The sequence below is a fragment of the Rhodamnia argentea genome, chromosome 8 (genome assembly GCF_020921035.1).
Source record: "Rhodamnia argentea isolate NSW1041297 chromosome 8, ASM2092103v1, whole genome shotgun sequence".
Taxonomy (NCBI): Eukaryota; Viridiplantae; Streptophyta; class Magnoliopsida; order Myrtales; family Myrtaceae; genus Rhodamnia; species Rhodamnia argentea.
The window spans coordinates 7436587-7502469 of NC_063157.1; the positions used below are offsets into that span (position 1 = coordinate 7436587).

At 40.5% G+C, this 65883-nt stretch overlaps 2 protein-coding genes, 1 long non-coding RNA gene and 1 pseudogene across 3 annotated transcripts; 2 read left to right on the forward strand and 2 right to left on the reverse strand.

Moving 5' to 3' along the window:
• Positions 1–5862: 5862 nt before the first annotated feature.
• Positions 5863–8050, reverse strand: LOC125316261 (annotated as a pseudogene).
• Positions 8051–24666: 16616 nt separating this feature from the next.
• Positions 24667–39985, forward strand: LOC115752659. The gene is made up of 3 exons (XR_004016775.2): positions 24667–24677; positions 25888–25891; positions 39826–39985. It is a non-coding gene; the product is annotated as an uncharacterized LOC115752659 (long non-coding RNA).
• A 12783-nt stretch (positions 39986–52768) lies between these two features.
• On the forward strand, positions 52769–56070 carry LOC115752641 (GDP-mannose 4,6 dehydratase 2-like). Its single transcript, XM_030690920.2, has 2 exons — positions 52769–53954; positions 55790–56070. Exons 1-2 carry the CDS (start codon positions 52784–52786, stop codon positions 55846–55848), a joined length of 1230 nt encoding a protein of 409 aa, XP_030546780.1. The 5' UTR covers positions 52769–52783; the 3' UTR covers positions 55849–56070.
• Positions 56071–57004: 934 nt separating this feature from the next.
• LOC115752653 (protein NRT1/ PTR FAMILY 5.7-like) lies at positions 57005–58559 on the reverse strand. The gene is made up of 3 exons (XM_048284270.1): positions 58452–58559; positions 57089–57797; positions 57005–57057 (listed from the first exon to the last, which is right to left on the reverse strand). The coding sequence occupies exons 1-2, from the start codon at positions 58557–58559 to the stop codon at positions 57138–57140; spliced, it is 768 nt and encodes a 255-aa protein (XP_048140227.1). The 3' UTR covers positions 57005–57057; positions 57089–57137.
• Between the last annotated feature and the right edge of the window lie 7324 nt (positions 58560–65883).

Below are 65883 nucleotides of genomic sequence, written 5' to 3' on the forward strand. Positions count from 1 at the left end.
AAGAAGACTCCCTAAGAAGTCAGTTCACAGAGTATAATTCTCAGCAGAAGTTCATACCATCTCTCAAGCAATGATAGTGTTTTTTTTTAATGATATTTCCTGAAGGTCAAGATCGGTGACAAGTTAGCAATGATCACCAACATCAAGCCTTTCTCATATATCTTCCGAGCCAAAACGAGCCTTTTTGTTCCTCGGTCCCCAATCCTAGCTTACGTTACAACCCTTCAAAGTCTCTTCTGATTAGGGCACTTGAGTTAACGTAGAGTTAAATGATTTTAAGCATCACTCGAAGAAATTCGAGCAAGATTATTTCTCTCTCATTTTTGCGGGGTTCTTGACTTGTAAACCCGGAGCGGATGATGAAGAAATTCATTTCAGCAGCCTTGACTCAACTAGAGTCCCCTTTGTAAACCTTTGACCTAACCCTCATTACGGTCCTAATCAAGACTTCCGGATCGGCTCGGTCGTATCAATTGCGAGATTACTCGGATCCTTGTCGAGTTCGATGATCGTAAGATTGAGTGATTTTTCTTGAATCCTTGAGATAGGATAAATAGCTTTTCTTGAGAGTGAGAGAAAGCCCTTTCAGACTGAAGTCCCCCCATTCAACTCTCATTTGAGGTATTCATAATGTGATAACCTCCCTGGACAGAATTGGTAATGCAAACTCGATAGAATGGTTATGCATGAACCATAGTATGAGTCATTGCATTATACGCATGTTATTTCTAATCATTGCAAGCTCGGAATAGTTTTGCATGAACTCATTATTGAATATGTTTGCACATGTTACCTATGACATTCTATGATAAGTAATGCATTCCCGATGTTCAAGTTCCCTCCCAAGGTCTCGAAATTCATCCAAGGATTGAATGAGCAAGTTCTGCGGGCAAATGCCCACCAGGTGATCTTTCAAACCCTCGGGGATTAAACAGGTACGATGCAAGCAATCTACCTCGTTCCTTGATTATTCGTTCGGAGAATCCAGGTAAGTTTTATGAACCCCTTTTCAAATTAACAACTCTTCTGATGATAGTTGTTATGATTCAATTCGGGCAATATGCCCCTTTCGTACTTATCGATTCCATTCGGTGGTACTTCTCTCAAATATTGTTCAAATCGGGCAATATGCCTCTCCTGTCGAGTCGTGTAGACATATGCACCGGCGATCTTGACATCTTATCAAATCATAATGACGTAGCTCTTATGATTTCGGTCTCAAATCACGTAGACATATGCACCGGTGATCTTGACCTTTAGTCGGCTCATAATGACATAGCTCTTATGATTCTCAGCCCTTTATCAAATCATGACGATATAAGCACCCATGATTTTGATCCAAACCAAATCATAATGACGTAGCTCTTATGATTTTGGTCTCAGATCACGTAGACATATGCACCGGTGATCGTGACCTTTAGTCGGCTCATAATGACATAGCTCTTATGATTCTCGGCTCTTTTATCAAATCATGACGACATATGCTATCGTGTTCTTGATCTCTTTTGTTAAAGTCATAATCTCGATTTGCTCTTGTGGCTTTAATATTTTTCAGATCATAATCTCGATTTGCTCTTGTGATCCGAATATTTTTTCGGTCCATAATCTCGATTTGCTCTTGTGGTCTGGATTCAACTCATGATTAACTTCATGAGATAATTTTGTTAAAGTCATAATCTCGATTTGCTCTTGTGGCTTTAATATTTTTTAGATCATAATCTCGATTTGCTCTTGTGATCTGAATATTTTTTCCAGTTCATAATCTCGATTTGCTCTTGTGATCTGAATATTTTTTCCAGTTCATAATCTCGATTTGCTCTTGTGATCTAGATTCAACTCATGATTAACTTCATGAGATAATTTTATTGAACCAGGATGGATTTTCTCTCGTGGTCTCGATAAATTTTTGTTAAAGTCATAATCTCGATTTGCTCTTGTGGCTTTAATATTTATTCAGTTCATAATCTCGATTTGCTCTTGTGATCTGAATATTTTTCCGAGTTCATAATCTCGATTTGCTCTTGTGATCTCGGAAAGCATATTTTCAACACCACACATATCTTGCGTTGTCTCGCGTCAGAAGGAAACTTATGGTAACAGATAAGGCCTCGTAGCTTGAAATCCTCGCTTCTGCAAGAAGCTTGGAGATTGAGGGAATCGTCAGCATTATGAGGTATTTGGTATAACAGGTATTCTTATATGCGATCCATGTGCAGATTTCACATGTTATTTACAGTCTCGCATTTCATGCATCATTTATTTCACGTAAAAAAAAAAGATTCAAACCCACCAAAAATTACTATCACACGCATTAGCAAAATTTAGGTTGCAATCTTTGGTCTTTGAGCAAAACCTCTACGAGCTTCCACTCAAAGAGGGGTAGTCGTTGACACCTAAATTTTGACTAAACTTTTCAATCATTTTTGCATAGAAAATTAGAGCTAATCTTTTAGTTCTAGACAAAAATAATTAAGTCATTTTTCATTCATGCATTGCATCAGCATTTATCCGGATCGGCGGTGCGAGATCGAGCTTAATTTGTCGGGCGATTTGGACTTAAAGCGATGGGAAATTTTTTTAGCAATTCATGGACATATGTGCCGAAAATTTAAAACTATTTGGGAGCTTATATTTTAGGAAAAAGGCTTTATTTAAAATGCCAATTATTTGGAAAAAGCCTAATTAAGCTCACAATTGACATGAAAAATGGACTAGCCCATCTATATGGCTAGGCCAAAATTTTCAGCTCATTCAAGGATCAATTTGTGCAATTACACCCTTGGGGACTTAATTTAAGTTATATCTTGAGCCCGGGTTTATTTTACAAAAATTAAGAAACTTTAGGCACTTGATTTGGAACACTTTTATCTATAAATACAAGTGTTATGCCTAGGGTTGGGGGGGTGATTCAATGAAAACACACGGCCACACAAGGATTTGTGTTCTCCACGGTGAAGGCTAGAGAAGGTGAGGGAGCAGAAATTTCTCTTCTTTTACGGAGTTCTCGCCGAGTCTACACAAGGCAAAAACAAGAAGAAGAGTGAGGAAAAGCACGCGCAAGTAGAGAGAGGAGGAGCTCTCGGCCCCAACTTGACCGAGCCTCACAACCAAAGCGGAAGCCTCCGCACCGGAGGATTGCAGATGTGAGAAATCAACCGCAAGACGACGACTTGTCACCTCTTGGTTTGGAGCTTTGTCACCGTAACATCATCTGGTGAACTTAATACAGTCCCGATACTAGACGGGTTGCACGGAGACGAGTTACTCGAGTTTCGTCCGACGATCCTCGAGCGAGGCAACAAGACCACCCTTTGTCCGTTAATTCCATCGTAACACGTCGGGTTGTCTCTTTCCAATTGAGCTTTAAATTTGGGTTTTTACTCCTTCTTGATTACTGTTTGGCGTGTTCTTTATTTTTGTGGTTACTAATATGCAGCTCCAGTGATCTTTCTTAACGTCACCAATCTAGGCGTGTCTCATGGACCATTGCACTGGCTCTTCGACACCAAAATAGCTCCCCCCAACGTGCTAGATTTTCTTCTGCTCAATCTGCCTTGGTTCCCAACGAAGCTGCGTTCTCTGTTTCGTCACTCTTCACTGCGGCGTCCAAGGAGATTGAACATCAAAGAGCCACCCTTGACCCAAGCGGACGCTAATAGTAATAAAGGGACGAAGAAGGCTCAAAGCAAAAGGAACAGGATAAAAATTTGTTCTTTCCTTTAGTTATTTACCAATGTGTTTTGAGTGCTAATGTTTGAGTTTTCTTCGTTGCCGTAGGTCTGTTCACTATGTCTCTCTCGATGCCAACCTCCTTGATGCGGACATCGATCCCTCGAGCGTAGTCGGACGAGACTCTGCCAAAGCCGACGCGAGCCGCTGCTCCCTCGAGGTCCTCCTCCGGTGTTATCGATTTGATCTAAGGGCGCAGCGATTTCCCCTTGTGTTCTGTTTTGCAGGTGTGCCAAAGAGTTCTAGTCATGACACATCCGTAATCGACACAGTATCCCTCTCCACCTACATCAAGCGGCGTCTCCAATAATGCTACAATGACAATTGAGAGCATTCAAAGAAAGATGGAGGTTCCATCGTGGCAAAACTTACGTTGAATTTCTGTGGTTCTCAATCTGAATACTCTCTCTCACCGCAAGCTTGGCCAAGGATGACTATAAGCCAAGTGGTCACTCCCACCGAGACAATCAATAACATAGGGAGTTCTTAATTCTCTATAAAATTCTGACTCTTTTTTTTTTACTTCTTTCTCCGATCGTTATGCATGAAAGATTTGTGTCATCCTCGCATGAAGCACTGACTTGTTTTCCTCTGATTGTCCAGGTGTGATAAAGCAATTCGGCAATTCCAACGAAGGATTGTTTGCCGAAGTCCTTAACGCGTGCGGAATTCTCTAGATCAAGCCAAATCATCCGAGCTTGGTGCGCAATTTTCGAGCAAGGTTTGAATTCGGAAATTCCAATTCAAAAGATAAAGAAAAATTCTACTCTTAGATATCAAAGTTATCTTGTTTGAATTTGTCCGGATTACTTGACATTATCCGTAAGGATTTTTGCTTAAATTGGAAAATTGGAATCTTGAGCAAATCTTGTGGATATTATGCCTATCTCTAGAATATTTGACATCTTTTGTTGCTCTATTTAAAATTTCCGAATCCTAAGCATATCGGATAAGATCTGTATCTCGCTTGGGAATTCTGAATATATCTTTAAAATTCGAGGAATTATTTAAAAAATTTCAGATCTCGAGAGATAACTTTTCTTGAATTAAAAGATATCAATCTTTTGTGGATAGGAGCTTATCTCCTTGAAAATTCCGTAATCCCCTAAGGATTTTCGAAAATTCAATAAATATTTGAACATTTTTAAACAAAATTGCCTATAATATATGCTCCCTTGTGCCCGACCCTTCGGAATATTAAATTGCAAGCCTTAACCATGATCTTATGGGGTGGGACGGCAATTTAGTTTAAGATTTCGTATTCTGCCCTTTGGCGAGAAGGGACGTTGATATCTTATACCACTATCCGCATACCAGCTCGAATCCCCGAGAATGTAGCGAATAAAATCTTGCTCTAGCCCCAATCTTCGGGAATGGGAAGATTTATCGGAAAATCGGATTTAAAGGTATATTATGGGCATTTTTGTTTAATTTTGTTCAAATTCATCTATTTCAATTCAAAAATTCAAAAAAATAAAAAAATGGAAAATCCAAAAAATAAAAAAAATAAAAAAAATCCGAAAATAAAAAAAAGGAAATCAAAATCACAAATCATCAATCGGGAAAAGGCATTTTCATGAAATTTGGTACCGAAAGGGTGTTAATTAAAAATTAACATAATCAAGTCCCCGAACTCTAAATCTACGGCTAGCAGAAAATAAAGTATTCTCCCGTACTTTATTTAGGTATCTAATCTACCTACCAAAAAAGATTAGTGGCGGCTCCTAAATTAAAAATCAAACCTAAGTTGCGAATTGGTAGGGCTTGGGAGAGTCCGTATTAGGTTAGTTAATTCATCTAATTAACCTAATAATCTATTAACCTAAATTAATTTTTAGGTCGCGACATTTCTAATCAAGTTGCCCCTCAACTCATCGTAAATGACTTTTGCCCTGTCTATGTATGGTCCATCCTCAGTTGAGTAGTGGTGAAGTGCAGAAAGAATCAAGTAATTCATGTTCATCCATATTGAACCCCTCCTATATGGAGGGTCATGCTCTCTATTGCGTTTCATGTGTAAGGTACTTGCTCTGGTGAGAGATCGAAGTCCATAGCCCGTCCACAAGACACTCTTATTTGAGATAAGACCAAGCTGCTTTTTCAAAATCCATGAGTCAATTGGAATCATCCTCCTCATGAATGGGAAAAGCTGACATAATAATATGAGGAACCAGTCTCAGCTTTGGTCTTTCCAATACACCTCGAACAAGCTCTCGAGTTGCCTGATTGCTTCCAGCCGATATTTCTTTCCACCTCAAACGTACCTTCTCTGGGCTTCCAGTCCAGCGTAGAGTCAGTTGATTTCAGCAGTACCGTTGGAGATGGTTTGAACAAGAACATCCAGCTACTAATCCTTTCATCTCCAGCCAATCCGATGTCTACCATCTTGACATTTTCTAGGAAGTGCCCCAACATTTGTTCTTGAACGAGAAAAATCTGCAGAAACTCAGATGATTATCTCGTTCCATCAGCAAACCATGTGCTAGCTTTGGTAATGTGCTACCAGGAGATGATACCACAATGACAGTCTTGGGATGCCAAGTCCATAAAGAACTCTCTATTATGTTTTTTTTTTTTAACCCTCTGGACAAGTCAACAATCTCGAGATCAAGATTCTTCATTGGAGGAGGCGAGAAGTCTTTGAGGTCCTCAATGCCAAATAGCAGGTTCCACACGCTTTTTTCCTTAAAGTAATTTTTACCTCCTTCAGGTCATAAGGTAACAATGACAAGGACGGCATCTTATTTCCTTCAAACTTTAAGGAACAAAGGTTCGGAGCATTAATCTCAGCATCATATAATATTCTGCACTGTTTCAAGACTAAACGCCTGAGTACCTTACTTAGTATCGCAACACTTTCCAAGGAATTGCACTTGCTTAGTTCCAAGGTTTCCAGTAAAGGACAATTGTTGAGCAATGCTTGGAACAGTTCATCTGTCAATTTAGCATTCTTGAGGGCTATCAACTTTAAAGATCTATAAGTTGCCAAAGACAAATTGAAGGGCCAGGACCCAGGCTTATGACGCTCTATAGAATACAAGAATGTCTGAAGATTCGGCGCGTCAACTTGGATTCTCTTCAATTTAGGGCAGCAATAAACCTCAAGCTTATCAAGTTTAGCAAGGCCAGAGACATGTAGTTTCTTCAACTCGATGCAGTGTGTGAGCCTCAAATCCTTGATCAAGGGTAAAACGGATCAGATCCCAAACACGACAGTCACTAATATAGAGCTTGCCAAGGCAAAGTCCCCGCAAATAAGGTAGCTTTATCTCCTCAAATCTTTCCAACCTTGTAATTGAACCACTTTAATCTAGTTATCGCTGAGTAAGCGAAGAGACTCTAAGGCAGATTATAAGTCCCATTATCCATGTGTGGAAAGTGGGGATCCAGTTCTTGGACATCGCTTTTGGCCACGAGACTTAGCCAATTATCAATCCTATTGCTAAAATCTAAATCACAATCTATCATATGAAACTGAATTTTCTCCATATGATATCCACTCTAAAGACGAGTTTGCATGGAGCGGAAGGCGAAATTCATGAACACTTCTGTTTTCTCCCTAAACTCCTGCTAATTAATACTTCCATTTTATGCTTTTGTGAACTTCCACTGGTGGAATACCAGAATGGTGTAAGAGGAGCAGATTTCTCTCTATTGCTTGAACAAGGTGGTAGCTCGTGCAACTTCTTTCGGACTACGCAACAATAACATAATATAGTGAATTAATTGTTCTGTTAATGTTGAGATCCAATCACTTGAATTAGCTATCTCATCACTAGTGCATGTATCCATCTTCCATCTCTTCCTATTACAACCAAAAGTCTCTCTGTCATCAACATCGTCCTCCCTCTTTTGTTTTAATCAACCTCGTGATGCGTGTGAACTAGAATCACTATTGTCAGTTATCTCCGTGCTTGTCCCACTTTCGTCCCTATCATCATCCGCAGTCTCCAAACATTCTAAATCTTTCCCTCCACAAAGTAAGACCACTTCCGTTATCAAATCTTCGGAGTTATTGATCATCTAGTTGGCTTTCGATTGAACTTTCTACTCTTTACCACAGCGGGCTTTTTTTATTTTTATTGAATAACCCACTGGCAGAGCTGCGTGAGCAACGGTTCTTGAATGAGATCTGCATCACTTTGTTGGTGAGGTTTAAGATGTCACAACTTAGTAAAATGAATGCGATCTTGGCACCCATATCTTTCACTTTCATACCGAAGCATATCAGTGTCCTGTAATGCTGCCTCCACGCACGAAGTTCACAGTAAGGCTCCCCTACAACACCATCTTTCATTGCTACTGCTTTTCTATCTACCATCGCATATTCCCGAGCAGAGGGTAGGATCTTACTATGACTACACTCTCTTCCCTCTATGAATCTACAAGACGCATAATCATTAGATTGTCCGTGCATCAGTCTACTACCATCTTTGTGAGCTCAGAATCCCCAATGAACTCACTCAATTCAAGTTCTCTTTGTTTAACCACCTCATTGGAAGACCTTTTCTTAATATTTCCCGACGTTGCCAATCTCGAATCGACCCGACCATCTCTAGCACCATGTGAGGGCAAACAAGAACCCCTTTCTTTCTGGCGAACTTCTTCCCCCGTCCCTCGAAGGCTCATCCAATCCCGCAAGGCTCAAACTCCTCCGATCATCGCCTGTAAGTCGATTCTGGGGATCATCAGTGGATTTTCAATTATGATACCACTAAACCATCAAACGTCGCCGCCCTTCGGGTGGTGGTGAGTTGACCCGATTACGACCGGCGGATCCTGGATTATAAAAATAAAAAAAAAACCATCAAACGCCCATCGTGTACAAATATCGATCGCCTACAATTCATATTATTCTCCTTCATGGTTGTTGTCGACATAAAAGTCAACATCATATAATTAAACTGGCCCGTCGTCAAAAGTCAATCACTAAACCTCAATTCACATCCTCAAGCTCATACCTAAACCCGATAACCTCTGTTTTCTTTCTCACGAACCGATGAATAATGATGCGAGGTTCGCATCCGAGGCCTTTAGATAAGAATCGATATCTACAATCACCAATACAACGATACAAATTCAAGCCTATAATTCCCAAGTATCATTCACTTTATCTCAAATCCAAAATATATCAATCGCAAAGAGGCGATTCCATAATCCGAAAGTAGATATATCGGACTAACCATCAAACTCCAACAATGTCGGTTTACAATAAAACTATCACTAAACCACCAAGATCAAACACACATATCCAAGCTTATGGTCCACAATCATTATTCCATCACAAGTCGATATCCTTAACCAACCATATGAGGCTGACCACTAAACTTCACAATTCAAGCCTGTTTGTAAGTAAATTACCCTTTCGACATGCCGTCCAATCCACATGTTGATCACCATGTTATATTTAACAAATACTAAGATCGTCAATTCCTTACATAGTGATCACCAGCAATATTCACTATTCAGTAGCGTAAGCTACCGCCAATCACGTAACAAACACAATCACATGCACTTGTAAGTTTTAACGCGCTCGTGCCTACCCAATACTTTAACTACTAGCGTACCTTATCACTCCATTTAACTTAAGCTCTGATACCACTTTTGTAACAGCCGTACCCCAATCCTCCCGCTCCGACACCAACCAACCCAAGGTCACCATCACTTACCTAAAAATGTCAACAACAATGGGGTGAGATAAACTCAGTAAATCAATTCTCTAAATCGCCGACTAATCAATTTAACGAGATGAACGAGCCACAGTAAATGGTAACATCAGAGTTCTAAACGATCAAAGCCTTGGCGTGCCTCGGGAATTTCACTACATACAATACATAAGAGGACATGCTACGTCACGTAATATGAGTATGACCGTATGCATATGAATGGATTACTTGTCACCATAGTGACTCGACCATTTAAGTCAAGAAATGCAATGTCGTCTCGTACCGCCTCCGAGACGGTCCGATCACACAGAAGGGCCACCCAGTCACACGGAAGGGCCACCCAGTCACACAGCGGGGTCTTCCCATACACTTCATGGGGTAAATTTATTCGAGCATGAAGCTCATTGCCACGAATCATGATTGATTCAAATTTAAGATATGCAAGACCATGCTCATGCACATGTTTAATGTGTATTTTAAGCTTTGTCATGCCATACCAATTTCCGCCGTTTCCGATTTTCTTACTGGGCTCACAAGTTGCGCACGTACATTTGACCTTTAGACTATTCGATTTAGCCATATTTACACCGTTAAAATTTCTCGGCAAGGCAAGTCACAACTTAAGATATAGTCAACCACATGCGACTCAATGAACAATCAATGCTAAAGCTCATCGCCTTACTCGAGATTTTATCTACTAGAGTTCCAATTGGGTGCCTAATCCGAGAGTGCTTTTTCTTTCACTCAATGCCCCTTCTCCACCAATGCCTCTTCTCAACCAATTCAGCATGCGAGGACAAAAACACAAAAGAGATATATGACAACAACTACAACCGGTGGGTTCCCATTCTAGCACCACGACGCAGCACCACTTCCTCTTCCTCCCCCATCGCCATCTTGCCGAATCCCCTCCTCTCTTTTGTTTTTGTTAATATATATTTTTTTTAAAATACACCCACATTGCCCTGCTAAAATTTGTGCCACGTACACGCACACCCGAAATCATGAGAACTCCATCCAACTAAGACCACCACCTTCGAACCAATACAAAATCTCAGCTTTTCTCACTTTCCTCCCGACACCAAACGCCAAACCTGCATCCCGACTCCATACAGCGATAATCCAAGACAGACTCGATCCTTCATCGTCCCGTAGACACTAACAGTATCAAAATCGACGACATGCAACATGGGCGAATTCCGGCCAAGTATTGCTCACCATCTCACCAGCTCCAACCCTCATTACACTAACTAGTAAGCGGGTTAGAGAAAGGACTTACCTTAATTCCCTATGCAAACCACCACGAGCCGACGTCGACCACTTGAGATTCGACCTCTCCTCTTCGGGTGCTTTGGGTCGAGAGCGTTGAGGGCGTGCATCGGGTAGGCAATGGGTTGTGACAAGGCGACAGCAACGAAGGGAAAACTGAACTGGAGGGCAGCTCATCGATCTTGCTCTGTGGTGTCACCCCGAGTAGCTCGAGTGGAGGTGAGCTCGGCTTGAGCGAGAAGAAGGGGAAACAAGAGAGGAAGTAAAAATGGCAGAAAGCACGAGGTGGAGGGGGTTTGTGTTCGTGTGGGGAAGGAGAGAAAGGGAAAAAGTGGGGAAAAGAAAAAAAAAAAGGGAAGGGAGGACAGCGGAAAAGTTAGTGGACGGTAGGGAAAAAAATGCAGGACACGTGGGCTTAAGGAGGAGTAATCGCGGCAAGGGAAGGTAATTCCAACGGGCCTCGCGCTCAAAGAGCGAGCCGAAACGGCACCGGGATCAATTTTGTATAGTAATGCTCGATAAACATTTTATCAATGGTTCCTTAAAATTGTCGCACTTAAGATATAGCTTCCAACTAATAATCCATCGTGTCCAATTACATTAATTCCCTAAACTTTGCCCTTTTAACTTTTCGGGTCCCGATAATTATTAATTTACTTGATAAATAATTCGACAAAAAAATTTGAGTCGTCACAGCCGGCCTCCTCACTCGGTAAAAAAAATAGGGTAATATGTTTATGACATTTTTACGTTATTTATAGGTTGTTAGTAATATGTTTTATGGGGTTGCTATGGGCTTTTTTAAAAAATAGGGTAAAAAAATATTTAAGAATTTAGGTATTCTTTAAAAATATTTTCAGATTTAGGAACGAGAAAGGGCAATTAAAAAAATGAAATGAATATGGACATTTATTTAATTTGTTATATTGATGGTCATGATGTTAATTTGTTAATGAGTAGGGAAAAATATTTATTAAATTTTAGATGCAAAATAATTTCTAATTTCTTTATTTAGCATAATGTCGTCTACATCTTTTGCGACTGTGCTTTGGGGAGGTTGAATAGTACGAAATGAATATAGACATGACTACGAAGGTAGACAATCTACTATGTTCGAGTTTGGAAATATATCCACATTTAATGAGTTACGTGCTACGATTGAGCACGCGTTGAATATAATAGAAAACCAGTATATTCATAATATGATGTATATATACCAGGTTCTAACATGCGGTTGTGTTGTTATATATGACATTATGGAGGTACATAATGATGATATAGTTAAGATGATCCAGCAATTTGCACTTCGGTGTGGTACTGGTGCCATGGGTTTTTTATAGTTTTATGCAATTGTAGATGAATACGAAGTGATAATGATTCAGTTGGGGGAGATTCCAATATTGGTGAAGATGACATTGGTGTAGGTAATCAGTATGAGGAGTATGATGATAATGATGATGATAGTGACGAAGAAGATGATTTTTGGATAGATAGTGATGATAGTGATGAAGAAGATGACGGATGTAGTAATATGAAGGCTTACTACAACACTCGTTGTAGTAATCCCATTTTGCTATTAGTACATCCACCGCCCTATTAAGAGATCGAATTTGACATTATGCAATCAATACAAGAAACAAGTCGGGCCGTATGTTGTTTGATCCATCAAAAGAATTTGATGTTGGTATGTTATTTCCTTCATGGGATGCGATCCAGTTGGCTGCGAAAGAGTATTCTACGAGAAGAAATCATCAATTTCGCAATGATGAGAGAAAGAAGGAAAAATATGCGATAAAGTGTAGTAATCCAAATGGATCGTGTGGTTGGAGGCTCCGCGCAACTACTAAAGCGGGTGCCATGTTTTGAAAAATAACTAAGTACAGTGGGCTACATATGTGTAGTAATCCTCAAATGTCACGGGATTATCGGCAACTTGATTAGAAGTACCTCTGTAGCTAGATAGAAACAATGGTTGCCGCCCAACTAGATATCAAAATCAAGTCGTTGATGGTGGAGATTAAACATAAATTGGCCTTCGAACCTATTTATCGTAAAACCTGGGCAGCTAAACAAATGGCAATTGCCAAAACTTTTGGAGGATGGAATGAATCGTACAGTAGGTTGAGGAAGTACATAAATGTAATGGAGATGCAAAATCCAAGTTCTCATTTTGTGATCGATGATCGCGTGAACCTAGATCGGGGTTGCACAATTTTCAATGGGATGTTCTGGACTTTCAAACAGACGATTGAAGGCTTCAAAAGTTGTCGTCATGTGATATTTGTTGATGGAACCTTTTTGTATGGGAAATACCGAGGAACACTCATTTGTGCGTTCTCACTTAATGGCAACAATCTTATATTTTCGTTGGCATTTGTTGTGGTCGATCGGGAGAATGTTGACAATTGGACTTGGTTTATGGATATGTTGCGGAGATATGTCACTAGTAGAAAAAATGTTTGTGTAATATCGGACAGGCATATTGGGATTCAAAAAGCAATGGAGATAAAGGGTGGCATCCTCCACATGGCTACCATAGATATTGCATTTAGCATGTTGTCAGCAACTACAATAAACACTTCAAAAATGCTGAAGGGAAAAGACTTGTTGAGATGGCAGATAAATTTTTGAATTTGTAAATTTGAGGGAAATACGCGTTCATAAATTTTTGTGAGAAGTACTTATTATTGTTGTAATGTACATCTTATGAGAATCAACAGCGAAAGTTCGACCGCATCATGAGCCGAATTAGGGAGTTGGATCCATACACATCCGGATGGTCTAACTAGATTCTAAGGGAGAAATGGACGAAGGTTTATGATGAAGGAAGGAGATACGGATCGATGACAACAAATTTAGTTGAATCAATCAATGAGATGCTGAAGGGTTTTCATGGCCTACCAATAATTGCTATGGTAGAGAAGATATTCTATCGGTTGGTCCACTATTTGACACAAGAAAAACGACGTACAAGAGTCGGAAAGACCATGGATGGGTATATACGCAATTTGTGGGTGACACGCTCTAGCGAATTAGTCAAACTGCAAATAGGCATGAAGTGACATGTTTCGATTCTGATAGAGAGGTTTTCAAAGTTAAAATTGGATATAATATATCCAGAGGATCGGGGGCCATAAACACATAGTACGTATAGACCTACAAACGTGCACATGTGAGAAATTTCGAGAGATAAAAATCCCATGTTCCTACGTAATTGCAGCATATCAAATACATGCAATTGATTACCATGTGTACGTAGATAAATTCTATACATTAGATAGAACCCTTCAATGCTATGAGTACATGTTTTATCCGTTGGGACAGAGGAATTATGTTTATAGACATAACACAAAGGAATTACATTCAGCCGAGACACGAGGATGATTCACTACTTACACAGCAAGCTCAACATAAATCACAGGCCATATGGGATGAATCAGTAATTAAGAAGTAATTTTTATCAGCTGTATCGTAATAAAATTGCTCTTGATTGTTATTGTAACATTGTACATATAGATGAGAATCAAGTTCTTAAATGTCGGCGAGGTGGATTGACGCAAAACGTACCTAAACTTGATGTGTGCATTGTTACGTATCTTTAAGCTTTGGGATTTTACGAAGTTTATTTAATGAAATTTTGGTAACTTGATTGGCATTTGATTACAGCTTTGGTCAAGCGGTGAAGACCCAAGACTCACATCTTTCATATGCCGGAAGGTGAATGCACGATCACGCTACCGGATATCGCGGTTTTAACGGGATTTCTCATCGATGGACATGCATTCATTGGCCTTACTAATATGAATTGGGGCACTCTTTATGAGGATCTACTTGGTGAGCGCCTACTTCGGTTGCGTGGTTCGGTGGTAAAGTTAGGTTGGTTGAAAAGGCGCTTTAGTGCAATTCTTGACGATGCCGATGAGGTTACCATACTACATCATGCTGAGCATTCATTCTCCAGTTGCTTGGAGGATCTATCTTTTCGGATAAATCAGGTGCCGGGGTTAGTCTGATTTTTCTTCCACTACTAAAGCACTTCCAGCATGTTACGCAGTATAGTTGGGGTTCAACGGTATTTGCATGGTTGTATCGAGAGCTATGCAGTACGCCCGATCCATCGGCGCACCAAATCAGCGTACCAAATCAGCGATGCCCTACATGTATTGCAGATTTGGGCGTGGGATTGCTTCAATTGTGTCTCCCCATCCATCACAAACCGTGATTCTTTACCAAATGCACCTCTTGGTAGTCGGTATGTGATCTATTACTTTTTCGGTTCGTGAGTCATACATTTTTTTTCAGTGTGTATAATATATGTAACTATTCTTGTTTTTTGTTTATGCAACTGGAGTCAAGCCCGGCAGACAACAGAGGTCCCCACACATACTTTGCCACATCTGCGCTACCGACTTGATAGAATGACATCCGTAAATGTAAGTAATAATAGCAATGAACGAGTTCAATATAATGTTAGCTTTTAAACTAATTTCTCGTTGACTTTGATTTGTTTTAATACAATAACAGATTACTTGGGAGCCCTACACCAATGACATTCTACGGAATCTACTAGATTACTACCTGCGGGGATAACACATTTAGAGGGCTCTGTCCCACTCATTTGTTTTCTCATCGTTGAGTGGCATTATTCGGACCAAGTACTTCGTCGGTTTGGTATGCAGCATGAATACCTACTCCTCCCCGTGATCATACGGTTTTTCATGATATTGAATTAAAACCGGTTGCGAGGGATTGGGTAGATAAGCACAGACGGTGGATTGATATATGAGACGGTTGCCTTGGTGATCTTGCAACGGAGCCACTTCACTATCATTCGGAATATATGAAGTGGTACCGTATATGTATATGTATATATATAGGTAGATTTCTATCAAGGAAAGCACAATGGGTGTACAAGGTAATGACATTGAACAAATATTACAATTATGTTCCGCTCCATCTTGGGGGAGTAGAGCTATAGCGAGGATAACTAGGGCAATAATATATGCCTACAATGAGGAAAGGAGGATAACAATGATGCCACCATCCCAACCAATACCTTCAGCAGCATCCATTGGCCACACGAGGATGACCTACCCGAGGCTATTCGGTCAACCGGGAGGACCATTCAAGTTCATCCAATTAGTGATGCCGTCCCCTACCCCTTAACCTATCATACGATATATTTCACTCCGGGGTTCACTCCAAGGTTTAGTTAGGAAGATTTCAATACGGTGTTTAGCCGGTTTGCCGGCCCATTTCACGAGGGATCCGCTTTTGCATTTCGTGACAATCAATAGCATCAGACTCTAGCTAGTTCTCCTAGTTCATATGAATTCGATTTCTCTCCTCTTTTTCGATGCCCTCCTATAGTAGAATACGTACATTCTGAGCGTAGGATATTTTCTCATTTTGATAATGCATCCACATCACAGCCACTCTGGCCATCACAAGATATGCCTTCGTCATCTACACATCCTACTCATTCAGAACCTCGTCCTCATTTTCGGTACAATACTAGACTTGCCAAACAACAAAGACGACCTAATTGCATAACAGAAGTCTGTCACCAATGAATGTAATTGGGGTTGAGGATTGTTATCTATTATTACAATTTTGATGTGCTGGATTTTTTTAACTCATGAATTGTTATCCACGTTCTTTTAATCTGGATATATCATCTTCATATATTTTATCAATTTTGTTTTATGAATATTTTTTATTAATTATTTACTTTCTAATAAATTAATTACATAAATACTAAATTATTTATTAATTATATATCTTAATAAAATTTTCAATTAATTATTGATAATTATTTATAAAGTTATATAATAAATATAAAATAATTAAAAAATGTAAAAGAAATACAAAAAGAAAAACAACGTGCGGGAATGTGACTCCCGCACCGAGCCCGATGTAGGAGTTAGACTCCTTCACGAGACCCATTCTCGTAGGCTTAAGTACATCCCAAGTGCCATAAGTTGTGTACGGCGCTCACTTTAGTGCCAAAACTTTCAAATCAATCACTTTAGTGCTAAGTTTTTATAACTTCGATCACTTAAGTGCCAACTTCTTTTAAAAACGATCATTTTAGTGCCAGAGCTAACGTGGCTTGCCGAAAATTCGACACGTGGTATTTTTTATTAATGTTTGAGATGACGTGGCTCGGTGAATTGGACACTAAAGTGATCATTTTTTAAAAAAGTTGGCACTTAAGTGATCGAAGTTACAAAAACTTAGCACTAAAGTGATCGTTTTGAAAGTTTTGACACCGAAGTGATCGAAGTTACAAAAACTTAGCACTAAAGTGATCGATTTGAAAGTTTTGGCACTAAAGTGAGCGCCGTACACAACTTGTGGCACTTGGGATGTACTTAAGCCCATTCTCGTAAATAAAAAAAGAAACCTATTTTCGCAATTTTTTTGCCCCTTTTTTGAAAAAACCCCCATAAATCCGGTGTGCAAAAGCATATTCTTTGTCATCATCTGAGGTTAAATTCCAAAAAGACTAAGAGCCAAATTTGCTCCGGTACGTGCTCGGTGCCAAGCTCAAGAGGAAGTCTCTGAAAATATGCTCATATTCTAGCATTTTCCCATAACTTGCAAAAGCATAGGCACCAAATTAATAACCCAAATGATACCCTAAAACGGAGTAGTAAAGCAATGAGCATGACAAAACATTCCCGATGCCAAAGGAGTACTCTCAATATTGTCTCTCCGAAGCAACTAACATAAATTGCACATAGCCATTTGCGGACAATAGTTGTTTGGTAGCATGGAAGCTCATGCAAAGTCAACCAAAACAAAACGAGAGCCCATGATTAAAAATGCATCTGAATAGCCAATACCAGCCAAAAGGAAATATAAGCCTTTGGCGTGATACACTTAATTCGATGGTAAGATTGAATGTCTTTTTTCATATCATGGCTTCTTAAATTGCTAAGACAAGGACTAGTATTACCATGGGAGCTTATTGGGAGCAAGAAGAATGGACTAGACCACTAACTTGCCTGGAAATTGTAAGGCCACTATGCCCAATTATCGTCTAATCGGAATTAGAAATACTATACGTATATGAGAGAAGAATGTGTGAACCTTTATGAGAATCCATCTGAAAACTAATGCGGAACGTCGACAAATCGAGACTTGAGCGCTTCCCCTTATTCCCTCTCGTTAACACCGGCCGATGAGATAACTGTCCTTCTAAATAAAAAGATACGTTCAGAAATTTTGATTGTGATGGCTAGAGGGAACACTTAAGCTTTTAAATAGAGTTTGGGCTCGGACTCTCTCATCATGAGTAGTGCTTCTTTGGTTTGTATTAAGCCAGCCCATATCATAACTTAAGAATATGTATCATACTTTAATGGACCAACTTATACTTTAATTTCAATTAATGTAGACCATATAGGGATAATCCTAACATTCTCTCACTTAGGCTATATTAATTGAAGACGTACTATATATACATAAATTTATGTTGGTCTTGTGATTATTCTTAATAGTCAATCCGATCCTATAAAGTTTCAAACACCGAATCATGGTGGTAACTACATCAACAGACACAGAGCCTTCCATGGTCACAAATGTCTTTAACTCTACCGATATGGATTCAATATGGTAGTGTAGCAAATGACAACACCTCACATAATAGTGATTCATTATGTGTCATCTCCTTTGTCGGTCACATTCTCTCTCCTTATGTGTCACGAAATCTGATGTGATATCATAGAATATCTTTATGGTTCTAATGAACCTACATATGTCATATCCTTATAGTTAACTTTACTTTATGTGTAACAAGATATCCTTAAGGCTAACAACTGAAGACCTTTGGGCTTTTACTCAAGGTTTACACATACCTTGAGATTTTCACTAGATATATGTAGCTAATATGAACTCATTTATAAATATTTTATTGCATGCAAAAGAATTGATACATATCAAACATTGTTACTAAATGTAACAAATATAGATGTAAACTTTATTAGAGCAAAGCAAAACAGCTCTCACTGAATAACGGCATCCCATGATGCTTCTAAGCCCATCCGGATGACATATCGTAACAGCATTCATGATGCTTCTTAGCCCATGCTTATCACATGTCGTTCAAATACACGAGGGCGAAGACCTTTTGTTAGTGGGTTAACAACTATATCATTTGTGAAAATATGCTCTATTATAATGTTACAATTCTCAACTATTTCCTTTATGGTCAAAAACTTGAGTATCGGATACTTAGGCCTCTTGAGACCTCTGTCGTTGGTAACAGACAACACTCGTGAGCTATTGTCATAATACAATTGTATGGTCTATCCATAAAACCAAATACAACCAACTCTCTAATGAGGTTTCTGAGCCATATAGCTTGAGTAGCAACCGAAAGTCATGTTATAATCTCCACTTGTATGGTGAGGTTAATCTAGATTTCTGTTTCTCACTTTTCCGTGGTACCACACCTTGCTAACATAAAGATGACCATATTCTTGTCATCCTAATACCAAGCAAAATCTGCATCGGAATACCTTGCTAATTGCAAGTTCTTAATATGTCTATAAATCAGCATATGGTCCTTTGTCTTCCTTAAGTACCTTAAAACCTTCTTAGTCGTAACCCGGAGATCATATTTTGGATTTGACTAAAATCTGCTAAGAAGTCCAATTGCAAAAGCAAGGTTTAATCTAGTGAAAACTTATGCATACATGATGCTTCCAAGTAAACTAGTATGAGGTGCATTCCTTATTTGGGATTTCTCAATAACCGTATGGGGATCTTGTAATAGATTCAGTTTATCACCCTTAATGATAGGAGCAATTTCTATCTAGTAGTCTCGCATCTTGAATCTTTTCTAAGTACGATCAACATATGTTCTCTAAGATAAACCCAATAACGACGAGAACAATCCTAATGGATCTCAATGCCTAGGACAAGGTTCTTTAAAATCCTGTAATGACATCTGTTTTTCTCATGCAATAATACATGATTACTTCTCACAGGCAAGATATTAGCTACATGAAGCACTAGAAAGATAGTATCCCTCCTACCGACCTTGCATCATATATATTGATCTAATTTATTCTTGATATAACTAAATGAAGTTATAATACTGTGAAACTTCAATACCATTTTCTAGAAGCTTGCTCGAGATCATAAATAGACTTTTTAGTCTACACACAAGTTAACTTGAATCATCAGCTGCAAAGCCTTCGGGTTGCGTTATATAGACTTCCTTATCAAGATCTCCATTTAGAAAGTAAATTTTAATATCCATTTGGTGTAACTCCATATCAAAATAAGCTACTAATGCCATGATCACTCTAAAATAATCCCTAGAAAAGACTAAAAAGAAAATTCTTCATAATCTACTCATTTTCTCTAAGTGAAACCCTTGGCCACTAGTTTGACTTTTAAACTTCTCAATCATTCTTTGGAATCCATTTTAGTCTTATACACCACCTTTAAGCAGTTCAACAAGCTCCCAAACACCATCATATTTCATAGATTGTATCTCTTCCTTCATCATATCCAACCATAAATCTAACTAATGCAAGAACCAGTATCTATATAAGTCACTAGATCAACCAAACAATCAATATCAAAGTCATGCTCTCCCAAATAGATTATATAGCACGGTGGTATGGCCGATCGTCTCTGCTTGATAGATCTTCTAAGTGTGGCTATTACAACCTCATCATGCACCCGTAGGGCTTGAGGAACTTCATCAAAATCTATCTCAAGAATAGAGTTCTGAAACCCAATAGAATCAGTTTATGATGTAGGAGGTTCCACAATCGTCTTAAATAGGCAAAGAAAACAACATAGTTATCCCTACCATATCGATATCTTCAATAATTCATGAGCAGCTACCCTATTCGACCACATCAAAATCCAGAAACTTCACTGTCACGCCGCGAACCTTTCGGGCTCACCAACATCCCACCACAGTCATTTACTTAGATTATTTCCCAGGAGCTTACGACGTATATTTTAATCGCAAAATGAAATGCATAAGCGGAAGCATAAACAAAACTCCGGAAAAATTGAAACAAGATGACTTAAGGAAAAACCATATAATATAACACATAGTATTTTACGACTCCAGTAGGTAACGCAACATGCCGGAAAGGTCCGACGAGGGCGATACAAGCCAAAAGGGGTAACTACTACCTAAGCCCCAAAAGACATCAAAAGAAATGTGACTATTTTAAGCTCCAAAATAATCAAGCACACATTGACCCCCAAATGGTTTCTACGTCCAGACCAACTCTCAGTAAAACTGACATAATTATATTTATTTTTTGAGCAATCTAACCTTAGATTCATATTCCCCATGGTCTTATGGTCACGTGGGAGAAAATAGAGCTCAATTCGACCTCTGGACGACTTCAAACGAGCCATTTTACTTTTGACGCGCGCTGAAAAACGGAAATATGAGCTCTTGGGTCTAGGATGTTTTTCATACGATAATAGCTCCTCAAACTCTCCAAATCCAATTCTAAACCATCCATTAGTAACCTAGAGTCCTATGCTAAGTTTAAAAGCAACTTACACCAAGATTCAAGCTACTAAAGCCGACGGAAGTGCATTGAAACCCCGCGACCAGAACTGGACAGCAAGTTTTGTCCAATTTGTCCTTCAAGAACATCAAGTAACGATTCATTAAACTCGATTAAAAATAGTCACAACTTTCACCACTAACCTCCTAACATACCAAGCTAGGATTTAGAGATATCTTACCACTTTGGATAAGCAAAACCATCTCCTAAACAGCCCCTAAAGTCACGATTTTAGTGCAGGGGAAACAGTAGCTTGCTCGGTCTCTCGTGACTTCGTGGGCAGTGGCGGTCAATTCAAGAGATCACAACCATAGCTTGAGGAGATGAGGGAGTGACATTGGTTTGAGGTGGCTCACGGTTAAGGTAAGAAGATGAAGATGATGATGGTGGTGTCGTCGGGAGGGGAAGAGGAGGAGAGGGAGAGTTCGCCGAGAGAGAGAGAGAGAGAGAGAGAGAGAGAGAGAGAGAGAGAGAGATGAGGGAAAAAAGGAAAATGAGAGTTGAGGGTTTCTAAATCTTGTTCAAGAGGCTTGTCTTGCAAGTGGAAGGATGGAATGACAACTTGAGTGACTAGCCATACAAGTGGGTGAGTGATGGGCAACATGAGTGACAAGCTTGATGGATTGACACCTTAAAATGACTAATGAATGGGTGGTTGACATTGGGTCCCATATAATCTTATCCTTGTCTCTTATCCATAATTCAAGACCACTTTGGACATAAATGCCCTTAGATATTCAGCCACATGGGGAAAAGACCATAGACCAATATGCCCTCATAAATATCTAGAGAGAAGAGCAATTAACGAGGGTAAAAAGTAAACTCCAACCTTACGTCTTAATCTCGAATTTTTCCGGTTACTAAGGAATGATTCTAGAATTTAACTAACTTCGATGAGGCGACGTCCAAGATATCACTATTGAAATCCTTGAATACTCAACGTCCAAATTTCGAAGTCCAACTCATGCTCAAAATTCATGAATAGTAATTTCAATGCATCTCAAACTAACGGGCGGCTCTTAGGAGTTATGCTTATCGATCCGTGATTAGTGTCATATTTAAGAGTTATTCAAGTCATGGCAACTTTGGTTATCATGTAATTGCGAGGGCCAATCACTAGTTCCAAAGAACGCGATCGTCGGGAATCGGTTTAGGGAAATTTACAAATTATATTATGGTCAAACGGAATTACCCACGATCCAATTGTATAACGCTAGCAAATCATTCTAAAACTAATCTTAGATCGGCCTATGATAGCCCAAAATATTTCCTCGGCAATTCTTATGGTCAAAGTGTCAATCCATGGTCGAGTTCTTTGGTCTACGTACTTAAATCCTTGTTAACCATTCCCCTTTGGTTAGTCAACTCAAGAGTGATCAAGTCTAAGTGAGATTTAACTAAAATACATTTATAGGCATTTCATTCATTCATGAGCTTCGAAAAGGGTCGGAATTCAGAATGTCACAACTCTTACCCCTTATAGAAATTTCATCCTCGAAAATTTACAACAAACCCAACTACTCAAACAAATGGGGGTGCCGACGCCTCATCATTTCTTCACTTTTCCAAGTAGCTCATTTTGTTCCATGGTGCTCCCGGATTACCTTCACCAGCGAGATCGTCTTATTCCTCGGGATTTGTTCCTTCTTGTCCACGATCCTAGTTGGCCTTTCCACGTACGGTACTCTGTCGTCCATCTATATGACTTTGCGATCCAGCACATGAGTTGGGTCCGGTTCATACTTTCTCAGCATTGATACGTGGAATACATTATGAACTTGTGACGAAGTTGGCGGCAAAGCTAGGCGATACGCCAAGGTTCCAATTCGTTCTAAAATCTCAAAAGGACCAACGTACCTTGGGCTCAGGTCCCCCTTTTTTTTCCAAATCGGGATAAACCTCGCATTGGCGACACTTTGAGGAAAACATGATCTCTCACTTGAAATTTTAAAGGCCTACGCCGCTTATCCGTATAACTCTTCCGGCGACTACGAACCGTTTTTAACCTTTCTCCGATGATTTTTGCTGCCTCAACCGACTGTTCCACCCACTCTAGACCCATTATACTTCTTTCACCAACCTCATTCCAGCATACCGAAGGTTTGCAAGTTCTGCCATACAATGCTTCAAATGGTGACATTCTAGTACTCTCTTGATAAGTGTTATTGCGGGCGAACTCTGCCAAGTGCAACCGCTCTTCCCAACCTCCTTTAAAGTCTATCATACAAGCTCGCAGCATATCCTCAAGCGTCTAAATTGTCCTTTCAGATCGTGCATCCTTCCGAAGATGATAAGCCGTACTGTACTACAGCTTTATCCCTATAGCCTCTTGTAGGCTTTTCCAAAATGAAGCGGTGAACTTGGGATCTTTATCGACGTAATCGTCACGGGAACTCCATGTAGTCCGATTATCCGTCGTATATACAACTCAGCATATCTATCCATGGTGAAGTCCTTTCGTACAGCTAGGAAAGGCGCAGATTTAGTCCACCTATCCACAATTATCCAAATCGAGTCATAACCTCTCTGACTTCTCGGCAAAGCCATGACGAAATCCATCGTAATATGCTCCCACTACCATTTGGGGATCTCTAATTGCTGAAGTATACCCCTGGGCTTACAGTATTGTGCCTTCACTTGTTGGTATGTTAAATACTTAACTACATGCTTAGCAACATCCACCTTCATTTCGTTCCACCAGTAGTGTTGTCGCAAGTTGTGATACATCTTTGTGCTACCCGGATGAATGCTATAGTTACTTCGGTGAGCTTCGACGAGGATCCTTTCCCTCAACTCCTCATCTTTGGGTATGCACAATTGTCCACAAATCTTCAATATCCCCTCATCGGATACTTGAAATTCAGGCTTCCTTTTGGTTGGATCCATTTTCGGAATCTTCCGGATGTTAGGGTCCGTAGATTGCAAAGTCTTAACCTTTTCCCGAATGTCCAATTCAACTCTCAACGTAGCAAATAAGCTTGACAAATGGCAAACTTTGAATCTGAACTCTAAGTCTCTTATTCCCTTAAGTAAGGTCCATTCCCTAACCATCAAATGCGCGATGCTCGATTTTCGACTAAGTGCATCCGCTACCTTATTTGTCTTCCCGGGGTAATATAGAATATCATGGTCATAATCCTTAAGCAATTCTATCCATCGATGTTACCTCATATTGAATTCCTTTTGGGAAAACAAGTACTTCAAGCTCTGATAGTCGGTATAGATCCGAAACATTTCCCCACACAAGTAGTGCTTCCAAATCTTCAATGTAAATATAATCGCAGTAAGTTCCAAGTCGTGCGTTGGGTAGTTCATCTCATGCGGTCTTAACTGTCATGACGCATAAGCAATAACTCTTCCATGCTGCATTAATACGCATCCTAATCCCTTTAGCGATACATCGCTATAGATCTCGTATCCTTCAGGACCGGAAGGAATCGACAATACTAGTGCGGTTGTCGGCCTATGCTTAAGCTCTTGAAAACTCCTTTCGCACTTACCCGTCCATTCAAACCGTGTATCCTTCTTCGTCAACTTTATCGGAGGGGTAGCTATCGAGGAGAACTTTTATACAAAACGCCCGTAATATCTTGCCAATCCTAAAAAACTTCGAACTCCGGTAGGCGACGTCGGTCTTGGCCAATTTGCAACCGCTTCGATCTTCGAGGGGTCTACTAAGATTCCATTCTCGGAGATCATATGTCCAAGAAACGCTACTTTATTGAGCCAAAACTCGCACTTACTAAACTTAGCGTAAAGCGAGTGTTCTCTTAATATCTATAGAACTACACTTAGATGCTACTCATGTTCCTCAGAGCTCCTCGAGCAAATCAAGATATCGTCGATGAACACAATGACGAATTGATCTATAAACTCCTTAAACACCCAATGTATTGATCCATAAAAGCAGCTGGGGCATTAGTCAATCCAAATGGCATGATTGTAAACTCTAATGTCCATATCTTGTCCGAAAAGCCGACTTCGGTATATCTTCCTTCTTGATCCTTAATCGATGATAATCCATTCTCAAGTCGACCTTAAAAAACACGAACGCCCCTTGCAAGTGATCAAATAAGTCATCTATTCTTGGCAACGGATACTTGTTCTTGATGGTCACTTGATTCAATTGTGCGTAATCAATGTACGGACGCAATGATCCATCCTTCTTCCTTACAAATAGCACCGACGCTCCCCATGGAGACGCACTAGGATGAATAAACCCTTTATCCAATAGTCTTGTATTTGGACCTTCAATTCCTTAAACTCCGATAGGGACATTCTATAGGACGCCTTCAAGTTCGACTCCGTTCCAGGAGCTAACTCAATTAAGAACTCCAATTCCCTTTCAAGTGGCAATCCCGATAATTCTTGAGGAAAGACATCGGGAAAATCGCGCACCACGACTATGTCTTCTAGCCTCGATTCCTCAATCGTCGGGTCAATTACGGCAGCCGGATACGCTTGGTATCCTTCGTCTAACAACTTAGTCACCTCAAGTGACGAGATCAAAGGGATTGAGGTTGCTCCTCGACTCCCTACAAATTCAAATCTTGGGTGACCAATTGGACAGAATTCTATCACCCCGCCACCACAATCCAAAACAGCCCTTTGTTTACCCAACCAATCCATCCCAATTATAACATCAAAGTCAAACATACTCGGAAGAGACAAGTCTATCGGTTCCTCTCTACCACCAATAACCATTTTACATCCCGAACATCCTAATGAAACTAATACTTTATCCTTTAAGGGCGTGGTAACATGCAGTAGTACTTCTAACAATTTTCATTCCATTATAGCTAGTTCAGCAAATTGTGCAAATACAAAAGAATGCGATGCTCCATGATCAAATAAAGTATAGGCAACATAATCACATAAAGTAACCGTACCTGTGACCATGCCGGGCGCATTCTCCGCCTCCTTATTCGCCACAACATATTCCTTTCCTTGAGATGGCGGCCTATTCAGATTGTTCTGCGAGGCGGCTCCCGCTTAAGGTCCCGCCTGAGGTCTCTAAGCTCGGAACCGAGGTCCCGGTGCTTGACTCGGGCGGTTCCTTTTCTGATGGCCATGTTGACCACACTTAAAGCACACGTCTATCCCGCTCGGGCAAGGTCCATTTCCATATCTCTTTCCACACAGACGACAATTCTAGTTGGACTGATAAGCAGGCTTCCCAATATTCTTCTTAACTGGAGGGACAAAGCGTCGATTGTTTGCCATAGGCCTCTTGCCAAAGTGGCGATTATCCCTTACTAGAGCAAACCGCAATCCGGAAGCTACAGCTCTTTCCTTCATGTCTCGCTCAACCATCTAGTCTCTTTCGTTCATCTCATTGTAGTCCCTCAAGTTCGGGAGTATCAACTAACTGCGAAGTTCTAGCCTCAACCTATCCCCAAACTTTCGCGCCCTATCGAGAGGGTTTTCAACCATCCTCGGTGCTTACTTAGACAACCTTGAGAACTCAGCCTCATCTTGGTTGATTGTTAGGTGGTTTTGCCGAGGTTGCTGAAACTCAACTAATTTCTGTTCTTGAGCGATCTCTGAGAAATATTTTCCATTGAACACTTCGGTAAAGGCGATCTAGTTTGGCACTATCCCTTTTGGGAAAACTCTTCCTTTGGTGGCTTTCCTCTAGTCATTTGCAGTACCTTGGAGTTGGTACACTGCCATGATCACTTTTCAGCCTTAGTGCACCCCAAGACCTCAAAAGCTTTTTCCAATTCTTTGATCCAACGAGGGGTAGCCTCGGGATCCCCTTTTTCATCATACTTGGTCGGTTTCAACTTTAGAAATTGCTCCACAAGCTGACCCATCTAGCGATTCTCATGTCCATTCCCATTACCACCTCTATTACCATTTCCATTATTTCCATTTGCTATATTAGCAGCAGCAATAGTAGCCTCGGCGGCCTGGGCAATGGTGGCGATCCTTTCTTGAGCCTACATGCCCATCGGGTTTCCTATCTCTTCCAAGGCTTTGATGACCCCATCGATCCTTTGGTCTCCCATGGGTTGGGCCCTTGAGCTAGACACTCCTCAGCTATCATCATTGAAGAGTGATCAAGTCTGAACGAGATTTAATCGAAATATATCGATGGGCATTTCATTCATTCATAAGCTTCAAAAAGGGTCGGAATTCGGAATGTCACATTAGGTGGCCTAGGCTGCACAAGGTTCGACTTGTCCGCAACGATGGAGACCCAATCCCACTACTTGGCTTTACTGGGGCTACCGTCTATTATCCGCCGAGGGTTATCGGGTAGTTTAGGGTTCCACAGGAAATTTTAACATCGTCGAGACCGGAAAGTCCTCAAGGGGAAGAAGAAGGAATTGTTCGAGGCCAAGATTGAGTACATCAAGGACTCCCCGAAGAGATCCCAAATCGAGGATATAGAGTAACCGGATGACATGATGGGCGAAGTGAACCTTCATAGGGCGTTATCCGAGTATATCCACCATTTCAAGATAGCCAAATGCAGCTTTATCGAGCCGTACATGCCGGAGTATATCGTCCTCTACGTACCGGGAGTGGAGCCTTACTTACGTACTTGAGGATATGGGATGTCCGGCTTATGATGGAGATGGGCGATCTTAAATTGGGGAGCTTCAAATTGGAGAGCTTGACTTCTCCTAGGATGTTAAGGATATCTTAGGCCCCAAACGTCCTAGACTTGGATAGGAGGACTCCATCAAGTTTAGGATATATGAGCATTATATTGTTTTAGCTTTTGAACACTCTTTGAGAGTTTTATTTGAAATAAAATCAATTGATTTTCTTGTTTATGCATATAGAGGCATTCCTTTTCTCTATGCATTAAAACTATTGTCATGGGTTACGCTTATTTTAATTACATGATTTCTCTTGAAGAATGAATGAAAGAACTACCCGCATGAAGCTAAGAATCATATGGTAGTCCTTTCCCTCATTAATCAACGGAAAACATGCAATTAAAAGGATTCAATCCTTCTAATGCTTTTTATGTTGTCACTCTTATGTTCTTATTATTCTCAAAACATGTGTTCTTTAACTACGGAACAACCTCGACATCGTTTCAGAACACGACTAAAAACCGGAATGGAGCGAGAAGAGTTAACTTCAAGGGTTGGTGTTCTAGAGATCCAAGTAACCACTCTGGTCACCATGATGGCAGAAATGAAGGCTTTATTGGAAGCTTCTCATGCCGGACAGGCAGCAGTACCTAATCCGAATAACTCCACTCATCCATCATAGTCTAATAATCCCGACAAGGGGTAAATTGAAGATGCCCAACATATCCCAAAAGTTAATCGGGCACTAAATGTTAACCCTCAGCCTAAAACATCACCCGTGGTTATCAACCTAGATAAGGAGGAGAAAGAGAAATCTGCAGTTAAGGCCGAGGAAGGAGCGAAGAGATTGGCCAAGATTGAAGAGTATCTAAGTAGCCGGGACTATAAGTTGGCCTGCTTTGATAAGATATCCCCTTTCGCCAAGATTGAAGTGCCATCTAATTACAAAGAGCTCGAAATTTGTTAGAAACTATAATGGGACAAGTTGTCCCTGCGCTCACCTAAAGTATTACTTGTGCAAGATGGCGTATTATTCTGATTATGTCCCGTTGCTAATGAACACATTTCAAGAAAGCCTCTCGGTGCTACTCTAGCATGGTTCATTGAGCTAGACTTGGAAGATTATGATGGTTGGGAAAATCTGGCTGAGGATTTCCTATACCAAGACAAGTTCAACACTACTACCGCCCCTATTATGGAGGACTTGTTCCGCATGGTGCAAGGGAAGACCGAGGCAATCCGTATATATGCCTAGAGATAGCGGGCCTTGGCGATGCAAGTTAAGCCGTCCATTCCCAAAGACGAGTTGGTTGATATGTTCTTTTACCCTATGAGTATTTCGACGGACTAAATACTTGAGGGTTCTAGACCTTTGTTCATTTGATAAAAGTAGCAGAGAGGCTAGAATGGGCCATAAGGGAAAGAAAAGCTCCAAAGGCACCACTAAGGCGCCAATATCCACCGAGGAAGGAACAGAGACTGGAGTTGACATTGCGTTTGTACCGACCCCCCCAAAACCTAAGTAGTTCTCCAACACAACGAGAGGAGACTCATCTTGGTCGACTCCGAAGGCACAAGAACCAAAGAAAAAGCCACCTCCTAAATAGATTACGCCTCTCCCCGGGCCGTTATCAAAGCCGCTCCCCATGTTATCGGAGGAGCGCTTAGTCGCGAAGGAACCACCAAGGCCGAACCTAACAAAATTTATTGGGTATAATGAGAGAAAATCATATACCTACCATATGAGAGAAAAGGGGCATGGTGTCGATAATTGTCGGGCTCTCCAACATAAGATTCAAGCCCTTATAAACATTGGGATCTTGAAGTTTGATGAGATGAGGCCAAGAGTGTAGAGGAACTTTTTATTTGAATATCAAAGACTAAGCTTCATATGGGGTGACAAAGAAAAGGAGAGATTGGATTTCTTAGTTCACATCAACAAATTACAAGGTGTTACGGACGTGGTGCCATTAAGTCCTGGAGGGATTGTGGAGGAGGTGACCAATTGATATGAGGAAGATATTGTATTGGGGCGCGAAGAAGCTAGGTCATTTGAAACTGTCATGGACTTTCTAGAATAAATCGGTCTATGCTAGTTGTTTGCTTTGTGTTGTTTTCATTCAGTCATTCGATTCATTTTGTAAGAAAAACTCTTTGACACCTTGGATCTTGCGTCGTTGGTTCAAGGTGGTCTATTTTGTAAAATGGCCTTATCATTTGAATTTCAATAAATGCATATGCACATTTATTAAGGACGCATGGGAATATTCTAAACCGGATCGATGATGATACTTGTCTTTGATTTTCAAAAACTTGAGGCCGGGTTCCCATATGCTTCCTAATTTTCAAACGAATTTTAGAGGAATGAAGATATCCGATGACACAAGAATTAGTTCCTATTTCATGATTTACTTTTGGTAAATTAATTTTCATGTTCAAATCATAGGAACGAGGATATCTAATGACACGAGGATTAGTTCTTATTTCTTGATTTACTTTTGAGAAATTACCTTTCATGTTGAGATTAGAGGAATGAAAATGTCCAATGATAAGCGGATCAATTTCCTTTTCCTTCATTTTTTTCCATTGAAAACATCTTTCAAAAGGGTTTTGCAAAATTACATACATAAACTTTGATGTCACTCACATGATGATTTGTGCAGAAGCTATAGAGGAACAGTAGTACTTCAAGAGGGTAAACATGATCGTTCTAATGAAAATACCTCCTATACAATTTAACTTTGCAACCTACTCCTCTTGACCAAAGTTGAAGATGGTCAATCATTCAAGCTCTTGGAAGAGATGCTTGAAGATCGACAAGGAGAGTTCATTAAGGCAAATCATTCCTGTTCTACCAAAGGAGCATAAATGGATAATGTGTGGGGCAAGATGTCCAAGCGTGACTACTCTCCCAACCATGAAAGGGAACGAACCGGATCATCTATTTTGGTAAAAAAGGACGTATCGTTCCTAAATAATTTTCAATCAGAGGTGGAAAAAATGTTTCCTATTTTTTTCCTCTCGGCTGATGAACAGAGGCAAGACACCCAAGAAACGATGCTTTCAAATGACAAAACAGGGAGTACCCCCTTTGTGGCATCTCAAACATGCATTTAGGATAAATGATTTTAAGAGCATTTTTATGGCTCATTTGTGAACAAGATCCTCGAGGAAGCCTGAAAAAGTCTTCTTTGTCAATTAGAAGTCTCTTTGTAAAAGATCATTTGAGAAGAAAGAATTCAAACTTTATAGATTGGCATATTTAGTAAAGAGATACTTTCTATTAATAGAGTGAAAACCAAGAATCCATTTTTCGTTGCAAACACGAATCGGCTTAGATCACTTGCATCATGCATATCGGGCATGCATCATTTTTATGCATATTCTCTCTTGAAAGATGTTGACAAATCAAGGTAGAAGAATCCAAATGAAAGGAAAATGCCAAGACCCAAAGGACGAATGTGAAGGATAAATTGGATCGATTCCGAGGGTCCATTTTATATGCCATTTAGAAATAAGCTTTCTTTTCTTTGATAGAGAAACATGAAACACTACAAAGGCAATGCAATTAAGACAATTGCTACGATGCCATGTGACAAGTTCCAAATGGAGGGTTTGTCAAGCCACCGAGTGATAGATAAAAAAAGTCAAGGACTCGGATGATTGAGATAGATAACCAAAATCAGCAAAAAAGATTAATTGGAAGCAAATCCCTCTCTTCCTGTCAAGAGATCAATCTAGGGGTAAAATTCTCATATGCCACCAAGAAAGCATATTGTAGTAAGGTTATCAAGTCCAAAAGTGACAAGCATTGACATACGCCCTACTGGGGCAAAAAGCGACCAAAGAGGATAATTTCTTCAATCATCGAAAATGCAACACCTCAAAGGGAGTATCATGTTGCTAAATAATTCAAATGAAGTCAAATGTGGGCAAATACTCATTTCTTCATGTGTAGGTACAAAGACGTCTTCAAATTGGGTTGGAAGTCGCTAAAGAATATAGAAAAATACTAAGGCATTTGACCGAGACGGATAATGTCCAATTGGGGCAAATGGACCGTGGATGTGGCCAAAAGTCCTCTCGTACACAATACCTTCAAACTTGGATGGAGAAGAATGGGGGTATCCTGTAAACACCGATGCAGGTTCAAAAGGAGAAAACCCCAAGTAAAGCTTGCCTAGGTCAAGCTAGGAGCTTGTGCATTCAAATGCACGGAAACAAGTGATATGTATTTGTTCCAAATCATTTGCCAAGCTGTTCGCTCGTCAAATGTTTAACTTTCTTTGTCGGGACATGAGAATCAAGACAATGATGATTGAAAGCCATTGTCAAGAATGCACGAAAGTGTTACCCATCCATCCTCAAAATCAGAGATGTTTGTAAGTATGGGTAATTCTTGAGAAGTGCTAAATTGGAAAACTGAGTTTTTCTTTGATCACATTATTTGCATTCATGTTTAAAATTGGAGGTTATTTGAACACAATTGGAACATGCATGGTGCATCACAAATCCCCATAGAGGGTAAATTTTAGAAAAAAAAACGAAATGAACCTTTCCAATAAGAGTTATTTAAACCATTCAAATGATGTTTTCTCGGAGACAAGAGGCAAGCCTAATCCAAACATGTCCTACACATACTTGAGAGATGAGTGGAGTGTAAGGGACAGCAAAACCTTGAACTACGGACATAGGGGTCATTCATAGTGATTACATGGATTGGGAAGACGGAAGGCATTTATTTTTTTATCCTAAACACTGCAGGGGACTATTGATAACCCCTTTGAACAACGATTTCATTTCTTTACCCCTGTCAAGAGTCACCAACATCGGGGCTAAATGGAGGTGAGTCCAGTGGCATCGGGAGGTAAATGGTTAGAAATTTTCTTACTCGGACTAGCATCAATCTTCGTATGTTGCTTGACATTTAAACTTATACGGTAATTCAAGTGCTTTAGGATGATGAAAAGCATTTCGTTTCTCTATCATATACACTTTTATCCTTTACACAGCCTAATTAAGCCTGCATATTCATTTCATAAACCCCATTGTTGATCATTGCCTATTCCAAGACAAAAAGGACATCACTTCAAAGCGGCGAAAAGACAGAATTTATAGAGAATTCCCAAATTTATTTTAAGCATGCTATGATTCAATCTGCATACCCGGCATAATCATTAAAAATTTTGTTTCCAAAAGAAAAGGAAAAGGCGGGATTTCAATATAAAAAAAATGCGAAAAAGAAAAAGGGAGGAAAAGCCAATCCATGCATCAAGAAAAGCAAAGCGCCTGGTAAAAGCAAGGCCAATGCCCATTCAAGTACTCGTACACTTGCAAATCATATGTTTGATCTTGTAAGTATCAAAAAATTGCATGATAGCTTCATCCCCAGCGAGATCTGGTTGTAAAAGAAAATCTCCAGGGGAGTTAGATCACGAAAAATATTGCATATTTATATTATGGCTTAAGTACACCCCAAGTGCCATAAGTTGTGTACGGCGCTCACTTTAGTGCTAAAACTTTCAAATCGATCACTTTAGTGCTAAGTTTTTGTAACTTCGATCACTTCGGTGCCAAAACTTTCAAAACGATCACTTTAGTGCTAAGTTTTTGTAACTTCGATCACTTAAGTGCCAACTTCTTTTAAAAACGATCACTTTAGTGTCAAATTCACAGAGCCATGTCATCTCAAATATTAATAAAAAATACTACGTGTCGAATTTTCGGCAAGCCACGTTAGCTACGGCACTAAATTGATCGTTTTTAAAAGAAGTTGGCACTTAAGCGATCGAAGTTACAAAAACTTAGCACTAAAGTGATCGATTTGAAAGTTTTGGCACTAAAGTGAGCGCCGTACACAACTTATGGCACTTGGGGTGTACTTAAGCCGTTATATTATATTCGGGTGACGAAAACATAAACAAAAAGTTTACACCATTCTAACGTGATTAGAGGTGTTCTCTGAAGATAAATGTGCACTTCAAAGGCTGTTGGTGTATTCAGAAGAGCGAAGACGCTCTTCGAAGAACAACCCAAAGGGCCGGGGTCGGTGGCGGATCCGCAATGATCATCAAAGTCAAACCCTTTCATATATTCAAGGCCAAAATAAGCCTTTTTCGGTCCTCAATCCTTACCTACATTACAACCCTAGAAAGCCTTTTCCGATTAAGGCACTTAGATTAACGTAGAGTTAAATTATTCTAAGCATTGCTCGAAGAAGTACGAGCAAGATTGTTTCTTTCTCATTTTGCAAGACTCTTGACTTATAGACCTAGAGCAAATGATGAAGATTTTCATTCAATAGCCTTGACTCATTTGTGAGTCCCCCTTAGAAACCGTTGACCAAGCCTAACATTACTGTCCTTCAGAAGATCTCCCGATCAATCGAAATGTATATATTGCGAATAATCCCGAATCCTAGGCATAGGTATGATAGGAAATTCAAGTGCTTTCAAAATGAAAAATCGTTATCTCAAATTGGTGAGAAGCCCTCTTTGATTGGAATACTCCAATTGATGTTTTAAACGAACTCTTTAAGTAATTTCAAATCGTTGGATTCAAACTTTCCCCACAAGGAATTTTTTATCACTTTATCATGTTGCAAGATATTTTGGATAACCTCTAGCATCATAATACATTCACTTAAACTTTCCCACGACTTCGATTTAAGTCGTAAAGTTTTGTCGGTTTGATAACGGATACCACCTCAAAGATCAATAATCTTTTCTTGTGGAGAAAAATTTTTAGGTTTAAACTTCTGCAGAATTCCCGGTAACCCCGGATCCCGGAAGAACACCATCACTCTTGGAAAGAAAGAGTTTGCGGGTTTAAACTTTTGAAGGATCCCCGGTATCCCCATACCTCAGAACGCTATCTCTCTTGTTAAGAAAGAATTTACATGTTTAAGCTTCTGTAGGATCTCCGGTATCCCCGGATCTCATAACGCTATCTCTCTTGGTAAGAAAGAATTTACATGTTTAAGCTTCTGTAGGATCCTTGGTATCCGAGATTCCAGAGCACTACTTCTTTTGTGAAGAATAATTTTCAGGTCTAAAGCTTCAGCAGGATTTCTAGTAACCCCGGATCTTAGAAGGATGCCTCTTTCAGTAAGGGAAAATTTTTAGGTTTGAACTTCTGCGGGATTCCTGGTATCCCCGGATCCCAGAATGGCACCTCTTTTGGTTTGAGCTTCTGCAGGATTCCTAGTATCCCCGGATCCCAGAATGGTACCTCTTTCAAGAAGAAAAAATTTTTAGGTTTAAGCTTCAGCAGGATTCCCGATAACTCCAAATCCCATAAGGACGCCTTTTTCGGGAATGAAAAATTTTCAAATTTAAGCTTCTACGGGATTCCCGGTAACCTTGATCCTAGAAGAACGCCTCTTTCGGTAAGGAAAAATTTTCAAGTTTGAGCTTCGCAAGACTCCTCGGCATCTCCGGATCCTAGAATGGCACCTCTCTCGATTTGAGCTTCTATAGGATTCCTGGTGTCCCCGGATCCCAAAAGGACACCTCTTTTGGTAAGGCAAAATTTTCGGGTTCGAACTTATGTAGGATTCTTGGTATCTCCGGATCCCAGAATGGCACATCTTTTGGTTAGAAAAAATTTTCAGGTTTGAGCTTCGTAGAATTTCTAGTAACCCCCGGATCCCAAAAGGAAGCTTCTTTCGGTAAGGAAAAATTTTCAGATTTAAGCTTATGTAGGATTCCTGGTAACCCCGGATCCCGGAAGAATACCTCCTTCGGTAAGGAAAAATTTTCAGATTTGAGCTTCTGCAAAATTCTTGGTATCCCCAAATCCCGGAATGGCACCTCTCTTGGTTTGAGCTTCTGCAAGATTCCTAGTATCCCCGGATCCTAAAAGAACGCCTCTTTCGGTAAAGAAAAATTTTCATGTTTGAACTTCTGCAGGATTCCTAGCATCCCAAGATCCCGGAATGGCACCTCTTTCGTTAAGGAAAAATTTTCAAGTTTGAGCTTCTATAAGATTTCTGATATCCTCGGATCCCGGAATGGCACCTTTCTTAGTAAGATAATACGGGTTGGAGCCTCTTTTGATCCATGGTCTTTCCATATCTTAGAATGGCACCCAAGAGCAATTTTCGGAATTGTACCTCTTCCCTTTGCCCACAAAGCGGCACTAGAGTAATCTTGTCTTCTTTATGACGAGTCCTTTTTTAAGAAATATGATATGTAGGTGTCTAGGAACACAGTTCAAGCTCAAAGCCGAATAACTCACGACTCATCGTTCCAAAAACACGATGATTTTGATACATCTCTCTGCAAGTGTTCGGTGGTTAGTAGCCACGAGGTTGTCATCCTCCGGACTGGATTGCCGGCCTTCGACTTTAGAAGATTTCCTTTCCACAAATCCTCCACGAAGGAGGTAATCCTCAAAGGTATTTGAAGCTACAGTTCAAGTTCGCAGCCCAAAAGCCCGTAACTTGCCGCCTAAAGATAGGTGACCACCTTTTCGATGAGTGTGCATTGGTTAGTAGCCTCAAAGCTGTCACTTTCCGGAATGGATAGTAACCGATAGCCTCGAAAAAGAACTATTCTTTCTCTCCAAACCCTCCACGGAAGAAGTACTCCTCAAAGGTATTTCAAAGCACAGTTCAAGTTTAAAACCCAAATGCTCGTAACTTGCCACCTAGAAATACGGTGACCGTCTTTTTCGTGAGTGGGCGTCAATTAGTAGCCTCGGAGCTCTCAATGTCCGAAACAGATAGCAGCCAATAGCCTCGGAATAAATTACCTTTCTTTAACAAGTCCTTCTACAAGTGTACATAAGTTAGCATGCCTCTGATCTTTGATATCCGCAAGTGTTTGCAACCTATAGCCTTAGAAGATTTTTTTTAGGACCTAAGTGTCATACTTTAAGTACTCCATAGCAAGAGACTTAGGCATAGAATCTTAGGTCACTAAAAAAAAGGGAAGGGGGGCATTCTGACCATCCCTAACATCCTAGAGTGTCATGTACATCATATATCCCGATAGGCAGGTGCTAGGTAAAGCTCTTCCTCTAACATCTCCCATGTCCTTAACAACATGGAATGTGGTTTTGGGTCTAAGTACCGTGACCTTTAGCTAACCTTCGTGGGACAGGTAAAGTGCACTTTAGCTTCCCGAGACCCGTTCCATAAGCGGGTTTCCTCATTCTAGTGAGCAAATACAATGCTAAGCGAAATTCCCTCTTTCCAATAGCCTTTTCATGGGTCCGAGGACCGTGAACTATGTTTTTTCAAAATTTCCTTTTCATGGGTTCAAGACCGTGAACTAAAACTTTTCAATAGCCTTGTCATAGGTCGAAGACCATAAATTGAATCTTTTCAAAATTGCCTTTTTGTGGGTCAAAAACCGTGAACTAAGACTTTTCAATAGCCTTTTCATGGGTCAAAGAGCGTGAATTGAGTCTTTTCAATCGCCTTTTCACGGGTCAAAGACCGTGAATTGAGTCTTTTTAAAATTGCCTTTTCATGAGTCAAAGACCGTGAACTGAGACTTTTCAATAGCCTTTTCATGGGTCAAAGACTGTGAACTAAGTCTTTTCAATCGCCTTTTCATGGGTCCAAGACCGTGAATTAAGTCTTTTCAAAATCGCTTTTTCATGGGTCAAAGACCGTGAGCTAAGACTTTTCAATAGCCTTTTCATGGGTCAAAGACCGTGAACCGAGTCTTTTCAATTGCCTTTTCATGGGTCAAAGACCGTGAATTGAGTCTTTTCAATCGCCTTTTCATGGGTTCAAGAGCGTGAATTGAGTCTTTTCAAAATCGCATTGTCATGGGTCAAAGACTATAAACTAAGACTTTTCAATCGCCTTTTCATAGGTCAAAGACCATGAACTAAGTAATAGCCTTTTCATGGGTCAAAGACCGGGAATTAAGTCTTTTCAAATTGCCTTTTCATGAGTCTAAATACTACGAATTGTGTCTTTTCCTTTGAGGGCCAAGCTCGTATGTTTATACAATCGTCCTAGAGGTTTTGTTTGTTTTAGTTAAGCTTGTATGCGCAAGTTGGAGCTAGTTCTCCGAGTAAGTCTCCTTAATTTTGGTCTCGATAGTTACTTTGGCGATTTTCCCAAGCACTGTCAAGTTAGCTTTTTGACAAAATTAGAAGTCTTTTCGTATTGAAATGGAACCTCTTTGAGCTCCCATACCAAGAGAGGCAGTTGTTGACACCTAATTTTGACGATCCCGTATTATATTTCATTTGTTTAATTTGTTAAATACGCATCTTTTCTGGAGTTATTAAAAATATAAAAAAATTAATTTAAAATATAAAAAATTAATTAATTAATTTGTTATTTTCTTTTTTTTAAAAGGAAAAAATTAATTAAAAAATTTGGGTCGGGCCTAATTGGCCCTTGCCCGCGCGAGCCAACCCAATTGGACTTGGTTTTCCCACAAGCTTTGCCCACTTCCCTTTTTATGCTCATCCACAGCCCATCTCTCATTTTCTTTTTTTTTATCAGCCCACATTTACCCCCTTTCATGAACGAGAGATTAGCTTCCATATCTCGGTTTCCTCATTACCAACTCTTTGTACACCATCACTTGTCATTGCTCTCTTCCTTGGTCTTCCATCACCCACGTCCCCATCAAAGGAGATTGATCAATAGCCACATGAAGAAGCTTGGGGAAGGAGGCATAGATGAGAATATAAGCAGATCGAGGTGGGCAGGCTGTTGTTTTGGCTAGGCAAAAGCAAAAGGGAAGAAAATGATGAAGGGAAGGGTGAGAGTAGGTCCGTTGGCAAGGGAAGTTTGAGTGCGGTTGAGCACTATGAAAGGGGGGAGTGACAAAAGAAAAAAGAGAGAAGGAAAGGCATGGGCAAGAAAAGAGCAGAGGGAGGAGCATACGCCGTCTTCTTTTCGGCTCTTAGCCTTACTCACGTTACACGTCAGCTGCGCCACCACTGCTGCCCGTCAACCGCCCACCAGCATCCCCTCGCATCGGGTAAGCCCATCTCCCTCCCTCGCCCCCATATTTACCTAGATAGTTGTCCGCAATTTGCGCGTCAACCGCCCACTGATGTATTAACAACCAGTGTATTAACAATGGCCTGGACCAACCTTGTTGCACGTTTTAAACTTTGCCCGAGCCATCTCTTGTTTGAAAAGCATGTTAGCCCGTTGTTAATACACTGGTTGGGACTGGGTCGATTCGGCTCATCGATCGACATGTAGAGAGGCTAGTCAATTCGAGACCCTATTGATTGTTGAGCAGTGGACATAAAGGACAAGTTCGAGCTTCACCCATTTGGTTGATTCGCCACCGGCAGCTGGGCGTTAGGCAGAGTAGCTAGCGCTCAGCCTTCGGGGTGTCCGCCGCGGGGGGAGAAACCGAAGTAAATGGCTCGATCAAGGGCGAGAGTGGTTGAAGTAGCGACCGAACGGAGGTTCACTAGGACGGCTCAGTAAGGTCGGTCCAGGCGGGGCCTTCATTCCTAGAGCACGAGTAGGTCCCGACAGTGAGGCGATGTGAACCGGTGGTCGCACATGAGTAGACCCGAACCGGTGGCATTGAAGGTGGATCTCGGTTTCGTTGTTTCGCCGCATTTTCGATGAGCGAGTCCAAGCGAGCAAGTCATGGTTGCTGCTGTTGACTTGTAGGAGGTCCAATGGGCGCAGCTAGGCGATGGTGTTATGAACAAGTCCCAGTGACACGTGTAGCAAATGGGCGAACAGTCATGGCGGGCAGATTTCAACGTGCTTGTCCCGGCGACTCGACGAACGTAATGGGCTCGCACTCGGGAAATCTGGCGGAGCATGGTCCGGCAGTGGTGTGGTGAACGATTTTCGACGGAGTACGGTGAGGTGAACGAAGGTCATTGGCGTCGAAAGGGCAAGGTCGCCGTCGGCGTCACGCAGGTGGGGCGCCGCGCAAAGAAGATAATGAACAAGACCAGCAAGCCATTCCACGTCTTTTGTTGGTTGTCGTGTGGGCTGAGCGAATAGGTTGGTGAGGGAGAAGAAAAGATTTTGGGTTTGGGCTATTTTGTTCAAGAGAGTGGCTGTTTTGGGCAGATAGGGAGCTAGGCCGGAAGGAAATTTAGGCCTAGTTCGGTTAAGACAAAAGAATTGGGCCTGGTTCTTTTGTGCCGACCGGGCCCGGCTCCGGTTCTCTCTCTCGAACTGGGTCAGGCCCAAAAACTCGATCCAGGTCCGGTCCGAAAACCCGACCCCGACTCGGTCCCTTTTTAATTAAATAAATAAATAAAATCATAAAAAAATTATAATAAAGTAAATAAAAAATAAAAAAAAATCCAAAAAATCAGAAAATTTCACAAAATTAGAAAAATGGTCTCCTTGACCTTTTTTCCCCTCATGTGAAATTTTAAACCTCGGATTGGCGTTGATTGAAGACCGATGTCTGTCCGGGTCCGGTCTAATCTCGATGTACTTCGACCTTCACGTCATAGTTGTTTGTTTAAATATCGCCATCATAGATTTGGTCTACATGTGTTCATTCCAATCTTCATTTGGCCTATTTACCCGATTGAGTGTTTATTATAACACTATGTTTTGAAAAATTGTTTGTTAATCGTTTTCCCTATAACGTTAGGTTAAGGATAACTAGGCAATTACACGAAATGACATAAAAATATTATGCATGACCGTTTAGCGCCGGTTAGATACCCGATAGACTTTAAAATGGTATGTAGAATGTGTGATCACCTTAGGGAATATTGACTGGTTAGGTACCGAAAGGGTGCTAATTATCTAGTTAGCGTAAACAAGTCACTGGACCTAGAAGCTCTGATTGCGTAGGAATCGAGATAATACTCCCGTGTCTTGATTGGTTTCTAGCCGACCCCAACGGGATAGTAGCGACTCTTAGTAACACTTTAGTTTGCTAATCAAGAAAAAGAAATCCAATGTCACGCGAGGTAGGATTTGGAAGAATCCACGCCATTGACATTTGGCAATACCTCTAAATCCGCCGGACCCTCGGGAGAGGTTCAAGGCGTGTCACGACAGATTTAGTCCTCAATTTTCAAATAAGTTCAATTGGTCATTTTTGGGCACTTTCATTTAAATATAAACCATTACCCATAGGTTTTTAGCCCCTCCAACACAACGGTAAACTCACTCTAGTTTAGTTCAATCATTAAGTGCCTTGATTGATTTAATGTTGAATTTTTAAAGTAAAAAAAAAAAGGAGAGAGTTGACCTAGTCAAACCAAATCAACATTGCAGAACGCCCGTAACCGTTATTGGTTCTATTTTCGTCGGGCACAGGAGAGGATCTTCCGTGTTCATCTCCTTTTAGCTTTTCTTCGCACGCAGAGACGCCCAAGGAAGCAAGCAAATGAGACCTGGAATTGAACATCAAATTGGCAATATCCAGAGGCAAAAAGGACTTCGCCAGATTATCCTTTCAAGACCAACGCCGATGGACCATTCGGCACACTTGGTGCACGTGAGGAGAAGCGGGAACAACTTCCTCTTGGTGGCGAATTTTTTTCTGGGAATTCTAAGCGATAACGGATCAATGGATGGATAACGGATAAAGGAGAGAGAGGGGGTGGGATTTTCGGTTGCAAATGACTCCACGTAAAACACAAAAAAAAAAAAAAAAAAACTGGACAAAATAGAGAGAGTTAGAGAGAGAGAGAGAGTTGAGAGATCTCCATTAGAGAACCTCCACCCGCAAACTTCAAGCTAGAATTCCCGGCGAACCAAGGAGAATCGAGGCACGCCACCGCTACCCCGAGCACCGGGATACCTCCACGAAGCCATTACACCGCTTCGAATCCGCCATGACTCCCTAAAAAGGTACCATTCACAATCAAGTTCGGGCAGATCAGTCAATGGCGAACCTCCCGTTCTTCTTTTTTTTATGTAGTGGTACTAGGTTCGTTTTAATCCTCTAGTCATACTGAACACAACTTCATCATTTCTTTTCATTTTCATTGCGTGAATCCCCCATACCAGCCTCAAAACTTTGAACTTGTTCTGAGTTCGTGGAGCTACTCCGCGGCTTCCTCCGGCTCTGCGATCAATTAGTTAAGATTTCATGACTGTTTGCAATGTTGCTTGATGATTAACTCGATCCGTTTAGCTTTAGGACTGCCTTTAGTGGATTTGGTTTCTAAGGTGTGCTTCGGCTAAGCTTGATTCAACTAGTTTTAGGTTGTATTTTTGTGCGAAAATGAAATATGTTAGTGTGGAGGTGATGAGGAATCGATTCATGTGAAGATTAGGAAGTTTCGCTGCGTGTTTTTATGTTGGATTCGGATTCCAGCAAGGCACCAGCGAGAATCGCCGGCGTCGGTCATCTTCTCCGGCAAGAAGGTTAACCGGTCAACCCTCGTTGTGGGTCAACGCCGACGTGGTGCCACGTGGCATGCCACGTGTACGTCCACGTCGGCCTGGCATTATAACAGACTTTAGAAATAAAAATGATCGGACGGTGGATATTGAGCCACGTGTCACGATCGTGCTTTTTTAGAATAAAAATTGTTTAAAATCAATCATTTTTTAAAATAAAAAATGCTCCTAATTGGACGGCCGTAGAGTAGCCACGTCGCCCGATCTTGATCGTAGATCCAATCGGTGGATAGGAGGGCCATGGGCTAGCCACGTGGCTCATCCTTGACTGTATGATTAGAAAATAGGATAAAAAAAAAAAGAAAATCCTAGAAAAAAAAAAAAGATAGAAGCGGCGTCGTGTTGGTTTAGGTCGGCTTGTACCCGTACGGTCCAGGTCGGACGCCAGCAAGGCTTGGGTCGAGCAACTCGACCGGATCCGAATAATATTTTTGAATAAAAAATTCATAAAATGATTTTTTTTTAAATCCAAGAAAAAGGAAAATCTTAGAAAATAAAAAAAAAATTGGGAAATTTGAGAAAAAAATTTCCAAAAAATTTCAGAAAATTCCAAAAATTAGGAAACGAGCCATTTCATCCGGCCAATCCTATTTTTTGGGTTTTCGGGTACCGATCCTTTTTGAAAATGATGATTTTATTCCTCAAGGGTAAATTATCTCCGAAAATTCTAAAAAATTCCAGAAAATTTCAAAAATTAGGAAACGGGTCATTTCAACCGGCCAATCCTATTTTTCGGTTTTCCCGTCCCGATCCTTTTCGAAAATGATATTTTACCCTTTTAGAGTAAATTGTCTCTGAAAATTCCTGAAAAATTCAGAAAAATATCGAAAAATAGAAAATGGCCACAATCAATCGGCGAATTCTATTTTTGACACTTTGGAGTCCCTAGTCCTTCCAAAATGATGATTTTTTACTTTTTGGCAAATTGTCCTCTGATTTTCTCAAAATTATGATTTTGCCTCTTATGGGCGAATCGCTTCCAGATCACTCTTATACTCTTCCTATGTTTTGAATGTCCCTTCCCTAAGCCGATAGGGTTATATTAAGAATGCCATGCTGATTTGATGTGTTTTGTCTGCACATTTGGATTCCTTGATTTGCGCATTTATTTCATTGATTGTGTTTACTAGGATAGTCACTTATATCCGCATGAACTCCTAGATTTAGAATTCGTACCCCTACTCATCCGCATGAAATCCCGAGGTTAGAAAATTCATTTAACTTAGGTATCGAAAGGGCACCAATTACAATGATTGGCGTAACTAAGTCCCCGATCCCACTTCTCTAGTTATCGTAGAATAGAATAGAGACTCCCGACTATTCAATAGGATTTTTCAATCATGCCCTCCAAGAAATGATTGGTGTCAACTTCGAGGCATGCACACGTACACACATGTCATTAGATCACACTGAAAGGTCGACTTTGATTTTGTTTCCTCTTTCGTTGCGATTTGGGTAATGGGCCTCGGGAGGGACCTGCGTCTGAGATCTAATTACCGCAAATTGGATGACGACGATCCATTAACCCTCGAGAGCATTCGCAAGAGGGTCGCAACAGCAGGTTTGATAAGAGTTCTGTTATTATTCATCCTTCGTAGTACTCTAGTGTTTTTTGGCTTTTCCCTTGCTAATATCCACGTAGTAGATATGTTGATATTCATACCGTAACTCATGCCGATAGTCACGTAGATAGTGCTTATGACTTCTTAGATAATATCAAGCAAAATGATTTTCTAACCGTATCGTCAATTAATTCCGATCATATATCTACATATCATCATTTGCGTATTTTGCATAAATCATTCATTAATTGGAACATCATGGTATCAGAAATAATGATAGTACTGTCAGATTATTAGGCCGGCTGCTTCCTAATATCGGATGTTCTTTCCAAGATATATAGGCAATTAGCACAAGGTAAATCCTGTAGACACAAGGCCGTGATGCTTCCAAGTGAATATGAACTTCCTATTCAATAAGACTTGTTTAGGTAAGTCTTTTAGTCCTATGGATTCATTGCAACGTGAATATTACCTGAAAAAAATTTCTTATGCTACTTAAGATTATTGTGAAATATGGGTAGATTGTTAAATTATGTCTCAAGTTAAATCCATGTACGATGTGTTTACTTTGAATTTAATTGTGGCTACAAGAGAAGGAAATAAAAAGAAAAAAAAAAGCTTTTCCGCCACTAAAAGATGAAAAAGAGGGGAGCATAATCTTATTTGAGGGCAGAAACGTCTTTGTCCATGAATGAAATAAAAGAATGGTTTTGTGCTTTTAATTCCCTCCTGCATAAGCCACACGGTTGGATTCTAGCGGCGCACTAAAAAAAGAAGACTCGACATCGCCGAAATAACGAGGAGTCTTGAAGCCGCAAAGATAGGTTCGCACAAAGGAATTCTAGGAACACGATGATTTTGTGGGGCTTTTTTCAAAAAAGGGTTAAAAGATAAAAAATTTACCAAATTAGGTTGATTTTTTTTATTTATCAATTTGGGTTCCTGGCGACGGTCTAACTACCATAGATGGCCCGTGAGGCGGCCCAACCGCCGCACAAGGCCCGTCCCTTTTTTTAATTTCTTTTTCTTGTTTTCTTTTAACCATTTTTTTATTATTCAATTTGTTATTCCAGATCGTCTTCTTCGTGGGTTTCTTCATCCCCATCCTTCACTAGGGCACTCTATGGACGTAACCGACCATTAACTTCAACCATCGTTGCCAACAACCCCCGCCAACTTTGATCGTAGTCGGTTCACCTCCGACACCGACGTCCATCACCAATCATACAACCTGCCGGTCACCACCGGACCGCCGTCCATCGTAGTTCCTTTTTTCGCCACAAAACGAACGCCCGTAACAAAACATTTTCACGAGCTCGTCCTACAATCTATCACTACAATAAGCATAATAGGGGCTAGATGACTTACCTAAGTGGCAGCAAACCGCAAACCGATGTCCGTTGATGATCGTTGTGCATGGCTCCAACGAGGCTCGACCGAGGCCGCGGTGGTGATGGTGGTGGCGGTGGCGATAGCGCGGGGGCGGCGTCTTCAACCTCCAAACCCGTTTAAGGAACCCTCGCTCGGCTCCCCGTTTTCGCTTCCCTCTTGTTCTCTTCCACTCTTGGTCCACTCTTCTCCTTTTTTACAGATTGAACAGATAAAGAAGGGGAATAGCCGGAGAAGTCCACGAGGTCCTTTGGACGTGAGCGACTCTCCTTACTTCTTCTTTTGTGTCTTCGATTTTGAGGTTTGCCCGGAACACTTGTCGCTCCGGACGAACTCCCCCAATACCTCTCGAGGGTTCTTCGCTGCGTTCCTCTTTCGCGCGTGCTTGCTTCTGCGATGGCCGCAATGCCTTCGACACTAGCCGCGAGGCGGCCTCCTCGGGCTGTGATAACGGTGGCTCGCCCGCTTGCTCGATATAGCTCTGTCTGAACTCACTCACGAGCTCCCCATCAAATTTCCCTTCTTTGCAGGTATTTTCCCATTTCTTCAGAGCCCCAAATTCAATGGGCCCACAAAAAAGGGATGCTACAAGGCCCGTGCGGTAGTTTAGGGTGCGCATGGTAACACTTCAGATTGATTTCTCAACTTCCGACCGGAAGTTGATTTCTCAACTTCTCCTTCAAAGCGGAAGATGATTTTTCTACTTTTACTTCAGATTAACTTCTGATCAAAAAAATTCGTTTGATTATGGTTGAAAATTTCTACTTCTAGAACATTATTAACAAAATCTTAGACGGCCGGCCGGCGGGCAACCGGCGGCGGGCGGCCGGGGACGGGCGGCGAGCGGCGGCGGCGGGCGGCGGCGGCGACCGCGGCGGCGAGCGGTCGGCCGGCGGCGGCGGGCGGTCGGTCGGCGGGCAGCGATGGGCGGTCAATGGAGGTCAATGTGATCGAAGAAGTGATTCTAAGGTGGAGAAGTAAAAAAAAATTACTTCTCAAAGTTGGCAAAAAATCTTGCCGGAAGTTAAAAATTCCACCGGAAGTTGAAAATCCTACCGGAAGTCAATTTTTTTACCAAACGGATTTCTACTTCGACAAGGTTTTTACCAAACGGATTTCCTGCCCAGATTGACTTCCGGCAGAGAAATCCAGAAGTAGAAGTGATTTCATGCGCACCCCTAATCGCCGCACAAGGCCACTACGGCCCTTACAGCACCGCACGGTGGTCTGCCGCATCGACCCAAGACGGCGGTCAGGCTACCGCCCGAGGCCCAAATTAGTAAATAAAAAAATTGACTTATTTATAATTTTTTTTATTTTTTGATCTATTTTTGAAAAAGCACGATTTTGTGCTTTGTGAGTTTTATATCTGAGTTGTTTTATTTGTATACACTTTGGGCTTTGGTATAATTTAGATGTAGGAAACACAAGCGCATTGAGCGATTGTAATTTCAATTCTTCGATTATAGTGGATTGTTCTTACTGACTCTTCTTATGGATGTAGGTACCGATATTCGAACCGAACCACCTAATCTCTAGTATCTTTTATGGTTTCTCGTTATTTTTCTAGGCTTTTCGCATTGCCTTAATTTGCAAGATCCTTTTGTTTCACATTATATTACAACAATCGAGATCAAAGCTTGGATCGGATATTTTGGATTGTGATTTGGGACTTTTGCTTGTCTAATTATTATCTAGATATTCTGTAATTGCAATTATATTTGGAATGAAAGCTGAAATTGAGAAATTTAACGGGATGAATAACTTTGGATTATGGAGCCTCAAGATGGAGGCGTTATTGACAACTCAAGATTTAGCAGAGGCATTAGAGGGCAAGGTTGAGTTGCTCGAAACAATGACAGATGCTGAAAAGGATGTTACTAAGGAAAGCTAGGAATTTAATCATATTGAATTTATCGGATGAAGTGTTAATAGAGGTAGGCGAGGAGAATGATACTGTAGTATTGTGGGTAAAACTTCAAGCACTCTATGTAACGAAAGGTTTGGACAATCGCTTGTATATGTTGAAGATGATGTATCAATTCGGATATACTGAAGATACGTCTTTCAAAACCTATCTAGATGAATTTAATAAAATCATGATGGATTTGAAGAATGTCTTTAAGAAACTTGATGATGAAGAACAGGGTATGATGTTGTTAGCTTCTTTACCATAGTCATGGGAGCACTTTGTCGATTCACTATTACAGGGCCATACTACGATTAACTTAGAAGAGGTAAAGTCCGCCTTATTTTCTAAGGAATGGTAGAGAAAGTTACGAGATGACAATCTAGGGTAAAATGTAACACGTGGACTAGTGAATCGAGGTAGATAGCAACAATAGGGGTCCAAGAGAGCAAGCAAAGGTAAAAATAGGTCTAAATCACACCATAAAAAGTCCAAGAAACGCGTGAAGTGCTTTGAGTGTCACGAGGAGGGGCACGTTATGAGAGATTGTCCCAAGTTGAAAAATAGAGGTGATAAACAGAAAGCCAAAAGCAGTGTGGCGAACATTGTTGAGGAGAGCACTAGTGATACTGAAGCTGTCTTGTGTGTGACTATAGGTTCGTCAAGAGATGAATATGTGCTAGATTTGGGGTGTTCTTATCATATGACTCCTCATAAGAACTGGTTTACTACTTACCTGATCGTAGATGGTAGTAGAGTTCTATTGGGAAATAAAGCTGCCTACAAAGTTGTTGGGATAAGTATAGTTCAGATTCATATGCATGATGATATAGTGCACACATTGACAAACGTAAGGCATGTGTCAAAGCTCAAGAAGAACCTTATTTCTCTGGAGACGCTCGATGATATCATGTGTAAATACACTGCTAAAGATGGGGTGTTGAAGATCTCTCGAGCTGCCATGACGGTGATGAAAGGGAAAAAAGTGAGTTTTCTTTATCATTTATTGGAAGAGACCGTGAAAGGAGCTACTGCAATTTCATCGTGTGAGTCAAATTCTGATTTGACTCAATTCGGCGTATGCATTTAGGGTATATGAGTGAGACAAGTATGACAATGCTAAGTGACAAGGGGTTATTAAAGAGTTAGAAGACAAGTAAGTTAGACTTATGTGAGCATTGCATCTTTGGGAAGCAACAAGATCAACTTTACTACGGGTATTCATTCGACCAAGCAACCAGTGGAATATATTCATTCAGAAGTCTAAGGTCGTCTCTGGTTCCTTCGAAAAGAGATGCCCGTCATATGCTGATTTTTATCAACGACTATTCTAGGAAGTTATAGGTATACTTTTTAAAGCACAAATCTGATGTGTTTGATCGGTTCAAGAAATTTAAGGCATTGATTAAGAAGCAGACGGATAAACAGATCAAGTGCTTGAAAACCTTTAACAACATGGAATTCTATGTAAAGCTTTTACCGAGTTCTACGAGAGAGAAGGAATTGTGAGACCTCGCACAATACTTGGGACACCACAGTAGAATGGCATGACAAAACGAAAGAACGGAAGTTTACTTGAGCGGGCTCGGAGCATGCTTTTGCATGCTGGAATAGGCAAGGAATTTCGAGCTGAAATAGTGAACATGGCTTATTATCCGATTAATCAATCTCCATCATCTGCTATCAAGTGGAAAACTCCGGAGGAAGTATGGTTGGGGAAACCTGTTGACTACTCCGGATTACGAGTATTCGGATGTCATACGTGTACTCGTATGAGTGATGGTAAGCTTGAGCTAAGGTCGAAGAAGTGCATATTTCTGGGTTATGCACATGGGGTGAAAGGCTACCGGCTGTGATGCATTGATCCCGGATCACTCGATTTTCTAATCAACAGAAATGTGATCTTCGACGAGACTACAATACTTTGATAGAGGAATTCTAATACGCTACCAGCAGAGTAGAGAGACCATAGTGTCGGTAGTGAGGTGGAGCTTTAGGTGGAGGCTTCGGAAACCTTGGAGGTAATAGACATTGAGATTGCAGATGAGACAGTAGTTCTTGAAGTTGGTGATAGTGAACAACTAGTACAACCGCAACATAGTATAGCCGCAAAATGACAAAGAAGGCAAATTAAATCACCGGTATGTTATGGTTATACGGATATTACTTATGCTTTGACTATAAGTGATGAGGTGGAGACAGATTAAACTTCGTCTTACTCCGAGGCAATGGCTAGTTCTGGGTCGTCATAGTGGCTAGGAGCTATGAGTAAAGAAATTGAATCACTCCATCAAAATCGGACATGGGAGCTAGTTAAAGTACCCAAAAGCCACAAGATTGTTGCAAGTAAATGGGTATATAAACGAAAAGAGTAAATTCCTCGTGTCAAGACAACAAGATACAAGGCGAGACTTGTTGTGAAGGATTATATATAGCGAGAGGGCATTGATTACAATGAGGTGCTCTCTCTTATGGTAAGACATATCTTTATTCGTATTTTACTTGCCTTAGTTGCTGCACAAGACTCGAGTTGGAGTAGATTCATGTGAAAAATGCATCTCTTCATGGTGAGTTGGAGGAGCAGATTTACATGAGGCAGCCAGAGAGATTTGTTGTTCCGGGTAAGGAAGACCATGTCCAAGGACTTGGAGCACATATTTATTATTTCCACACTTCATCCCCTTTTCTATCAATAGGGAGCTACGAGAAAGTATATCATGTACGACCTATTACTCATGCAATTTGGGATCCTCATTTTGGTCAACAGGCCGTGGAAGCTTTTACGCGAGGGGCGTCAGTGGAATATTATCCCAAAAAAGGGTGCTCCGGGAAAAAAAAAAGTCAACGTGTCCTTTTCCGCTTCATCGCTAACTCAAGAGCGAATCTAGGAACTTTTGCTTGCATTATATTATTTGGTCTACCTACCGGAACCGATACAATTCGAGATTATGCAGGATTATACACCAATGTCTTACACTGCATTGCCAGCGGCTTTAGCCTCTTGTATTTAAAAGGACTACGGCTCGTACAACTAAGCTAAACGGGCCTAATCAAACTTATTCAAACCATACATTGGGCTAAGTCACGATCTGAATAAAAAGAAGTCCTCCGGGTCTGTCAAGGATGGGTTCTATTTAGTGCTTAACTGAAATAGGCACCCGAATTGAACCGAGAACCTTGCTTGTTAAAAAAATCATTATATGGGCTGAAATAGTCTTCTAGGCAGTGGTATAAGCATTTTGATGCTTTCATGGCTAGTTAGGATTATTCAAAAAGTTAGATGAATAAGCGTGTTTATTTTAGGAGACTAGATGATATGTCTTTAATATATTTGCTATTATATGTTGATAATATGTTGATAGCAACTAAGGATATGTCCGATATTGACGTGCTCAAGAGGCAGTTGAGTGTTGAATTTAAGATGAAAGATTTAGGTGCTGCAAAAAAAATAGGTATGGTGATTTTTTTTTTTATAAAAAAAGTAAGGGTGTGCATGAAAACACTTCTCCATGAGAAATCGACTTCTGATCAGAAGTTGATTTCTCTACTTCTCCTCAAAAGTAGAAGTTGATTTTTCCGCTTCTGCTCCAGATTGACTTCCGATCAGAAAAATTCGTTTGATAACGGTTGAAAATTTCTCTACTTCTCCTCAAAAAGTAGAAGTTGATTTTTTCGCTTCTGCTCCAGATTGACTTCTGATCAGAAAAATTCGTTTGATAACGGTTGAAAATTTCTACTTTTAAAACATTATTAACAAAATCTTCGGCGGCAATGGTCGATGGTGGCGGTGGTCGGCGGCCGCGACGGTGGTCGGTGATGGTCGACGGCGGCGGTGGGAAGCGATCGGTGACGGCGGCGGCGTGCGGCGGCGGGCGTGGTCGGTGGTCACAGCAGAACGGTGGTTGGCGGAGGCGACGGCGGTGGTCGCGGTAGTCGGCGGCAACGGTCGACGGCGGCGGTCGGCGGTGGCCGGCCATGGAGGCTATGGTCCACCGCCGGCGGTCACCGCAACGGTGGTCGACGGATGCGGGTGTGGTGCAAGAAGTCATTCTAAAGCAAAGTAGTTAAAATTTTTTACTTCTCAAAATTGGCCAAAAATCCTATCAAAAGTTAATTTTTTTACCAAACGAATTTCTACTTCGATCAGATTTTTATCAAACACATTTCTCCGCCGGATGGGCTTCCGGCAGAGAAATGGAATTTCTGAAGTGTTACCATGCGTGCCCTAATATGACTTGATGTCCAAATATCAATCTAATCCTCGTGAATTATGCTAGTTATATACATAATCGGTTGATTCTACCATGTTCTATAACGAAAATCGTGACTTCTTTTTTTATACTTGAGTATCGATACAGCCTGCTCTCACACTTAATATTGTTTGAAAATCGACCGATCGTCCAAGTAAATATGCAGCCCTTATGCTTAAAATTCATCCTTCATCCGATGCTCGGCGGATAAACACGATCGCGAAACACCCCTACTAACCCTTCTACACCACTACACCCCGGCAAGGTCCGAGCTGCAATCCGGGGGCGGACGATTCGGATCGAGATCCCGAAAAAATCCAAATGAGGATGCGGATGAGTAACCGAATGGATGTAGCGAGAAAGAAGGGCTCGCGTAGGGATCGCATGGTTTCTTCTTTAACACAAATATGTTGAATTATCCGCTAATTCTGTTGTTTTTTTAAGGATTTTTATGTGCGTGTTTAGTAATTTCGAGCGCAGATAATGTAGGGGTGCTGCGAAAGAGGAGAGTCATAACTCTTTTTTTGCTCCTTCGGATTTCGCACTCCCAACTCCATCTCTCTCTCCTCTGCTTCCTCCCCTTATATATGTATGTACTCACCCTGCACTAACATGCATTTCGCACCAATCATCCGCACCCGAGTCACGTAAGAGAGAGAAAATATTAAAAAAAGTCACATCGGTATTTCCCATTAATTAAAGTGGATAAAGTTAATGGAAGAACTCGATTGTATCAAATTGACAAATTTTAGGAATCGATTGTATTTTGTGCAAATTTTAGAACTCAATTGCACTTTCATGATAATTTTTAGGACTTCTAACGAGCATATCCCAAAAATCGACTTTCACTTTGAGTCCCAAATGTGTCCCATTAACCATCCATCCTAAATAGCCATTAGAGATCGTACGTGGCATTTTCATGTCATTGCTCTACTTTTGATTTCTCGTGCTCAGAGAGCTTGCCTTTGAGAAACTCAAACAACTCGTGTTGGGGAATTTTCAATCTCTCGATTATCAACGAAAAAATTTGGAATAGAGGATTAATTTGGGCAAATTTGTAATTCAAGTAAAAATTAGTGATTCGTTATGAAAGAGAAAAATTTTATGGTAGAATTGAGATTGGACGATAAAATTGAAACATGAACTACAACTGAGGGATTTTATGGGATAAAAAAAGTTTAGAGTAGAATTGCAACCGAAAAAAAAATTAAGATAAAATTGGAATTGTGCGTAAGATTGAGATTTGTTTAGGATATTAGGCCGTTACTTTATCGGGAGCCTTCATCGGACGGTTCACAATGCACCGCGATCCAGACCGAGTAATCCCCATCTGCCGAGTTGTCACTGACTTTTTCATATTGACGATACCACGTAGCGCGATGCCTTGACTGAACCGTCCTAATCTCTTCCTCTCCCACCTCTTAAAACTCTCCCAAACACTCCACGCATCATCTCTTGAAAACCCTAGAGTCCATCGATTACATTACATCTCCTTCAAATCTGCCCCTCTCTTTCAGGCAATCCCACGAACATCTCGCGAGCAACACCCGTTTGGCCATCCTATGCAACAATGGCGACCCAGAACGACACGCCCAAATCCAGTTCCGGAACCAAAGGCGAAGCCCCGCCGCCGCAGTACAGCAAAGTGGCCCTGATCATCGGCATTGCCGGCCAGGTCGGGTCGTACCTCAGCGAGTTCTTGCTCGACAAAGGGTACGAGGTCCACGGCATGAGCCTTCGCTCCTCCAACTTCAATACCCAACGGGTCGACCACATCTACATCTACCCCGGCAACAAAGCGCATAGTGCCCGGATGAAGCTTCGCTGCTCTATTCTCACCGACTCCTCTCTCTGTCTCCGCCGCTGCATCGACGCCATCTCCCCAGACGAGATCTACAATCTCGCCGACCAGTACGAGGCGGCGGTCTCTTTCGAGACCCCTGAATACCCTGCCGATGCTGTCGCCACGGTCGCCGTCCGCCTGCTCGAGGCCGTGCGCTCTCATGTCTGTGTTACGGGTCGCAGGCACATCCGCTACTTCCAGTCTGGGTCTTCGGAGGTGTTCGGACCAAAGTCTCTGAAACCTGAGTATTGGGATAAACACATAGAAGATTGGGCCCGGCCGCCTCTGTCTGAGACATCCCGGTTCCAGCCGTGGTCCCCCTACGGCGTGTCCAAGTTGGCCGTGCACTTTTACACCAGGCACTACCGCGAGGCCCACGGGCTGTTCGCGTGCAACGGGCTCCTGTTCAATCCCGAGTCCCCGAGGCAGGATTGGAACTTCGTGATCCGGAAGATCACGAGGGCTGTGGGGCGGATCAAGATGGGGCTGCAGAGCAAGTTGTTTATCGGGAATCTGGACGCCTCCCGGGACTGGGGGTTCGCTGGGGACTACGTGGAGGCAATGTGGATGATGCTGCAGCAGGAAAAACCCGACGACTATGTGGTAGCGACGGGGGAGTCACACACGGTGGACGAGATTATGAAGGCAGCGTTTAAGTATGTGGGGCTGGAATGGGTGGACTATGTGGTTTATGATTATAGTATACCTCTCAGGCCGGCGGGGGTCGACCAGTTGAGGGGAGATGCAGCTAAGGCCAAGGAGGTGTTGGGTTGGAACCCCAAGGTTGGGTTCAAGAAGTTGGTGGAGATGATGCTGGACGAGGACATTAAATTGGCTAAGAGAGAGAAGGTCCTTGTTGATAATGGGTACATAGATGTCAGCAACAGCCCAGTATTAGGTACTTCTTCTCTCTTGCTGATCTGTTCTTAACCCAGGTCTCTTTTTTGGTTATTTATTACAAGATTGGAAGTTTTTGATATGTTCTTGGCATAGATATGAGTTCTTTACCAGTTAAATGTCTAGCTTGTTGGGTAGACCAATGAGCTCAAATGTCTGTTGGATTTGTCGTAACTTAGCATGTTCATTCGCATTCATTCAGTACATTTAGATTCTTTCTTTAGATCTTCTTAAGTTCTGGAGAGTGCAGTATGTTAGGGACAAGAAAGTTTGTTCATTTAGTACGTTTAGAGTTTTTTTTTCCCTCCTTAGTGGAATGAGCTGAGAAAGTGTTATGTCATGATAATCTGTAACTTCAAGCTTTGCCTTCTTCGTTCCTATAACTACACCTTGTTTTTTTGGTCGGACCTATAACTACATCTTAAATGGTGAATTGGAGAAATTTCTTAGTTACTTCTTGTCCTTTTCAACGATTCTCCCATTTGATAAGCTTTTCTGGCGAAGAAGTCAAGTTATGCTGTGGGGTCTAATTGCACAAATATGCAGTTCCTGGACTAGTTTTGATTGGAATGAATCTGATTATATTAACTGTTGGGGACAGTGTAAAGAAAACATCAATGTGCTCTTGTACTTGGAATAGTTTTTGGCTGGCCTTGATCTATATTTAGTCTCGGGGATGGCACATCAATGTGATGCAAGCAAGAATGCAAAATCCAAAGAAACGCAAGATTAATGTGGTTCTGTGGCACCTGTCTTAATGGAGGACTAGAAAACACCAGTTTTAACTAAGTACAAAATATGAATAGTTTCAATACGTTGAACCAAACATCTCCAATCTCGTCAAACCATTAAAAACCACCTTTACACAATTCATTTCCAAGCTATTACCAGTTTCATCCTTTGTATTTACAAAAGGTAATTAGCATGTTTTGCTTCAATAAGTAAGTTAACTGACTTTTATATCAGGGTAACATGTGTTTTCTCGATGAAAAGAATATCATTAACTACAAAAATGAACAAACACGAGACAAAGTATAATCCAATTGAGCCTTCCCTGACCCCTCAATGCTCATAACAAGTGAAAAGACATGGTTTGAAATTGGTTGTTTTCTATAGTTTCTGTGGTGGAACTTGAAACTGTGCTTACTTGTGCCTAAGGAAGATATCCTCACATTAACAGAGAAAATGGTTTGTTTTGTGCTCTTCTATTAATGGAAGAAACTTATTAGAGAATCCCATCTCACTCTAAAATTGTTAAGCAGTGCTGATCATTCTACTGAATATTAACGGGGTCCCTCTCTTTCTGTTATCTTAAAGAGCTAATAATGTACAGGATGTTTGAAATGGTTGCTTTTCCTTGTTCTGTTTAGGAGTGGCAAGAAATTTCTTAGATCTCCATTCCTACTTCAGATGAAGAGGGGATGGATAACCCATGTGGTTTGGACAGGGTGATGTGCGCATGAGTTTATACTGAATTTTAATTTTAAGAAATCAGAGTCAACAATGTGCTCAGTATTCTTTAGAAACGTCGTGACATTTTTTTCCCTGCCTGCTTTTCTTTCTTTCCAATGTGCATTCAAATTAGTGTGTAAACATGCCTTGATGAACATTTTCTTCTGGTAAAATATCCTGCAGCTTCATGTGAAGCGAGTTAGGTTCACATGCCTCGCTTTGCACTGTCAGATACCAAAAGAACCAAAAAATAGGAAAAAGAAAAAGAAAAAGAACAGAGAAAAGAGAATTGAAGGAACGAAAATGACTTTGTGTGATGTTCTTCAGTGCGTAGCATGACGAAGAACGTCTATATAATCTCACAAACTCTTGATAATGCTGCAGGTCCTTTTGAGCGAGGCGATATGAAGAGAACTTTGGAAGCGCTTATGCTCCCAAGCTAGGTGAGATTAGCCTTACTGTCAATATGGGAATTGGAGTTCAGACCATTATGAGGACCGGCTGAAACATAGTTGTAGTGTAGAGATGATAAAGTATCTGATAAATGCTTTGCTTGGGATTTTGACTTATTCGGAGTATGTTGCCATGATTTAAGGAAACATTCATCTGGCAACGACTTTTGGTTACTTTGTTGGGATGTTTCTGGTGACAAAAGTGTTAAGTTAATCAAGCAGACTTGGATTCTTCTGCATTCTTCTTAATTCTAACGTCTTGTCGTTGGCTGATGTTGTTCCCAGAAGAGGAAAAGAGAGACTGTAACCATGACGAATGTTGGGTGCGCGTCGTTTGCTTGCTCTGTTTATGATTAGCCCCGACACATCTGCAATAGAGAACACGACTAAGAGAAGCTTAAAAGATTGAGGCTCCGTTTGTTAGTTTCGTGGATGATGGATGATTTGGATAAAAGAGTATGCTCGACATAAATGAGTGCTCGAACGAGTCATGAAAACGGAGACAAAGATGAAGCAAGAGTGGTTAGCCAAAACAAAGACGAATGAGGGAGAAGCCCTTATTATTTTCAATTTCAAACGAGGGCTAATTGAAACACCATAGAAGACGACGAGGAATTTGAGCATTAAGGTTGCAGCATTCTAAGTGAAAAATAATAAAATAATAAAAAAGAGAGAAGTATGAATTTTTGCGTGGACAGATCACATGATTCAAGTTCTTTTATATTTCATAAAATCTAATGGAATCTAATGAAGTGTATATAAATGTGGCACGAATCCCCATTTAGATTTTTTTTCACGAAAAAATGTCAGTACTTATTATTTACGATTGATTCGGATTTTTTGATAAGCTTATCGAATATATGCTAAAGTCATTAAGATTTTACCTTAAACGGCTCATCAATAAGAAATCTTGATATAATAAAACCCATTTACAAATAAACTGAAAACAATAATTACAATCCAAGAATGTACGTCTGTGTATCACTATCTCATACTTATTTATGAAAATTCTTGACCTTTTCATCGTTTCGTTTTCATATCTCTATTCCATCCGTGTATTGAAAATTCTCTTTGTTTAAATCAATTTGAGTCCGATCAAAGCCATGTCATTCAGATAAGGTGTAGCAAGTCAGAAAATTTGTTATGGACGCCGATGCCGTAAGAAGTAGCAGGTGCAATATTGCTAAGTCAAGATGGTGATTAATCCTGAAATCATCTAGCAATATTGCTAAAGGCCGGACATTCTTGCATGACCAAACTTTCAATTTGGACTATGGCAATCAGCAAGCCCTTGCCTCATGATCTTCTTCACCATTTGCTCTGCAACCGTTCGCAGCCACCTCCCTCCTCTGCACATTCTTGTAGGTGTACCTCCTCACAATGCCCACATAGACGCAGAGGTTTGCCAGATTTATTGACGCGAGCAGCCAGTAGAACTGGTCGAGGTGGCTCGAGTTCAGGTCCTTCTCGACCCAGCCCTCACTGCCGCCACTGGCCCCCCTTGTGATGTGGTCATTGATCGTTATGAGGAAGCTGCTCAGGAAGCTCCCGGCTCCGATCATGCTTAGGTATATCGCAATCCCGAGGCTCCTCATCGAGTTGGGGACTTGGTCACAGAAGTACTCTTGCTGGCCGACGAGGGTGAAGCCGTCCTCGAGGCGGAGGAAGAGGAACTGTAGCGCTAGCCAAAACACGCACATGGACGGTTTGGTCATTTCCCTTCCTTGCATGAGGATGTCATGTTTCCACATCCTCAGCCGCTTCGCCTCAACCAACGCTGCGAGCAACATGGCCACGACCGAGAAGATCATACCAAATCCGATCCGCTGAAGTATGTTTATGCCTCTCTCGTTGCTCGTGGATTTTCTCGGGATCGGGACAAGCAGTTTCTCGTACATGGTTAGCGAGATTATCATCCCGACGGCGCCGAGTGTTAACACCTAAAGTTTGACTAATCTTTTTAGCCATTTATTTTGCATAAAAAATTAAGAATTAATTTTAATTCCTATAAAAAAGAATCATATCATTTTTCATATTTAGTTTTAGCATCATATTGCATTGCATTTAATTTAATTGGATTGGCGGTGGAGAATGGATTGAAATCGACGAACGGTGGATCAAAGGTCAAAGAGCATAATTCAGTAGGGGTGTCAAAATCAAACCAAAAAACCAAACCAAACCACTAATCGAACCAAACCGAATCAAATCGAACCGAAAATTTTGCATATTTCGGTTCGGTTCGGTTCGGTTTTTGGTTTGGATAATGAAAAATAACGATTCTTTATTTTTCAATTCAGGTTATTTCAGTTTAGTTCGGTTAACCGAACCGCGAACCAAAATATCTTCTTTCTTTTTTAATATTAGCCATTTGGAAAAAAAAATAATCATATTATTTTTTATCCTAACGATAATATCTTTTTTCTTGCTCGTGGGTCCGTTCCTAGAGTCATGAGGACGCCGGGAGTGATGTCCGATTTTGAAAGCAACCGGTCGCCAAGGTCGGAGTCCGATGACGCCATCTCGTCGGCCTCGTCGGAGCAACAAATCATTGTCGTGAACCAGCTCCTCGTGCGAGCCCATCAAGACAAGCAGACTAGGAAGTGGAGGTTCGGGTGGGACCCGGACAACCTGGTGGTGTTGTAGCTCAAGGACGGGCTGAGACTCGATGTTGTCTCATCGGCCTCGCGGGCGCAGCTAATCATCGTATCGAATCAACTTCCCGTACGAGCCCATCAAGACAAGCAAACCGGGAAGAGGAGGTTTGAGTGTGTTGGGGTCCATGGGATTTACGGTGGTTCGCCCATATAGGCAACCACCCCTCATGCCCAACCTTGATAAGGCAATTATCAACATTTGTGAAACGATGTGATATTCGTGTTTTTATCTATCGTTCCTCCTTCCGCCAAATTCCTTTAATAGAACGAAAGAACAGAGAACGGTGAGAGGACGACAACGACGATTCTCCCTTCTCCTCTTCCGAACATAATATCGGGACGAATTCTCTCGTTGCATTGTGGACATTTAATCTGTGAAAAATCGAGGTGCGTTCGTTACGTGATGCACTTCTCCAATCAATGATTCAAGATTGATTCGGGGCTTGTTAATTCCGCATAATCCCACGCATATGTAATTAGGATCCACTCCCTTCATTGGTATCAGAGTATTTGTTTTTGAATTCTAATATTGTCTATGTTTATAGTTGAATTATCTGAATTTTGATGAATTTCGTGGGATTTTTGGGTAAATGGTTTTTGCGGCTTTTCTGGCCGGCCGGATTTTTAGCCAATTCCGGCCAAATTCCGACAAGTCACAGCCTGGCTTTGGACCAATAGGGTCGGCTCGCAATGAGGGAACAAAAGCCCTAAGGAATCTCAGCATTTGGTTGCTCGCCGGAGACAAATTTCGTGAAGGAATTTCGTGGTGAGGGTTTTTGCGCCCAAGCAGTTTTTCATTGATTCCGGATAAAATGCTTCACTGTTTTCGTTGATTTTTGGACTTTTGTGGTTGCGCCGGCATGATGTTCAAAACCCACTATTAATTTCGATTTGAAGTGGGCTGTCGGAAGAGAATCGGCCGGTGGAAGATTAGCGGAATCGGGCGATCGGCGATGCAAAGTGGCTCTTCTTGAGAGAAGAAACCAGCGTGCGTGCGTGGGAAGGAAATAAAAAAAATAAAAATAAAAAAAAAGGTAAAAACTGCCGTTTGGGCAGCCCACGTGCCCCTCTTTTCCTTCTTTGAAAAAAAATAATAATAAATGAGAGGTAGTGGGCACGTGGGCAGTTTTTTTCAGAAAAAAAAGAAGGCCCAATTGTGCATAGTGGGATTTGAACCAACGGCCTCACCAAAACTTCTTGTGAGACCCCTTAGACCATTCAGGCATGCTGACTTTTTCTGTTTGCAGTTGACACGTAATTATTCTTGTTAAAGAAAGAACTGATCGTCCAAACTGACGCACGTGAGTGGCACGCGACTGATGGTGAGATACCCGTTTTGTCGCTCCACGCCAGAAATTCTGTTTTTGCGCCTTCCGTACGGTGATTTGCCAATTTTGCCCCTGGACGCATGCATTACCCTTTTGGCCCCTGATTTGTGCCAGAATTTACATTTTTGCCCCTGGCTGATTAATTTAAGTTTTTACCCCTTCTGTTAATTTTCAATTCAATCCTTGCCTATGTAAATTTGTTGTTTTGCCCTTACATGCAATATTATGAATGTTTTGCGTGAAATTAAATATACTTGCCATTTATATCTTGTATTGTGAAATTAGAATATGATTTGATGCGTGAATTATTTCTATATTAGTTCAAATCATGCTATGCCATGTTACGATTACAAGATATAGGGATCATCGTATATTTTTTTTATCTTTATTCAATTGGGGAGTTCCATAAAGTTTTAGTAACTTTAGTGAACTCAATTTTACATAAATGATTATATTAATGATAATTTCAAGCAAGAATTTTTATATTAAGATTGGAAACATAGTGAACTTTCGAATCTGAGACCTTATGTGAAATTATTCATTAATGCAATTAGCTAGTGTAAAATAGATGTGTAAATGTTAAACATCAATAGTTCGTGAATATATGTCTATAAAACTTTGTGCTCAAATCCAATTGCTACAGTATTTTAGAATATCTTAGCTTAGCGAAACAAAAGAGAAATCGGACGGCGAAAATTATGAAAATTGGAATAGGATCCAGTATGTGCTAGAAGAGCAAGAAGCACTATGAGCTCTTAACCTAGTTATGAAAGTACTTGAAGATGAAAATACTACATGGCAAACATTTGCTGCATGAAAAATAATGAGCTCTATTGCTCACATTATGTTGCTGAGTAGGATAAAAAATATGATTTTATGCATAAGTTCATGCATTTATGAAAATGCCAAAGTCAAGTGGGAGCATCAAAGTTAAATTTGATTAGACATTGGTCACCAAATCAAGACAGATCACTATAAGGTTTGATACTTATATGATGCTTCATGGGCGTAACATGAAACGACTTTTAAACATGATAAGTGAACTGTAATATGCATGCCATATTTTGACCGATAAGCAGCAAGTGCAAGCAGTAATCTGTTCTTAACCTCATAAGCGTGTGCATATAAATATCCACTTGATCCACAATAAAACTTAAAAACTTTTGAGAATGATATGCGCAATCTTGAGCTAAAGGTGAATCGCTTTCTGGTGACTAAACCAGAAATCGACATTCGTTATGTTGGTTCTAGCTCAAATGGGACTTTGTACTTCGGGCGTAAGCGTTAAGGTGGGTTCGAGAAGTGGAAGGACAAAGAAATAGATTCTTGGGAATAGAAATCGAAGTTTAACCAACATGGGAAAGGAAAACGTTCTTTCAAGAAAAAACATTTCAAAAGTTAAGTGTTTTAATTGTGGCAAGAAAGGTCACTTTGCTCACAATTGTGGTGAGTTAAAAAAGTTAGAAACCCTTTGCACACTTAAGAGTGTACATATATCTCCAGTTCGGTTTTCATAATCGAATCTCATTCTTTGTGGAATGTAGACTTAAAGGCCACAGACCATGTATTGAAGGACATAAATGCCTTAGTGGAATTTCAACGGGTTCCACTTGGAGCAAAGTGGATAAATGTGGAAAATAATTCTTGAGTGAAAGTTGAAGGGATTGGCACCTGCCAATTGAATATGCACAGTGGTCGCACCCTGTTTCCACATGATGAGTTATTTGCTCCAAAACATGACGGAATTTAGTTTCCGTGTTAGGATTGGTTAAGCTTGGTTTCAATTTGAACTTTCATAGCTATAATGATGACTTATCGTTGAGAATAAGTTATTATGGTACTGGATATTTTATGGATGGTTATATTATGTTGATTGATGAGTACAATAATTTGAATATTAGTTATTTCCTATTCACATCTTTTGTGATGATGTGAATATATGGCATGTTAGGGTGGGTCATATTGGCCAATAACAAATATTTATATAAGCCAAAGATGGCTTATTAGGTAATATTAAAAATATCGATTTGCCTATTTGTGAGCATGCCTAGTGGGAAAAACAAAGAGGAAACCATTTGGAAAAGGAACAAGAGCTGAGTTTCATTTACAATTGATCCATTCGGACATATGTGATTCAATGAATGTGAAAGCAAGGCATGGGTTGTTTATTTCATCACATTTATAAATGATTACACTCGATTCGGATATGTCAATTTTATGATTTCTTACAAATCTGAGGCATGAGTTGCTTTGAGAAAAATTTCTTTGAGCTTTTAAAAAATATATATTAAAATTTTAAAAAAAATCGATCAAGGTCGAGAAATTCATGTCGGTCAATTTAGATGTTTATGTGATGAAAAAGGAATAGAAAAACAGTTGTCTATTACAGCGATTCCTCAATAGAATGGAGTTGCAGAGAGAAGAAATAGGTTTCAATGGAAATGGTTAGGTCTATGATGGCACAGGCTAATTTACCTATACATTTTAGGGTGAAGTTTTATTGATTGCCATCTAGATATTTGATTATGTGCCTTCTAAATCGCTTACTTCAACTCCATATGAGTTGAGATGTGCTGCACATACGCACGAGTCTTCCCACTAGTATGGAAAATTGGGCCCTAGAGCTAAAAAGAGTATTGTCATGAGATACCGAGAGCACTCAAAAATGTATGTGTTAAACGTGAGTAAACAAAATTAGGTGTAACTGAATTTGAATCACGAGATGTCACATTCTTAGTGAATAGATTTCCGACAAAGGACGAGATAGATGACGACTATTCTCTATTTGAAATCTTGTATAGTAATAATGATTTTATTGGGTATCTCATCCGAGTGGGAGCAATGTGAGAAGTAGGGAATTTGTTTGGGATCGGTCTCAATTACAACAACTTGATGTGAAGATGTCATCATTATCTAATCCGAGTGGAAGTCTAATGGAGAATGAGGTACTAAATGTGCAATCTCCGATTTGGCGAACAAGTCGCAAAAGCTTTTCTTCATCGATATATCGACGTTTAGACATTGAAGGTAAAGCTTTCATGGTCGCTCCACAAGAAGAGAATGAGTCAAAGAATGTAAATGAGGCCCCGACTTGCCCCGATAAGAAAAAGTGGATATAAGCAATGGAAAAAGAGATGAAGTCCATGAGATCAAATCAAGTTTGAAAACTAGTTGATCTTCCGAACGGATGAAAACTAGTTGATCTTCCGAACGGATGCAAAGCCATTGGGAATAAGTGGATTCTCAAAAGAAAGTGTAAACCCGATGGCTTGATTGAGAGATATAAGACTTGCCTTGTGGTGAAATGGTATAATTAACAAGAAGGAATTGATTATGAAGAAATTTTTTTTTCTCCCGTGATGAGATTTATCTGAATTCACCTTATTCTAGCAATAGTGATTATTAATATGGATCTTGAATTACATCGGATGGATGTAAAGACTGCGATTCTCAATGGATAATTGAAAGAAGAAATTTATATCAAACGAACCGCCGAGTTTGTTGCAGAAGGCCAAGAACAAAAATATATATATATATATATATATATATATATATATATATATATATATATATATATATATCGACTTTTGATATCGATATATGGCCTTAAGCGATCTTCGAAACAATGGTATATACTTCTTCGTAATATCATAGTGACATATGATTTTGTAATGATTGATGAAGACCACTACATATATATCAAAAGATCCAAAGATCAATATGTGATCTTATCATTATATGTTGATGATATGATAAATTGCTAGGAGCAATATGAAGTTTGTTTATACGATTAAGAATTGGTTATGTTCCAATTTTGAGATAAAAGATATGGTGAATCCGCATATATTCTTGGAGTTAAGGTTTCAAGATATTTTTCGGAGAGATTGTGTTCTCTTTCACAAGAGACTTAGATAGATAAAGTCCTTGAATGATTTCGTGTGTAATATTGTAAACCCAAAATACTCCTATTGTAAGAGGTGAATGCTTGAGTAGCAAAATTTGTTACGAGACTTCATAAACAAATGAAAAATGGAAAGTGTTCCATATGCTAATGCTGTGGAAAACTTAATGTATGTTATGAGTGTGCAAGACTTGATATTTGTTAGATAGTTGGAATGGTAAGTGTGCCAATCCAATTCAAGTTAAGCACATTGGATTGCCGTCAAAAGAATCTTGAGGTATTTGAAAGGTACTGTCGAGTTTTTTGCTCAGTTATCAAGGTAGAGATCCGCACCTTGAAGGTCGTGCTGATGTTGAATGAGGAAGAGGTTTAGATAAGAGGAAATCTACGTCTAGGATTGTGTTCTTACTGAGCAATGGCACCATATCATGGAGTAGTAAAAAGCAAACGTGTATAGCCTTATCCACGATAGAAAAATTGATCCCGTGGTGCTATTAGCAGCAATACAAGAGGGTGTTTGGCTTAAGAGATGTTTGGGTCGGTGAGGTATTGCTAAGGATGCTACAAGTTCATTTATTTGTTAATTGTGATAGCCAAGCAGCAATAGCTTATACTAAGGATCCATTACAAGACCAAACATAAAGTCACGAAATATGATTTTGTGAAAGACACGTTTATATGAAAAGATGTGAACATACAGTACATATATACGCATATAATAATAGCATATCTTATGACGAAGTCAATTCCTATAGATGTTTTTATTAGTCATATGTTGACAAAGAGATTAGTTCTCTACGTTGAAATCTCTAGAAGTGCGTAGAAGTGGGAGTACTGGATATATATTTTCCAAAGTTCACAAATAATGGTATTTGTTATCATTATTGATGTCTATGAGTTTGTATGATATTTATGCATATTAATACTTAGAAGGTATATCGGACAGATGGAGATTAGCCCACTCACACGGGTAATCGCCTCTATTTCTTGTGTGATAAATAGAGATGAGACAATTTTAAGCTTATTATTTATGAGATAATTGAGAGCTCGAGCTTAAAATAAAGATGTTGCCTTAACGGAATGTCAAGATGATGTCATAATATTTATTATGTTTGAAAGTGAAATAACTCACATGTTTTACTTTATCCGTCTTTAATGCCAAATGTGAGATCCGATGGATTATTTTAAAGAGAGTAGATTTCTGAACTCAAGCTAGATATTGAGTATGTCCGAGCTATCATTTGTACGGTATTAAGTTGAAAGACATACGCTCCATGGGAAAGGAAAAAATACTATAATACGTATTTCATATTACGTATGTATGAGACAATCAAAAAAAGTTGCCGAAACTTTTGATCTCAACTTTTGAGCCGTATGAGACTCTTGAGGATAAGAGTTCCTCAATTAAGTCCCATCACGACCCTTGCTTATTCTCAAGATTTCTATTTGATATTCACTATCTTAGGGTGTTAACAATGGCCATGAAATTGATTCGATCTAACATGACATTTCTAGTAAAGCGAGCCGAACCGAGATTGAGAGGTTTAAGGGAAGAGAAAGATCAACTTATTTTGATGTCACATTCTATCTTTGTGTTCACAGATCGACCAATTATGATTATTTAAGTTTAATCATGATTGTGAATATAATGCATCTGCTAAAGAGAACAAGAAAGATATGAAGTAAATGTGATCGATTGATCTAGGACACTATATACTAGATCTACTCTGAGTTAATATGCTCATTTTGAGCTGCTATATAGTCCCAACGGATGTGTGGCAATGAGCTCTCACAATATACCGGTCGCACCGATTGTTTGTTGATATGAACTTTGCAAAAAAGAGAGAGAGTTATGTTTAACTCCTCGTGGGCGAGTAGGAGTTGTTGACCCTTCGTGGGCAAGTGGGAGTCGTTTGCCCTTCATGGGCGAGTGGGAGATGTTGGGGTCCATGAGATTTACGGTGGTCCGCCTATGTAGGCAACCACCTCATGCACACTGTTGATAAGGTAGTTATCAACATATGTGAAACGATGTGATATTCGTATTTTTATCTATCATTCCTTCCTCTGTCAAGTTCCTTTAACGGAACAAAAGAATAGAGAACAGTAAGAGGACGACAACAACGATTCTCCCTTCTCCTCT

Excerpts from the sequence above, each read along its gene's own strand:
- LOC115752641 (XM_030690920.2), top strand. The coding sequence starts at position 52,784 with ATGGCGACCCAGAACGACACGCCCAAATCCAGTTCCGGAACCAAAGGC. Across the intron at positions 53,955-55,789 it reads CAGCAACAGCCCAGTATTAG|GTCCTTTTGAGCGAGGCGAT; the intron begins GTACTTCTTCTC and ends ATAATGCTGCAG.
- LOC115752653 (XM_048284270.1), bottom strand. The coding sequence starts at position 58,559 with ATGATTAGCTGCGCCCGCGAGGCCGATGAGACAACATCGAGTCTCAGC. Across the intron at positions 57,798-58,451 it reads ACCCGAACCTCCACTTCCTA|GTGTTAACACTCGGCGCCGT; the intron begins GTCTGCTTGTCT and ends GTCAAACTTTAG.